Genomic DNA, 72,089 nt, shown 5'->3' on the forward strand with positions numbered 1-72,089 from the left:
TTTTAGCTCGAAGCTCTAAGATGTATCTTTATTCCATGGCACTTAATGTAAATCTCATTTACATTTTATCTTCCACTAGATGTATCTCATATACCATACAGATCATATCATATATAATCGAATTACCTCTTTTCAATTTGAACATTTCAAATTAACACCAAGAACTGATCCTCAACTTGAATCCATTAAGCTACCAAGGGGACCTTATGGACCTGTAGCTCAAAGCTCCAATAGTACGTGAATAACTGACTAACTCTTTAGTCACGGGATTCACCATCCATTAACTGCCAGACACTCCACTAAAGACCAACAGCTAAACTCTCCTTACTACAGATATATTATGTATCTATCTTAACCAATCAATAGTGCGACAACTCTTCACAGATTGCTCATAAGTATAGTTTGGCCAATAACCGTTATGTCCCTGTAGTTACACCTAACTTCTTAAGTACCACTGATCCCTCTAATGAACATAAGTCATAATCCTACTATGACTAAGTCCTCTCTTCCAAAGAGAAGCTGTAACCACTATGTTCAAGCCCCGGAATCAGCCCTTAAGGGAGCAATCTATCTATTTACCTCTGATTCGAGGAAGAAGTGAATTCCATATCTTGTATTAAGTTCCCAACTCCCAAATCAAACAAGTCCCTAAAAAGGTAGGCATGTTGAGTTGTCAATCTGACCACTCTCACTCATACTAATCAAAGAACCGCCCTCAAAGGCAAGAGTTCCCAAAACACTGAGGATTGAGGTCGTTTCACCTATGGTCGTTTAGGTGAGATGTAAGTCTCCAATATCAACGGAGTTATATACAGAGACAAATCATCTTGTGTTCGATCTTATACAAACTCTTTGTATAGGACACCCCCGCTCGTATTTCTCTACATGAATGGTCAGGATCTACCATCTGTAGTAGTTTACAACACTTGCAAACCTCTACAAAGCTAGTCGTATCCGTGGTGACATGATCAGGAATCCCTCCTTCATCCTTATACTACAAACCTATTTAGGTTATCACTTAAGACATGATCCACTTGTATATCTCATATACATGCTTAAGTTTACATAAGATAACCATAAAGCTTTGTTTATTGGCTATGAGTAAATGCCAGAATGAAATAACAATTATTTTATTCATAAACAATGTGTATAATTACAAACAACGAGACTCTAAGAAAATTAAGACACCAATTCCAATAATCTTCCACTTGTCCTAATGCCTCGGGAGACTAATGTACAATATAAGAGAAAACATGTACAATATACAATAAACTAGGACATACCCCAGTATCATCTCCCACTTGCCCTAGACAAGATGCCGCATGTCCTGTAGACCTAGACTCTTCAAGTGACCCTCGAACACTTTAGCCGTGAGAGCCTTTGTAAAGGGATCAGCAACATTGTGCTCCGGCGTAATCTTCGTGACTATCACATCACCGCGATGTACAATTTCCCTGATCAAGTGGTATTTTCGATTTATATGCTTGCCCCGACAATGACTCCGAGGCTCCTTCAAATTTGCCATAACCCCGCTGTTATCACAATAGAGAGTGATAGGAAAATCCATATTTGGAACAACTTCCAAATTTGAAAGGAATTTCCTCAGCCAAACAGCTTTCTTAGCTGCTTCACAAGCGACTATGTATTCAGCTTCCATAGTGGAGTCCGCAATGCATCCTTGCTTGATGCTTCCCCACACTACAGCCCCTCTATTTAGAGTTAGCACTGACTCTGATGTCGATTTGCGAGAATCTCTATCGGTCTGAAAGTCAGAGTCCGCATATCCTGTAATGATCAGATCCTTATCTCCATACACGAGCATGTAGTTCCTCGTTCTCCGAAGATACTTGAGAATCGTCTTAACCGCCGTCCAGTGATCAAATCCTGGATTAGACTGATACTGACTGATAATCCCTACTGCATAGCAAATGTCGGGTCTGGTACACAACATTGCATATATTAAGCTTCCTACAGCTGAAGCATAGGGAATCCGTCTCATCTCCTCAACTTCTTGAGGTGTCTTAGGACATTGATCCTTAGACAAAATGATTCCATGCCTGAAGGGTAACAAACCCCTCATAGGCAAGAGTTCCCAAAATACTCAGAATTATGGTCATGTCACCTATGGTCGTTTAAGTGAGATGTAAATCTCAATTATCAATGGCGTTATATAAAAAGACTAACCATCTCGTGGTCCGGTCTTATACAAACTCTTTGTATAGGACACCCCCGCTCGCATGTCTCCACATGAATTGTCAGAATCAGAACAGCTGTAGTAGTTCATAACACTTGTAAACCTCTACAAAGCAGGCCGTATCCGTAGTGTCACAAGGATAAGGTATCCCTTCTTTATCCTTATACTACAGACCTTTTAGGTTGTTATTTAAGGCATGATCCACTTGTATATCTCATATACATGCTTAAGTTTACATACAATAACTATGAATATTTGTTTATTGGATATGAGTAAATGCAAAATAAAACAACTCTTATTTTATTCATAACAATGTGTACAAAGTCTACAAACTACAAGACTCTAGGAGATTAGGACACCGATCCCAACAACACTGACTCTAGTTTTCAGACTGATAAGAATTAGAGGAAATCCACATCAAGATTAGTGTTCACTCTGAACGGATAAGCTATAGTATGACACAACGTTAAACAAGGTTGTATTGTGGATTCCACCATGGAGATTGGGTATGTAGCTGCCTGTAAAGCTGCTAAAAAAGTCGTTTGGCTCAGAAAATTTCTCACAGATTTGGAAGTTGCTCCAAATATGTCCTTGTCCATCACACTTTATTGTGATAACAGTGGTGTTGTAGTAAACTCCAAGGAGTCTCATAGCCACAAACGTAGAAGCATTAGAGTGCAAGTATCGTCTTATCAGAGAGATTGTGCAATAGGAAGATATGATAGTCACAAAGACTGCCTCGGAGAACAATATTGCTGATCCATTTACAAAAGCTCTCACGACTACAATTTTTTAAGGTCACCTGAAGGGTCTGGGTCTATGATATATGAGTCATCTAAGCTAAGGCAAGTGAGAGATTTTATTGGGTATATTATACGCCCTATTTCATTGTATTGTATATTGATATTTTACCTTACGTTATATATTGATACTTTACTTTCCCACTCGTCTTTTATTTTATTTTGATACATTCCACTGACTTTGGACAAGTGAGAGCTTGTTGTGATTGATGTCCTAAATCTAGTGTATCTCATGGTTTGTAGTTTTGTTAACACAAATAATTTATCTAATAAAATCAGAGGTATTTTATTTGACATTTAAACAATATTAATTCAATCAAATAAACTAAGATCCAAGGTTATATGATGTCACTTGAATAGTATGTGGTTGACATACAGGTGGTTCATGTTCAAGTAATAACCTATAAGGTCTGCAGTAATTGGATGAAGGTTGGGTGCCTTATCTTGGTAACACTGCAGATACAACCCATTTTGTAATTGTTACATGAGATGTAAGTATTACAAACAATATGAACTATATTGTTCATGTAAAGACATGTGAGTGGGGGTATCATGTATAAATGATTTTATACATAGACTAGATCACGAAATAATTAGTTTCTCTTTATAACACCGTTACTTGAAGAAACTAATATTTCACTAGGATGACCATATGAGACTTGACCTTAATCCTAAGTGAGTCATGAACTCCTTTTTATGATGACAATCCTTTTATTCGTATGGGTCGGAGTGGCCATGATAGTCAATCCAATAAGTCTACCATTTCAGAGATTTGTCTGATTAGGGAGCTGGGAACATAACTACACAAGATGAAATTTACTCATTCTCATTCCTTGGGAAAAAATAGGTAAATTGCTCCCTTAATAGCTGGTTCCGAGTCTTGAACAATGAGGTCTCAACCTCTCACTGGTTCGAGAGGTGTTAGTTTATAGTTGGATTATATACTGTTTGTTCATCAGAGGAATCAATGGTAGTTAAGGAGTTAGATGTAACTGCGGGGGTAAAATGATATTTTGACCTAGTTATAGTTATAAGTATTTGAGAAGGGTCATCGCTCCATTGATTGGTTATATCCATGGACATATAAATATATCTATAGTGCAAAAAGTGCAGCTATCAATCTTTAATGAAATGATTGGTAGTCAGTGAATATTCATTAATTGGATTAAAGGAGTTCAATCAATTAATCTCATATCATTGGAACTTCTATTCTATAGGTCCATGAGATCCCATTATTAGCTCACTAAATGATAGTAATGAGGAATGATTTAAATTGTTCAAATCAAATTAGGAAATTTTATATTAATGAGATTAATATGTAATGATTAATTATAGATATGATCTATAATCCAAATTATGTAAGAGAAATATATTTGAATAAGATTCAAATATTATATTTATATGAATTGGATTCATAAAGAGATGTATACATATAAATATGTGATATTTATATATTAATTAACTCAATATTAAATATGATTTAATATAGTTATTTAATTGATTGATTAAGAAAAAATGGAGATCGGAGGTTAGTATAAATATATGATATTTATGATATTAAATAAATGTATATTAAATGGATTTAATATATGGTTATTTGATTAATGTGCCAATTAATTAAATAAAGGTTATTTAATTAATTAACATTAAGGGTATAAAGGAAAAATTTTAGAAAATGGATTAACTCTTCCCATATAAATATATTCTTATAGCCCATTTGGTTTAAGGTTTTAAATATGTCCAAGAATTAAGAATGTCTGGGAATAATAAAATTGAGAATAAGAATGATGGGAATAAAGGATGATTGTATTTGGTTGTGGCATGAGAATGTTATCAGTATTTTATGGGAATAATTATTTTTGGTATTTCATTTGTAAAATTAATCCTGAAAACTCTTTAAAATTTTAATAGATTTATTAATAAACAATAAATTCAATTCAAAGTTTTGAGAAAATTAATTATTTAACAATTAAATAGTAATATTAATTAAATTATTGATTACAAGTATTTATAAAATGAAAAATTTACAATTAAAGCTACTTGATTATATAATTTGATGGGATCAATTCGATGAATTTATATAATTATGATATATTGATTAACGAAACAACCAATGAATTCTATAATCAATGATAAACTAATTATAATTATAACAAGTTAAATTCATATTATATTAATCATGATGATCATTAACTAACTATAAATATAATTAATTAATTAAGTGATAGTTTTATTGCTTTGGTTCTTGATAGTTTATTGAAGAATAAAAATAGGTAATATAAACTAGTTTATTAAACTAAAATAAAAATTACATATATATTAAATTGTTTTAATACACATATTTAAATTGATTAATTTATTAAATAGTAGTAGTTAAATTCACACACTATACTTTAAAATTTAATATAAAACATGAATTTAATTTTCATATAATAAATAATTTAAATTAATTAATTTTAATAATATATAAAAATAAAAGAATAACTAAATGTATTAAAAGAGGAGAAAGAGTAGGAATGAAGAAAACCCACATTTTTTATAGGTATCGTTCATGGGTATAAAAAATGCATTGAAAAACATATTCTCATGTCTAAAGCTTCAAAACTTGTACAAAATAAGGGGTGGGTATCCCTTACCCATTCCCACCCTTATTCTCATCCCAATTCCCTTGATCCAAATGTCTTCTTAGGATAATAAATTTTTTTACACAAGTCTCCACCTTCTCTGTAACTTATTTCTAAAAATTTTCTACCATTCTCCTCCTCAAAAGTTCTTGGACACTACTCTTCCGGGTTATTTGGAATCATAAAGAATAGCAAGGTAACTTTGTTGGTAGTGTCATTTTTCTTGGAAAAGTTCTTGATCGTTGATAACGGTGGAAGAGGAAAGCTAGAGGAATCAAGAAATATGAGTTTTGATTTATTCTATTCCTCCTTTTTTCTAGCATGCTTATGGTTTTGTTTGAATATTTATCCTAAAAATGCACATTCTATTTTACTGTTTTTGTTTCTATAAAAATCGAATATCTAAATGTAAGACGTTTACATGCTTTCGTGGGAATTCGATTACTTTACACTAACGATATAATTGGAATTAGTTTTGAATGAGTATGATAAATCAATGATACCCTAATTCATACTTTAAATGACATTTGAAAGAGTGCCTATAAATATCGTGGCACTAATATATATTTGAAAGTGAACAAGGACTGATATAATGCATTTAATTATGTTTTGGATGAGTATTAATATACTATCTCTCAATACATCATTGTTTTTGTTTTTAGAATGAGTGCTTACCGTTATGGATGTATGTATGTCATTTTCAAAGAGTTTCTTAAATTACAACTCTGTTTTTGTTTTTAGAATTTTAATTAGGGATTCAATTTTTTTTTCTTCTTTGAAATAGGTGAAATCATAATAGAGAGATTGCGATAAATAAACATAAATTTCAAAAACCATAAAAAAACTAGGGTCCATTTGGTAACCATTTTGTCTTTTGTTTTTGAAATTTAGTCGATTTTCTTTCTTTCTTTTTTCCTTTTTAACAATGATTTGTAGCTTTTTAAGTATAATAATTGAATTCTCAGTCAGATTCCAAAAAATAAAATCAAGTTTTTTAAAAAATATTTTTTTAATTTTCAAAATTTGACTTGATTTTTTAAACTACCAATAAAAGTAGATAATAAAAGAAGAAATTTAAAGGTTAAAATAGTCTCTATAAACTTACTTTTTAAAAATAAAAAATAAAATAATTATCAAACGAAGATTAAATCATCCTCAAACAAAATCTAAAAAATCTATTAATGAGAAGTAATCTATTATAGTCCATAACTTTTAATAAATCTATATATATATATATATATATATATATATATATATATTTTGAATAGCAAACAGAATTAATAAATAACGGGAGAGTCAGAATTACAAGAAATAATTGGTCAAACATTTATTAAGATATAATTTTAATGGAAATTGGTTAAAAATTTATATTTTTAGCTGTAATTTTAATTACTGCACAATTGTGTTGGAAAAAAACTTGAGTGCTCCTAACGAGTTTGAAATCCGAGAGAGCAAGGGATTGAATCAATCGAAGCAGAGGACATGTGGATTTGATCCAAACATCAATGGAAGTCAACAATTCACCGAGAAATTCAAATCTTCTCAATAAACTCAAATCCTTGATCATTTTAGGGTTCATTTTTTTCTTGCTTTCTACCCATACAGTTCTTGCCAAATCTCGCCGTCCAGTCACTGTAAGTTTTGTTCGTCTTCTCGGATCGTAATTTTCTTCATCTTCTCACTTGATTGTGCTTAATCGTATTTCAATTATTCAGGATGCTGAAACCAGGCAAAAGAAGCAGGAGTGTTACGCTGATATCGAGAGGTGAGCGTTTACTTCAAGCTATTTTTAGGGTTTTTCTTTTTCCTCTCTCTCGAATTCAATGTAGCTGTAAAATGATCTGCCAGCAACTCTGGAATGTGATTTCTCCTTCCTTTTTTCATCCCACCTGCTACTGGTTTGATTTGCTACGATAATGTGTTGAAAATGTGCAGCGGATTGTGGGGTTGGCAATGCAAATCTTCAGCTACCGAAAAGGAAAATTGTGCCCTGCGATGTCTTTCTCCCACTTGTTACGATCTAGTTTATGGCAGTGATCCGGTGAGACAATGTTCTTCTTATTGATATGTGCATGTATTTCTCTGGCTGTTCTTATTTAATTGCTAAGTCTAACGTTGGATTTGTGTTAATGTAGCTCGAGGAAGGAGAGAAGGATCTTGCCAGGAGTCAAGAGTATAAGTATTGTATATATAAGTAAGTACTGTATTTTTGTTCAATTTTCCAGAAAAGAAAGTGTTGATCATTTCTTATTTGAAGCATTGGTTTCCTATCCTCAAGGAAGAAGACATGGGTCGAAATTGGACGTTTTTGGTTATTGGAAATTTTTAAACATTTCGTGTTGGCTGTTCTCTTTTCATTCTTTCCACTGTTCACTTCATCACCCAACCGTCTGAATAGGAAATTGGAAATGTTTTTGCTTGGTTCACTAGTTCATATAATACATTCTTTATCCAGTCTTCAAATGCTATATCCATGGAACAGAGATTGTTTGTAAGGAGCTTTGACATCCTATACTGCATTGGTTTGCCTTTGGATGGCTGGAAAGGAATCTAGCCACTGCTTATATTCTAGTTGCTACTTAACTCATAGAGAAGCTATAGTTTATAAATTACTATACATATCTAATATGTTTTTGAGTGCTATCAAATCAGAGATCTCCCACCATGCTTAGTTCCAATTTTGAATTTTTAATCATTCGAGAATCAAAATTGTATCCTATTATATCTGGACTTCATTGGCAATCTCTGCTCTTTTGTAATTTCATTTGATCAAATGAAATCATTACCGATGTTTCTCATAGAAAAGATATATATATATATATATATATATATGGACTTCATTCTTTCCCCTTTTGAGAGCTGAGTTGATTCTTACCATTGGTTTATAACCCGTTAAGTATTTAGTTTACCATCTGTCTTTAGACCTTGTTAAATGAGTATTTAATATAGGGGATCTAAGGTGCTTGCATATGATAGCCCCATTCCCTAACTCAACACTTTCCAATACTTCTATCATTTGCTTTCATTCTCTTCTCCTCTTCTTCCTTTTCTAAGGAGTATTAAACTAGAAGATCATTCTTTGTATTGCGTTTAATTCAACTGCATCCCTGAGTTTTAAGTAGAGTGTTCTTAGTCCGATTGAGCTCCATCAGGAGTGTTTGGCCCAAGGAGTTGGGAGAGTAAAAGTTGGAGGAGTGGAGTGGTGGATCTACAACTAAAAGACATAAATTTTATGTCATATTAGTTCTTTACACTTAGGAGTTCATTATTATCTAGACTTCATAATTCTACTCCTCCACCACTACTTTGTAAGTGGTTTTCAACTATATATTGTTTCAGTTTGCTTTCTGCATCTAGGACGAGATGAGTCGAGAGAAACTTCCTGAAAGAGTCATTGGATCTCGATCTAATTACATGTTTGCTTGTCAATTATATTTCAATTTCTATTAATATTTGAAATTGACCTAACATTGATGAACTTTATAGACTTCCAGTATTTGGAATTTGTTGAATTTAAAGTTTCGAAACCTTTTTTTGCTTGCAGGTTATCGATGGGGGAGAGTCTGGAGGGTATTAAGGGATCCTTTGACTACTGATGTTTGTCTGCTTTGTCAAGATTGTCTGTGCTATATAATTGTCTGATGTTCCATTATGCCCTGTTCTTCTGACTGCCTTTTAACATTTGGGTCAAAATATAAGGTACAAATAGGGGTGGTCATTCAAACCGCAAAAACCGAATTGAAAACTGAAACCGAAAAATGTGGAGTAAAACTGAACTTAAAACCGAACCGAACCGTTTTTTAATTAAAAAATATTACATAATTTTTTTTAAAAAAATGTCAAAACCGAATTTGAAATGGTTCGGTTTGGTTCGGTTTGAAACAATAAATCGGTTCGTTTCGGTTTCACATATTAAAAAATTTGATTCGGTTTGGTTTGACAACCGAACCGAATCGTTTTCACCAACCCTGAGTTCATTTTTTTCTTCCTTTCTCTCTCTCTTAGACTCTTTCTCAAAGGTCAAACTTTTAGTTCTTGATTTTTATTTATTGAGTATGCAAATATCTTCTAAAGTAGGTTATTAAACACGTTTGGGTCTCTAATCTATATTATTGAAGTAATAATTTAGTCCTTAAATGCTTGTTTGTTATGATCTATTTTCTATATTTTTAAATTTGTAATAATTTAGTCGTTGAATTTTAACCAGTATACTTCATAATTTGTAATAGGTTTCTATTATGCTAAGAACATTGTTAAGATTTAAGGATTCATTTTTCTGCATATAGATTGACAAATCGATTAAGGATTAAATTTGTTTAGTTTTAAAGACTAAGTCACTTGGGATTTATCATGGCAATGGGTAAACTGATACAAAATTGAAAGTTTAAGAACTACAATACAAAGACTAAGTTGTTATATAAATTTAAGGACAAGTTTTTTCTTTCTTTTTTTTAAGCATAAATTGGAATATGGAAATTTGAACCAAGACCTCTTGGTCTTTAGCACATAGAAATGTCGGCTATCCTAAGATTATAATAATCACCTCTTGCTATAGTAAATACTATTTTGTACTCCTCAATTAACTACAATCTTCAAAATCCTAATTTGTTCCCGTATTTACTATTTGTTATAATTTTTACTATTTTACATTTATCATTTTTTTAATCTTTACTATCGTGTTTACTATTTTTTTCTCAAACTAAAATAGTTTGCATCTCAAATAATTCAAACTAAAATAATATACATTTCAAACACAAATTATTATAATCCAACTATAATAACCTAAGATTATAATAACCAATTTTTTGCCTCAAACACTTCTTAAAAATTGGATCGTGGAAACTCTGTGTATATATATGTATATAAATACATTAAGTTTGGACCAAAGTTGTAACTTACGAAGAACTCATTGAAAGTTGAAACAAGCCATCCAAAGTGAAATTTCAAAAACGTGTCAGGGCGGCCACGTACTTAATCAACTTTGTATGGGAAATGAGCACAGCAAAAGAGAATTTGTCCAACAACTCTTGTTTGATATTGATTCAACTCAACTTATTCTTTGTCTCTAAATTTTGAGGTTAATTTCTATTTAGTCGTTAAATTTTAGAATATTATATTTTTAATCATTAAATTTTGAGTTTAACTTCAATTTAGTCTTTAAATTTCAAAATGTTACCTTTTTAGTCCTTAAGTTTGAGTTATGTTTCAATTGGATTTTAAGATAAATACTCACTTTCAATTTTGACTTCAACTTCTATTAATTAATTAAAAATAATTATGAAGTGAATTTTAAAAATAGCTTTAATGTTGAGGTGAAAAAAATAGTAAAATTGAATTAATTATAATTTTTTAAAAAAATTATTTTAAATTCAGTAATAAACATTAAAAATAGTGAATAATTAGTGAAAATTTGAGGCTAAAGTATAGATTTTTAAACTTAGAAACCAAATTGGAACAAAATTCAAATCTTAGGGTAAAGGTGTAGCATTTTAAATCTAAAGATATTTAGAATTCAAACTCAAAACTTAACGATTAAAAGCAAAACGTTTGAAATTTAAATAGAAACTAAACCCAAAATTTAAGCATCAAAATTATATATATTTTTTTCTTTATTATTATTGAAAACCATGTTGAAGTAATGATATCACATTAAAATATATTTTATCGACGAATATCTATAGCATTTATTACATGTACCTAATTTATTCATCGGTGTTATAGTATAAAGAAAATGAATCAATTCATCAACTTTATACTATTAGCCTTTTCTTTGTGATTTGGAAAATTTATAACTAAAGGAAAACCGTCAAGTTTTAAATATCCAATACATTCAAAATCTTATAATTCTTCATGAAAAATCTATGGAAGATATTTACTTTGCATAGTTAAAAATGCCCATCCACTTTTTCCTCCCTTTGAAGGAATATTCTTATATGTTACCTATATGACCCAACTAATTAACATGACCTCCTAACGATATCGTGACATTGAAGTTTTAAGATAAAGTTTTTTTTCTTCTAAGAGATTTGGCATATCCTCAAAGCGACAAATGACATTGAATTATTATAAGATAAAAAAAAAAAAAAGAGTAAAAACTTTATGAACTTGGACTCCCATAAATAGCATAACACTCATCCTGTTGAATTTTGCAAATTCTACAAAATATGCAAATAGAAGTCTCACTTAAAGTAAAAAGGAAATGGTAAAAAAAAAATCGAATCCATTGAAGTTTCAATTTTATGTTGGGTAAATTCAAACACTTTTTAAAAAGTAAGGGAATTTTAGGTTTAATAAAATATTAAATTCTTAATTTGATGCAACATACAACTGTTTTCAAATTGTAGATGGTTGAAATAAAATTGAAAATTAAAATCCATATGAGATATAAATGAAGAGTAATTTGAAAAATGAGTATATTGAATTATAATTGTTGTTGTTTACTATGTGTTCTGTATTTATATTGACATGTGGGGTACACTGTCCAATTTGTAACAAACATCAATTGGTTTGTATTTTACAATTACGTTATTATTACCACCGTAAGCAGTATAAAAAATGAATATGTCACGTTTACGATTCATAATTCTAAATAAACATTATCCAAGTTAGTCTAATTATATTTGTCCTTCTAATTTATTATTATTATTTAATTTAACTTGTGAAGGTTCCTTTGAAATGTAGTCAAACAATCCAATCAACCAAAGCACAAATTTTCAATTTAAAAATTTTCAAAAATCTTTTCCCCATAAATTCGATCCCATATTCCCAATCCTCAAATTAAAAAATAAAAAATAAAAGAAAGGGCTTAGCATCTACCCAATCTTCATTGGCATTGATTCGGGTTTCCCATTCAAAATGCAAAATCCTGAGAAAAGAATGATGACCCATTACTTATTTCTATGAATTTTGAGTTTTCTCTTTGAATCTTGAAGGCTCTCTCCAATTTTCACACCCAGTTTCTTTTTCCATCCTGAAACCATAGGATTTTTTCAAATTGAAATCGTTATCGTAGCTGCATTAAAGGCAGTTTGACGAATTGGGTTCATAATTCGACGAATTTTCGTCATACATATCCAATTATCTGAGGTTTCTTCTTTCTTCAATCGATCTTGTGTGAAGATCCGATTCCTAAATTATTGGTATATTTCAATTCCCTTAATTTTGTATTCATTTGATAATCGGCTTTGAAATTCGACGATGTACTATTCGCATCCGCCGCCGATGCTGGTGAACTGCTCCGGCTGCCGGACTCCTCTCCAGCTCCCGCCAGGAGCTCCGTCGATTCGGTGCGCTATATGCAGGACTGTGACACAGGTCATGGACCCACGAGCTGTCCCTCCGCCGTCGCCTTCTCACACGACTCCGCCGGCTCCGGTTCCATCGCCCTACAACCATGCGCCACCAGGACCTCCAGCCCACCCGCATGGCCGTAAAAGGGCTGTGATCTGTGGGATCTCATATAGATACTCGAGACATGAGCTCAAGGGCTGCCTTAACGATGCTAAGTGTATGCGTTATCTTTTGATCAATAAATTCCATTTTCCAGAAGATTCTATCCTTATGCTTACAGGTACTTTTCCCCAACTCTCTCAGTTCATCATAAGATTTATTGATTATTGCTATTTGCTTGTTGATCTTAACTCTTTGAGAGACTTTTTGGAATCCTAGGATATATGATTGTGGAGTTCATATGTAGAGTATATATGTCTGTATGTCTAAGTAGTTTGAGATATCTGATACAGTTTTTGTTTTGAAAATTTTTATTCGATAATTCTATCGATCTTTGTTTGAATAAAATATAGATTGCAATTTTTTCTTTTAATTTTTAAAAATTTTCTTTCTTTTTTGAATAATGAACAACAATTAACCCATTATATTTCTTACAAAAATATGGTTAAATAAAATGAGAAATCAAAACTTTTGATTCCTAATTTTTCTCCATGAATTTCATTATCATCTTTTGTTACTCTATATTTTTACTATGTCATGAATTTTTTTTAATTAAATCTTCCTCATCATCTTAGCAGCCACTAGAATGTCACCACATTTCGTCTAAATATTTTCAACACTCATTTAATATGTGAATCCAATTAAATAAAAATATTTTTTAACAAATTTTTACGTATAAACATTGCACTTAATGCAGACAAAATAATATTTTTTATAATCAACAACCCTACAACATACTTTAATAGTCATCAGTCTTATAGCAGTCGAAAGTGGTTGTTGAAGTTGATTATCGAAGATGATTTTCGTTGAAGTTTGTAATCGAAGATGGTTGTCGGAGCCTGAAGTTGGTCGCATGAAAATGGTATTGGAGTTGGTTGTCGAAGTTTGTCATCGGGTAGTTTTCAAATCCTGAAGTTGGTGGGGCAAAGGTAGTTGTCATCGGAGGTGGTTGTCGGAGCCTAGAGTTGGTTGCTGGAGTATCATCGGATGTGGTTGTCGGAGCCCGAAGTTAGTTCCTGGAGTGTGGCAATACCGATGGATGGAGCCATTGAAAACCTTGGAAAACAGGAGACTTGGGGTGAGTTGGTAAAATATACCAACTCAACTCCACCAACATTTAAAGTTGGTGGGCCAAACAATGAGTTGGTGTATTATACCAATTCAACTCAACTCATGTTGGTGAGCCAAACACCCTCTAATTGTTATGGAAAACATAACAACTCACTTCTGCTTGTTGGTACTTCTATGGTTTCATTCTTATAGGAAATGTTTGAGTGGCCACTTTTGTTTGTTATTTTGTTTGGAAGCATCATAGATTTCATTTGTGTTTTAGGACCTGTTAGGATATTTGGCCTTACTTGAGCAGGATCGGTTTTATAGGTTGTACGGACGTGTATGTTGTTGAGTATTGGATATAATTTCTAAACTCTCAGCCTTTCATGGGCCATTATGCAAACATGTTACATGGACAGAAGATTAGTTGTTAGGAAATGAAATGGTAATCTTATGCTTTTTAGGAGGGAATATTGTGAGTCCAATTTCAGAACTATTGATATGTAACAAGAAAATGGTAAAATTGTACTCTTAGAGGCCATCACTCTCGACGACTATCTGATTCTAGGGGTAGGCTGAGGTTGGGGTGTGTCCTATTTTGTGGGAGCTTTGGAGGGTGAGAAACAACATAATCTTTAGAGGGTTGGAGAGATTTTATGTCAATGTCTGGTTCCTTGTTAGATTCTCTATTTCTCAAAGGTTCTTTTGTAAATATTTGCTTGGTCTTATTTCTCTGGACTGGAGTCCCTTCTTTTAGTTTGACTTTTTTTTTAAAAAAGTATATTTTTTGTATGCCTATGTGTTCACTAAATCGATGTCAAATTCTTTTTAAGAGGGAGGACAAACTCCTCCTCCCTCTTGGCTTGGCCAATGTAGCGTGTAGTTGTTATCACATTGGGTTGAAGAACCCGTTTGGAGTTCATAGGAGATCCACTAGTGACCAGAGTATCTTGGGAAAATATCAAGGATGATAACATTGCTTATTTATTTCGAGTCTTGTATTGGCATGAACTAAATCAGATCATTTTTTTATATATTGTTTTTTCAGGGGGGGATAGGAAACGTTAAGTATATAGAAAAATCCAGAGCAAGGGCCACAAAAGAACAACCTAAGGGTTGAGGTAAAGGAAATCCCTGCCTAAAAATTAAGGAATAAAGGCATTCCAATTACTTACAATGAGAAGAGGCTGTAATTACCCACCAAGAAACTGTATAACTTATCTTCAAATAGGAGACCCTTGATGTTAGCCTTGCCTTGGAGATTCTCCTAAAGCTTCAATCATCCAGGCTTCTATTTTTTTGGGAAGAGAAACTTGAATCCCAATTTCACATCATATTTAGGCTACAACCTTACTTGAACAGAATCTGTTCTATAGGTCGAACAATTGTGTCTTTGAGTTTGTTTCATTTAGGCTGTTCCGATTTTTATTGATGGGTTCTCTTTAAATGAATTCTGAATCCATGTCTGCGTATTGCTTGTTTTCTTGCAAACTTTCTAAGCTCTCGTGTTCTGGATAATGAAGCTCTATAAGTTTTCGCCTGAGGCCCTCATCAATTATCAATCACTTGTAAATTTATTGCTGATTTATTTCTGTATATTTTTACTTATGGTCATTCTGGAAATTGAAATGCAGAAGAAGAAACTGATCCATACCGAATTCCCTACAAAAGCAACATTAGAATGGCATTGTATTGGCTAGTACAAGGTTGTCAACCAGGTGACTCCTTGGTTTTCCATTATTCCGGACACGGTTCTCGCCAAAGGAACTATAATGGTGATGAAGTAGATGGATATGATGAAACTCTCTGCCCTCTGGACTTTGAAACTCAGGGAATGATTGTTGATGATGAAATTAATTCGGCAATTGTTAGACCTCTTCCTCAAGGTGTAAAGCTTCATGCATTTATAGATGCTTGCCATAGTGGCACCGTACTAGATTTGCCATTTCTATGCAGAATGGGCCGGTTGGTATCTTATAAAATATGTTTATGTTTTTTGGCCGATATATAATATGAGACATCGATGTTGTTCACACTGAAGTTTATATATCTTCACTTTCAATTGTTGAATGGCTCTTGGATTAAACTTTTCGATTTTCGCCTTAATCATAGGAGTGGACAATACATGTGGGAGGACCATCGTCCACGATCTGGAGTATGGAAGGGAACGAGTGGCGGAGAAGCTATTTCTTTCAGTGGCTGTGATGATGACCAAACCTCTGCTGATACTTCTGTAAGTTCCATAATCCACAATTCTTTTTATCCTATTCACATTGCTTTAGATCTGAAATGCAATGACACCGATGAGCTAATTACTTAAACGGGAACAGGCTCTATCAAAGATAACATCAACAGGTGCCATGACTTTCTGCTTCATCCAAGCAATCGAGCGGGGACATGGAACTACATATGGAAGCATACTGAACTCGATGCGAAATGCCATAAAAAATGCTGGTGGTAGTGGTGACATTATTGGTGGCACTGTGACGTCTTTGGTCTCCATGCTTTTGTCTGGAGGGAGCGCTGTCGGTGGGCTCAGACAGGTACTTCACTCAAGAGTTCCATGTTTGATTGAGACTATAAATGCATACAATTCACTGAACACCATGCTAGTATATTGATGCTAAGAGTTTTGGTTCAAATTTCATTTTTGTTAAAAGCTCAAGAATTTTTGGATGTTTGCAGGAGCCGCAATTAACCGCGTGTCAGCCATTCGATGTTTATACAAAACCTTTCTCTCTGTGATTTCCTTTTTCTTGATTGATCTAGAAGAGGTGATGATTCAAGGTTACATGTGGAGTAGAGTTATACCTATATTGGCCTATTTCTACATTTGATTGATATAGCTTGTTCAAATTTTATGCTCACGATGATGGGAAAATTAAGGCAAATTGAAAAGGCAAATTGTAGTGTACATGGATTGATGATATAGTACTACTACGTGTTCGAATCTTCCTTGTTACTGTTCATTATTAATTAGATAATTTCAACCGTAAAGACTAATGCTAATGAAAGGTAAAGAGATTCAAACCTATCACTAGTGACACTAATATGACATTAAAGCATGTTTGGGAGTAAGTTTGAAATGGTTAAAGTCACTTTGTTTAGGTTTAATCATTCGAGATTAATTTTGGTGGTATGACATTTAATAGCATAAAGCAAAATATTCAATTGATTTTGCACTTATATGAGTGATTTTAACCATTTCAAAAGTAAACTACCTCATAAATCAAATAAAACTTTCACTATAACCAGACATTTATTTTTCTTAGTCTTGGTAGCTCTACCTTTGTCGTAAAAATGATGTAAAATATTTGAGGGATGAGTGGCAAGATTCTCTATCAACTTACAAAGTATATGGCCAAAGTAACCAAACCTAAAATCATACCTTTTGGAAAGGGAAAAAAAACTAACCTAAAATCACAAATTAATGAATTCCTTTCTATTCTGATTTCATAAATCCATGTAACTAAATAAATTTCTCTAACTTTGTTGATTTGATTGGGTATGAAGGGCGAAATATTTCCAGTTGGAGATCAGAACTTTTAAGAACTTCGTTCAAAAAAATCTGACCTTTATCCAATTGAACTACCTCCAGCACGTTGCCAAGAACATCAGCTGCAATCCCAGCTTGTACAAGACTTCCAGGCTCCTCTCCACCTTCATATATAAACTTCCCAATTTCTTTCAACGAAATCAAATTTTCCCACATCAAGTTAGCCAGTAATCGGCCCATAAATTGTGGAGCTTTTGGGGCATCATTCACAGCATCGTCCAGAGTGGCAAGAACTGATTGGATTCTGGTAAAATGGGGAAGAGCAAAGAAAATAATCATGTTGGAGAAAGGTTGAGAAGAAAAAGGAAAAAGAAGGATTTCTTAGAAAGCACTGGTGCGCTTGGGAGAGCAAAGCATGACTCTCGGTTATCAAAAACACTTCATTATTTTATGATGTAATAGTCTCTAAATAATTTATCAATTTATTTATGCAAGAAATCTTATTTAAATCTCAATACTAGTCTCTATGAGACTAAATCATTGCAAATTTTAAAGTATAGGGACTAAATTCAGCGACTAGATTGGTATAAAATTGAAAATACAGAGACTAAATCATTACAAACTAAAGTTAAAGGATTAAATCACTACTTCTTTAAAAATTTAGGAATTAAAAGTAATTTTTAACCCCCGAAAAAAAAAGAAAAAAAAAAAGATTTCTTAGAAAGATTAGGATGCTTACCCTTTGAGAAGTTGGAGTTGAGTCAATGTAGCATCCTTTGATTTGATGAGGCTAACAAGAAGTTTAGCTAGAAGATCCCTTTCTGTGTTTTGTCTCTCAAAGGAGTCTGTGACCCAAAGAGAAATCATGGAGGAATGGAATTCAGGCGAATTCAAGTCCTTGATGCACAGGGTAACTTCCTTCTCATCTCTAGCGCTGAAACCAAAATTGATTTTACTTTTTTACTCGGAACCATAAAAAATCAAGTAATAATACATATATTTGCAATTTCTTTACCAATGAACTGGTGAAACCACCTCCACATTATTAGAAACATAATTTTTTTGCGAGTTCTGACGAAATTCATCTTCTTGGAATATCATTCAAATAGGTAAAAGTTTCACTGTTATTGGAATACTCCATCCTAATTCAGAAATTTCTAAACAGCACTATACTAGTTACTTCATCCAAAATTTCAAGCCTTCAATATCTCAAAAAAGATCATGAACGATATATATTAATGCTAAAACTGGACTTTTTTTTTTGAGAAAAGATGAAAAAGTGTAGGGGCATACAAAAAAGGAGTCAACGAGGGAGCCCAATTATAAGAAGGGGTTTCCAGTCAAGTAAAATAAGATTTTGTGAATAATTAAAAACACCTGGAGATCGAAATCCAAAGAAAACATAGAATTTACAAGGGACTCACATCACTATAAGAGATTCCATTCTTTCTCTGGTCAACAAACTCCACAGTAGCACAAAATCATAAACGATATATTCCGATTCACGTGTTTCTAATTTGCACAGTAGCTCACAACAGTTGTTTTATCCATGCAAATTGGTTTAAGAACTTGAAACAATATGGGATGGTAAAAGAAGCAACAAAGAATGAGATAATACCTGTAATATTCCCTAATTGCAGCGATGGACTTATCTCGCAGATGATCCTCGGACATAACTTCACAATGACCATTCGGAGTCAATGCTGGTTGTTCATATTTGGTCGGCTGACACCTCCGAAGACCGCTAATAGCAGGTTCCTGTGTACTCATTGCCTGATCGAGGGATTCTGAACCTAAAATTCCCTGTGAAAATTTCCTTGAAGGGATGTCCCCTCTGGAGTTGGAAGTTGCATGCTCTGATACTAAGCCATGAGGACTTAAAATAGCTACCATTTTTTGGGAGTTATTACCAGTCGGCAAGGGCAAATCTGATAATGAATTAGACGAAACGGATCGTGACCCTCTAATGAACATTCCTCTAGCTAGACCACCTTGGGGACCTAAAGTGACAGAATCATCACTGATAGATCTTTGGGGCAATGGAGTTGGGAATGCCTTGGCCTCAGAAGGCTGTAGTTTACCTTTAAAACAAGGGTCTTGACTGCTTGAACCACAATTCTGGGTCGAAAAACCGTGAAAACCACCAATCTGGGCATTGGGAGAAGGCAATAATGCAGGCGCTTTTGAACCAAAATCCATTGATGTTCCCCGCCTCAATGGTGGACTGATCCTAGGACCACGGGTTAATCTACTAGTTTGTGCTTGGCGTTCTTGCACAGCATCCCTGTGGACTTCATCAATTTTTTTAGGTCCTTCAACTTTTCTCCTCTGTTGCCATTTATTCTTTCTCAAATCAATTGCATCCTTCAACATGAATCTAACCCTAGATGACAGTTTCATGTTATTAGATAATTCAGTCATCATCTCAAAATATGCATTCATATGGTCCTTGGCTTTGGGGTGATCTATCATCTCTCCTATGGTGCTCATTAATTTGCACAATGCTTCAATATCTTCCTCATCCGGATTTTGATATTGACCCAACAATTTTTTGATGCATACATGCATGATTTTCTCTGTTATCATCTTCTTCTTGTAAAGCTCCCCAATTAATCGGATGTTGCCAAGCATTCTTCTACGCGCCTTTGTTCTATTCACTTCTCGTTCCTCTGCAGACTGTTTCATCTCACCGACCTTATTAACTTCATCATTTTCTTCCTGCTCTTTCTCAAATTCCTCTTGGCACTTGTTTAAAAGCAACCTCTTAAAAGTAATCTTCTGATGATCATCGCTAAAATCAGGTAACTCACCAGCTAGATGGAGACAAAAATTGGCGTACATTTCACAGAAGGTAGGCTCCATCAGAGCTTTGTCAAAGATCTGAGAGATGACACCACTTAGTGTCTTCGAACTATCAATATTAACTGCTTTCACTTGTTCAAAGAGTTTTTCAAAATTTTGTGGAGTTAGCTTGTTAAGTATAGCCTTCAACTGCCTTTGTTTGGTCTCTTCCTGGTCAGCCGCTTTACCCACTTCATACTTCTTCTCGGCTCTGTGCATCACCTGTGATGGAGTTGGAGGAGAAATTATACCTTTAACCTGAAAAATAGCATCTCTTTGCCACCTATCAGTATTGGAGCCATTTCTTTGAATCTTTCCCTGAGAACCAACGTGTGCCCATTGGGACTTTACAGCACTATTGTTAGCACCTTGAGTAGGTCGAGTGCTATCCAAATGTGAATGCCGCCCTGAAGCAAGTAGTCTGTCATCAGCAGTAATAGCACGATGGTCTAATCGAGACCCTCCACTTGGCTTATCCATTTTTCCAAGGTTAGCAGGTGAATTACTATTAACAGAACGAGAGCCATGATTAATACTCATTAAACCCTTTATGTTGGGAGTAACTTCAAACCCAGCTGGAAGGTCCATGAACTGCTCGGCAAATTTCAGGAGGAAATCTCTGGAGTATTTTTTAGCCAGATCTCTACTCTCATCCTTGAGGCGCAGTGCTATTTTTCTGTTGGCCTTATCCTCAAAACCACCCTCGTATTTCAATGTAACAGTAGAATTATCAACTGCATCTTCCCAATCATCTGGCTCAAGTTTACCCTGAACATCCTTCCTGGTCAAGACAGCCTCTTCCTTAACGGAACCAGCAGATTCGTGTTTCATATTTATGCTCTCATTGGAGCTTTCAGCAGACAAGACAGTCTCTTTCTTCTCTTCAGTTTCTTTATATGCCATATAAAGGTCGGAAGTAGTCCCAGCAGCATCTGCCTTCCGAATAATTTCCTTCCTCTTCTTCTTCGACCTATTCCTCATCTTATTTATGTCCATAACAGGTTTGTCCTTAATAAAGGGTCTAAAATTAGGGTCACATTGACCACCAGTGTGCTCTATTCTATCTCCTTTCTGCTTCATCTCTGATGGCTCAGACGTTTCAACAAGAGCAGATTGCAGATCAGCTCGGCACACTACAGTATGATTTTTAGTGTTGCTGTCACTTTGACAAGAAGATACAAGAATAGCTGAAGTCTTACATCCATGAGTTTTGGAGCTAGAAAGAACATTACTGTCGTTTGTACTGCCAAGTTCTGCATGCGAAATTATAGGTTCATCCCATTCTTCCAGTGTTTTTGACTTTGAATTGCCATTATTAATTGCAGTTGGCTTCATGCAAAATGGAGGTTTACTTTGTTCTATGTCATCTTGAGAATCAGGCAATCTTCTCGCTCCTACTTTTTTTGTTCCAACGAGCTCGTGCTTTGATTGCTCAAATTGCAAAGAGGAATCCAGCTTAGAATTACAAATGGAATCTGAAACCTCAACCTGATGCAGCAGTTGAATCGGTCCTTTCTTGCCTGATACTTTGTTATCGGCCTTAATTGAGTTGGACTTAGACAGGCTTTCTTTAGGACAAGAGTAGATGACCTGCGTCGAAGACCCTGGAAGAGATTGCATTTCAACATGCTTTGCTGCCGAGGAAATAGAGTTCTCATCATGAACTTGGACTTCTTTCACATTAGGTGAATCAGCAATATGATGCACAAGGCTCATACTCTTACTATCAGGGAGGGAAATAGAAGTTCTGTGACTAACAAATGATACATGGGAAGGCTTCTGATTCTGGTTTAAGGGTGCTCCTGCCGAGGCTTGCATCTCCCTTTTGGTCTCTTGCTCTGGATTTGACGTTCCAATATTTGGTTGATCATAGACACTGGAATCATTTTTTGCTAATGGTTGTCTGGGTACTGGCAATATTTGGTTGATCATAGACACTGGAATCATTTTTTGCTAATGGTTGTCTGGGTACTGGCAGCACTGACCCTGAAGGTACAGATTGAAACACAGGGCGTTGTGCCTGGCAGGTAAGAACAGCTGATAAGAATAAACCATTCCAGTTGCCAAGAAAAAGACATAGTAACCATAATTAGCAATATGAATAAATCATGTCAATAACTGAGCATGAGCAGAAATGTTAATCTCAAACTTAGGCCAAGTATACCGAACAACAATCCAAATGAAGTAGAGATGACCATGGTACATACATGCCAACAGATTTAGACAGTTGCCATGCTCAAGATTTATGAAAGCCAGAATCAAACTCCCCAAAATATATATTTGATGAGTGCCAGAGCCATATATCAAGACAGTAGCAGCTACTGAAAAGACGCACTCTAACCTGGTTCAATATCTCGTCTTGCAGATTCGAAGGAGCTGAGCTGGTCCTAGGAATCTGAAATACCAAAGTGTCAATCCTCACAACAGATATAACCATATAATTTATTGACTACCAGGAATCACATTGAAGGCTATGGTTATATATATCATCAACGTTACTAAATAATCATAGATTGGATAGAACACCTGGAAACCAGGACTTAAGGATCCAAATTGAAGTGGAAATGTTATATGCTGTTCTCCCAAGTCTAGACATGAAAAATAACTATGATTAGCATCCCAACCAAAAAAAATGTACCATTAAACTAACCAAAATAGATCTCATCACGCACCACCACATGCCAAAACACTTCTCTGTTGTAAATGTGAACCTAATCAGCTTACCTTTAAAGAGGGTGGTGTCGGAAGTTTTTGATGTAGGCTTAGAAGATGCATTATTTTGAACAATTCCGCTCTTGGATTCTGAAAATGCATCAGAGGTCTTTGAGGCCGTTTGAGAAGTTGCATTTTTTTTAACAGTCCCGCCTTGGGATCCTGACAATTTTATTGGATTGGATGCTGATCCTGCAAGCAGAGTAGTGCACGTAAGCTCGTATATTGCAAAATCATCACAGAGAAATGTACAAAAATAGAAAACATCTAAAAGAAAAGGCCTTAACAATAATAGCATCGTAAGGAGAAAGAAACACTGATCTAAAGATAACATTCAATTTGTAATATAATCAGATGCTGATCTCTGACCTGATAATAAACTACTAAGAAAGCAATTGAATAGCTTATCGAAATTTTTTCTTTTTGTTTTTTCTTAATGAATTCATACCATTCTGTTGCGGCTGCACATGAGAACCGTTTTGTCCTCCGCGAGGGGCAGAAGAAACGGTAGAACTTACAGAGGATTCACCAGCCTTAGTTTTCCGTGCTTGTTGAACATCGTTAGACTGCTTAACACTAAACCAAAGACCGAAAGGGAAAGAAGAAGAAACAAAAAGAATTAGACCTAAAAACAATGTAAGAAATCAAACAATCCTTAGAAAACCATATAATTCATATAAAAGATACTTCCTAACGACAATCCAAAAGAGAGGGAAGAAAGAACACACAAAATGCCATTACCTATGGTTGGAGACGATCGGCGGCGCAAACCTGCCGGAATCGCCCGGCTTAGAATGAAGTCTGTATGAGATATTCTGTTGATTGAAGCTCGACGATCGCCCAGATTTCTTAAACTGAGGATTCTCATTCTTATTATGCCTTGATTGATCGAAAGACATATATACCAATCCCTTACTTCCGAATGTATGTGTATATTTTCAAGAATTCTGTACAGAAATCACCTCCCGTTCTTCTTCCTCCTGCAATCATTCCTACACAGCCAAAAACATCATCAATCGCTACACAAAATCGCGAATAACCACAATGTATCGAAGAAAATTCAAAACATTCAAGGAATCAGAAATACATTAACGGAAATGAGACAGCGAAGAATCTTGCAGAATTGGGAGTGATAGTGAATGTGAAGAGCAAGGATTTCCAGAGAAAAACGGAGAAAATCAAGGTGACAGAGAAGCTATGGAGGATTCTAGAGAGAGAATGAATGGTAGTGTGAGAAAGGCGGCAACGAAACAAGGTCAATGTGAGGTCAGCCTTTTCCAGGTGATTCAAAACGGATTTTCAATTTCCCAATACAATTTTTAACCTTAAATTTGTACTTAAAAATGGACAAATTAAAAAGAAAAAAAGAAACTCCTAAACTTGTAGAGTTGTATCTAAGTTAGATAAGCTTTGTAATTTAAAATTTTAAAAATATTAATATGTTAACAATTTTAACCGTATGTAGTTGGTTATTAACGCATTTGTATGTCGCTTGCAATTCTAAATATTATTATAAAAAAGATTGATTTTATGATTCAATAATCATAAAATATATGTATGATTTGAAATTGATAGAGCTTAAATATTATTATTATTATTTAGTTCAACATATATATATTTAAAAAATGTGAGAATAGTTTCAAATCTCTAACATCTTGATCGATGATGATACTTTATGTCAATTGAACTATATTTATATTAGCACAATGTTATTATTTACATTTTTTTAAGTACAACTAGTGATAAGAAGATTCGAACCACAAGCTACATGATTTTTAATATACTCGTATGTCAATTAAATTATATTCGATTAGGTGGTTATTTACATTGATTACATGGTAAATAACATTGAGAGTATTATTTAATAATTACTTTATAAAGCATAACATTATTAAAAGGCATTATCATGGACTTTACTCTAATGAATATACAACCATGATCATTGTGTATGATCATGTTGTAATTACTATGATTATTTAATACGTATCATTCTCCACGGTTACATTTTATTAAATTGTTATAATCATTTTTTTTAGTGCGTTACACTTTAAATAAAAGCGATGGGATCCGAATAATAATTATTAATAATATCAAAAATTCGTGTATTAATTTAAAACAATTTCTTTTCGATATTATAGTTTGTCATTGAAACTCTTTTTTTTTTTTTTTTTTTTTTTTTTACATTTATATTTTCTTAAATATAGAAAAATAAGTCGATTTATTTACAAATATAGTAAAATGTCAAACATCAATGATAGACAGCGATAGACTGTCAAGATAAACGTCTATCAGTATTTTTCATTGTCTAGATAATTAAGCACATGAAGGTAGAATATAAAAATGAATAGTAGAATAGATACTGTTTGAATGAGAAATTTTGGACCAATCACAAGTCACCACGTCATTTGCTAAATTAACGATGAATTTCTAAATCATTGACTTTGGGTCCAATTAGAAGTTGACACATGTCCCGAATTGAATTGAAGACAAGTTTCGATGACGTCACGCGGATGAATTAGATGAGATTAAATTGGTCCAATTTGATATTACTATTTGGGATTAAAGTCCAAACTAAAAAATTAAAAAAAAAAAAAAAAAAAAATTGAATTTGACCCAAATTCCAGATTAGGACCAAAACCAACTAATTGAGCCCAAGGGTCAGGCCCATGGACCAACCAAGCCTACGAAGCCCACCTGAGAACTCTAAAAATAGAGAAGTTCTCTTCATTTGTAAGGGCAGCATTTTCTACACTCAGAAGACCCAGAGAGAATTCACTAACAAGCAGAGGACTCCTAATACTCTGAAGCTACACTCCTATAAGGCAGAAGACCTTTGAAGACACAAATAACTTCTACTTCAAGCTTCCAAGACTCCTGAAGCTGCGCTTCTATAAGGCAGAAGACCTTTGAAGACACAAATACTCTTCCAAGACTTCTACTTCAAGCTTCCAAGACTCCTGAAGCTGCACTCCTATAAGACATAAAACCTTTGAAGACACAAATACTTTTCCAAGACTTTTACTTTAAGTTTTCAAGACTCCTGAAGCTGCACTTCTATAAGGCAGAAGACCTTTGAAGATACAAATACTCTTCCAAAACTTCTACTTCAAGCTTCCAAGACTCTTGAAGTTGCACTCCTATAAGGCAGAAGACCTTTGAAGACACAAATACTCTTCCAAGACTTCTACTTCAAGCTTCCAAGACTCCTGAAGCTGCACTCCTATAAGGCAGAAGACCTTTGAAGACACAAATACTTTTCCAAGACTTCTACTCCAAGCTTCCAAGACTTCTACTTCAAGAACGTTCGGTGCTTTCCTTCTCCAAGTCAAGTATATTCACCCAACTGAGAGAGAATCAGAGGATCAAGTATTAGAGATCGAACCACATCGCATCAAATCAACTCCAACATCAACACCAACTCAAGTTCAACTCCACGAAATACGTTTCTCCGAAAAACTCGTGTGAATAAATTGGCACGCTTAGTGGGACCTCTCTACCTTTCATCTCTCTCTCGTCATCCAAGTTAACAAATCTAAAAATGGCACCAAAGAAAGTTGCATCCAAAGCTACCGTCACAAGCAACACTTACATAAGCTCTGTTATCACGGAGGAAATTTGGGGCCAGCTGATGGAATTTCCTAAAGGCAGGATCGTCATCAGAGAAAATCCCTTGTTTGAAAACTATGCTTCTGTTACTGATCTATCAGAGAAAGAATCACATTTTGATGTAGTGCTGTCATGATGACTGACGTAACGACTGAGTCGACCATGGCAGAGATAGAGGTAAAGATAAATCTCCTAATGAAGGCTGTAGAGGAGCGAGATCATGAAATCGCTGCTTTAAGAGATCAGATACAGGCCTGAGATACTGCTAAATCAAGTCAATCCCTAGCTACAAAAGCCAATGACAAAGGAAAGACTATCTTGCAGGAAAGTCAGCCATCACAATCCACCTTTGTTGCCTCCCTGTCAGTTTAATAGCTCCAGGATATGATCACAAACTCTATAAGAGCTCAGTACGAAGGACCGTTGCAAAGCTCCTTTTGTACTCCAAGCCATACACCAAGAGAATCGACAACCTCAGAATACCAGCTGGGTATCAACCTCCAAAATTCTAGCAGTTTGATGGAAAGGGCAATCCAAAACAACATGTTGCACACTTCATTGAAACCTGTGAAAATGAGGAACCAGAGGAGACCAGCTAGTCAAGCAGTTCGTCCGTACCTTGAAAGAAAATGTTTTCGATTGGTATACTGATTTGGAGCCAAAAGTGATTGACAGTTGGGAACAACTAGAAAGGGAGTTCCTGAACTGCTTCTACAGTAGAAGGCGTATTGTTAACATGATGGAGCTGACAAACACCAAACAATGGAAGGGAGAGACAGTCATCGATTACATCAATCGATGGAGAGCTTTAAGTCTAGATTGCAAAGATACACTTACTGAATTATCTGCAGTGGAGATGTGCACTCAAGACATGCACTGAGAGCTTCTCTAAATCCTACAAGGGATAAAACCTCGTACGTTTGAGGAGCTGGCAACACGCACTCATGATATGGAGCTGAGCATTTCCAATAGGGGAACTAAAGATTTCCTAGTCTCTGAAGGGAGAAAATACAAAAATGATGCCAAGGGCACTGAAAAGATCGTGGATAGTGTCACAAAAGAATCTATGGTCATTCATGTGACCCCGCTGAAATTTTCCTCCAAAGGAAAACAAACAAAATTTGAAAGAAGGCACAATGAGGGCGAGAAGCATTGTCCAACTCTTAAAGAACGACAATAGAAGGTTTATCCATTCCCTGACTCTGATGTGGCAGATATATTGGAGCAACTACTAGAAAAGCAACTTATTTAGCTACCGGAATGCAAGCGACTGGAACAAGAAGGAAAAATAGATGATCCTAACTACTGCAAGTATCATCGGGTCATTAGTCACCCAGTTGAAAGGTGCTTCGTGTTGAAGGAACGAATTATGAAGTTGGCTCGTGAAAAAAAGATTAAGCTAGATTTGGATGAAGTATCTCAGACAAATCATGCTACAGTAGCGGTGACTTCACATGTTCCAATACTGTCTGTGTCCCATGCTCAAAGACAAAGTCCGATCCAGTTTGGAGAATTCGAGCCTATAGTTGTTCGGTTCCAACAAGAGATTCAAACAACAAATTTCGAAAAGAAATATGAGTTTTTTTAAGATGACAACGAAGGGTGGATAATAGTGACTCATCGAAAGAGAAGACGACCAAACTCCACCCAAAAAGAGTTGCGTTCCTATTGAAGCTATAGAAGAAGAAACAAGACTCATAAAAAGAAAGGCAAAAAGATGACACGGAAGCCTAAGCCTTCTAAGAAAGAAGACAAAGACTTCCCTCAATTCCGGCAGCCGGCAACTTTGGTAGAATTTCTCCCAAAAAGCTTTCTCAATAATCATCTAGAGAAAGTATCAGAATTTATTGCATGTCACACTGTCGGCATAGTGGAAGTCGACAACAATTATGTGACTACTGAAGAAGTCAACAACTCATAAGAAATGAAGCAAAGAACTTCTATCTTTGATCGTATTAAGCCTTCAAGTGCTCGATCTTCATTCTTTCAAAGATTGAGTATGGCCACAGTGAGAGAAGAAGACCAATGTCCAACTACTACTTATGCTCGAACTTCAGCCTTTAAAAGGCTAAGTAAATCCACATCAAAGAAAGATCGACCTTCAACATCTGCTTTTGATCGTCTCAAGACAACAAGCGATCAACGTAAAGGAAGGATGAAAATCTTGAAGCCAACGTCATTCCATGAAGAAAACAACGACGAAAAGATTCACAGTCGTGTCCCTTCACGCATGAAGAGGAAATTTTCTGTGGACATAAGTACAGAAGGTTCCTTGATAGTGAAGCCAAAACTCATCATATTGACGAATCCTACAAATGAAGAGGATAATCAAAACCATGATGAAATAAGAGCTTCTGAAGTTTAAATGAAAAAGCTCCTCATCGCAAGAACCTAAACAACATGATGCTCCTAGCCAGCATGAGCTTAAAATGTGAACGACCCAAAAAAAAAATTGTATGAACTACGTTACGACTTGATCCTTTCCATTATACAGGGTAGGCAACTTAAAGAAATTTAAGTTCAATCGTACATAAAAAGGAAAAAAAAAATCTCTTTGAACTACATTATGACTTGATCCCTATAAGAAGGGTATGTGCGAAAGAAACTTCAAGTTCAGTCCAGTTAAAAAAAAAAAAAAAAAAAACTTGAACTACGTAATGATTCGATCCCTTTCTTTAAAGGTACGAAGGAAACTTAAAGAAATTTAAGTTTAGTCCATCAGAAGAGGTACCACAACCACCTAAGTATAATACTACAAGATTGATGTTGATCATCCCCTCAAAGAATGACACTTCAGATTGAAGATGTTCATCCCTATTGGGGGCAACACAATGGGTTGAAGATGTTCATCCCTCGTAAGAAGCCAACACAGTAAATAAAAGGCACACACGTGGAATGCGCTTCGCTTCCTCTTTAAAAGTAAACTTATATGCTCCTTCATCTTCAAGTTTAGAGGCTCCATCGATGCTTCATCTTTATGCTCAAAGTCACAAAGTCAAGCCTACTGCCAAAGCTTCATGCTTCATCAAACTCAAATGCGAAGAATTTTTCAATGCTTTGTCAAACTCAAGTGCGAAGGTCTCGTCGATGCTTCTCTATATTTAAGTTCAAAGGCTTCATCGATGCTTCTCCATCTTTAAGTTCAAAGGCTTCGTTGATGCCTCTCCATCTTTAAGTTCAAGATTGGCATGCATGGCCCCACTTCCATCTTCAAGTTAAAGGTCGGTATACATGACTCCGCTTCATCTTCAAGTTCAAGGTCGGTGTGCATGGCTCGGCTCCATCTTCAATGACTTGGCCTACAAAATCATGATGCAGCTTCGCTTCATCTCCAAACTAATGATGCGGCTTCACTTCATCTTCAAAGTCGTGGCGTGGCTTCGTTTCTCCCAAACTAATGGCACGACTTCTTTTCATCTCCAAGTCGGGCGTGGCTTTTGTTCATCTCCAAACTAATGATGCGGCTTCACTTCATCTTCAAAGTCGTGGCGTGGCTTCGTTTCATCTCCAAACTAATGACGCGGCTTCGCTTCATCTCCAAGTCATGGTGTGGCTTCGTTTCATCTCCAAACTGATGACGCGACTTCGCTCCATATTCAAAGTCGTGGTGCGGTTTCGTTTCCTCTCCAAAATATTGGTACAACTTCTCCTCTTCTCCAAAATTTGTGTAGCTTCGCTTCCTCTCCAAAAATGTGGGTGTGGTTCCACCTCATATGCGCTCTCCAAAATATTGGTACAACTTCACCTCTTCTCCAAAATTTTTGTAGCTTAGATTCCTCTCCAAAAATGTGGGTGTGGTTTCACCTCATATGCGAGATCAAGTTTGGTTGTCTAGCTCTACCTCATATGCGAGGACGACTCTAGTCCATCCGGCTCCACCTCATATGCGAGGACAACTCCGGTCTGTCTGGCTCCGCCTTGTACGTGAGATTGACTCTAGCCAACCTGACTCTGTTCAAAATCTTGATGGCACATTCTTCTCATCTTCAAGGTTTGATTGATGGCATATCCGCCTCATCTTCAAATACTCAATGGCATATTTCCTCTTATCTTCAAATTTTGATCAAGGAGTAACATAATAAGGCAAACCTGTTCGAGGATCCTCCCTAGGGTGATCGAATGGGAGAGTTGTATGCCTTTGCGGAGCCCCTTCCCATGACGATCAGGATACACGAGCAGCGCTACAAGGTAGACCTTTCCGAGATCCTTCCTAGGGTGATCGAATGGGAGAGTTGTAAGCCTTTGCGGGGGCCCCTCCCATGACGATCAGGATACACGAGCGACGCTACAAGGTAGACCTTTCCGAGATCCTCCCTAGGTGATCGAATGGGAGAGTTGTAAGCCTTTGCGAGGCCCCTCCCAAGACGATCAGGATGTACGAACGGTGCTACAAAGTAGACCTTTTCGGGATCCACCTAGGGTGATCGAATGGGAGAGTTGTAAGCCTTTGCGGGGCCCCTTCCATGACGATCAGGATACACGAGCAGCGCTACAAGATAGACCTTTCTGAGATCCTCCCTAGGGTGATCGAATGGGAGAGTTGTAAGCCTTTGCGTGCCCCCCCCCCCCTATGACGATCAGGATGTACGAATGGTGTTACAAAGTAGACCTTTTCGGGATCCCCCTAGGGTGATCGAATGAGAGAGTTGTAAGTTTTGTGGGGCCTCTCCCATGACGATCAGGATGTACGAACAGTGCTACAAAGTAAACCTTTTCGGGATCCACCTAGGGTGATCGAATAGAAGAGTTGTAAGCCTTTGCGGGGCCCCTCCCATGACGATTAGGATATACGAGCGCACCAAAGATGGGTCAATGAGATTAAAAAAAAAAACTTGTTTTGTTGTGCACCTTTGGTTGCATCGTAACTCGTACAAAAAAAATAGTAGGGGCAAGTTAGTAAAAAAAATAATAATAATAAAAAGGCAAAAAAAATAAAAAAAAATAGGGAAGCCCTAATTCCCCATCCTTTCTTCTTTCTCCCTTCTTCTCACTTACAACTTCCTATTGCAATCCAAGTCTGATTGACAAAGGATGGAAAGGACGTAAGAACGAAGGAGATCACACTACAAGATGAAGAAGAGCATGCATCCTGCCAGTATTTATATAGCTAAGTTCGATGAGATTTTTTTCTACTAATCAGTTGAAATCTGATAAAATCACGGGTTACTCGAACTGAATACTGTTTATTTTTTTGTGGAACTCCAATTCTTGCTGAAATTAGTTAAGAGTCAACAAAAAAAGATTATGCTCGATTGGAGGCTGCCTGAATTAGGGGTCACGGTGGATTTTTGGATCCCCAGATTCAATGGCGAGGAGTTTTGAGCTTAAGACTTGAGAGAATCTGGCATAAGCCAACAGTATGGAGAAGGAAATCTCGCCAAGGCTAGTATCGCTAGCCACAAAGCAGACGGCTGCCTTAAAAAAAATATATTAATATAATAATAATATTAAAAATAAAAAGGGAAAATCTCGCTCGAAATCCTCTCGCTAGTGTCGCTCTTTCCCACAATCTCGCTCGAAATGCTCTCGCTGATCTCGCTCTCTCCTAAAATCTTGCTCTCTCCCACAATCTCGCTCGAAATGCTCTCACTGATCTCGCTCTCTCCCACAATCTCGTTCTCTGTAGTGTTGCTCTCTCCTAAAATCTCACTCTTCCCACTTTCTCGCTCAAAATCTCGCTCTCTTCAACAAACTTCACGTGCTAATTGCAAGCACTGCAAACAGAAGATTATGAAAGGAGAGGAACTTGTGAACTTAGTCACCACCTTGGTGCCTTCAGAGACAATGTGTTTGGCCAATTCTCGAAGAGATCATTGATGAAGTTGTTCATGATACCCATGGCCTTGCTGGAAATGCCGATATCTGGATGAACTTGCTTTAGCACCTTGAAGATGTAGATCTTCTACGTTTCTATACTCTTCTTCGTCCTCTTCTTCTTCTTGTCTCCGGCAACAGAGTATCATTCCTTCTTCAGCTGTTAAACGAATCGAATTCGATTCTCAAATTAAGTTCCTGGTGAAGTTAGTAGGGTATCACCATGAAGTTGGTAGGGTATCGCTAGTGATGGCTTGGTATCGCTAAGAATGGTCTGGTATCACTAATAATGGCTTGGTATCGCTGGTAATGGCCTGATCTCGTTGGTAATGGTTTGGTATTGCTGGTAATGGCCTGATCTTGCTGATAATGGTTTGGTATCACTGATAATGGCCTGATCTCGCTGATAATGGCTTGGTATCGATGGTAATGGCCTGATCTCGCTAGTAAGGTTGTCTTCCAATACGTTGGCTCTCCAAAATCTCTTCCATTTAAGTTCAAATTCATATTCCATTCAAATTGGAATTAAAATCAACTGTTATTCCAAATCTCAGTCTAAAGTTTCTAATCCAAATTTTTATTCTAAATTCAAGCCAGCCAAATCGGGTGAGATAAATGTCAAATCCGTCCCAAATTAAAATTTGGCCATATCCCAAATTTTATCAATATTCGAATGATTAACCTTGATATTGAGTTATGAATAAAACGTCGAGTCAAAATTTGGCTATATTCCAAATTTTATCTCAAATTTAAATCAATCTTAGTTTCTATACTCATTTCCAAGTAAAATTGAGCATATCCCAAATTTTTATCTCAAACCAAAATTGATCAAGATTCAATTTCACCCCAAATTCTATTCCGAATTCGAATTAAATTAAATTTGCAATTAAAGTGGAACATAAATTCTACTTTAGTTCAAATTAAAGTTTACTTAGCGAAAGTGTGTCAAACGAACAAGATTTCAAATCAAAATTTTGAGCTAAATTCTCATATTTTGATCATGATGATGCATCAAATTAAAAGAGTCAAAAAATCATACTTTGATCTCAAATTACATTTTTTTCGAGATTCACCCACCCATTTACATGCATAAATCTCGAAAAGGGGGCATTTGTTGAATGAGAAATTTTGGACCAATCATAAGTCACCACGTCGTTTGCTAAATTAACGACGAATTTCTAAATCATTGACTTTGGGTCCAATTAGAAATTGACACATGTCCCGAATTGAATTGAAGACAAGTTTCGATGACATCACGCAGATGAATAAGATGAGATTAAATTGTTCTAATTTGATATTACTATTTGGGCTTAATGTTAAACTACAAAAAAAAAAAAAAGTTGAATTGGACCCAAATTCTAGATCAGGCCCAAAACCAACTAATTGGGCCCAAGGGTCAGGCCCATGGACCAACCAAGCCCACAAAGCCCACCTGAGAACTCTATAAATAGAGAAGTTTTCTTCATTTGTAAGGGCAGCATTTTCTACACCCAAAAGGCCCAGAAAGAATTCACTAACAAGTAGAGGACTCTCAAGACTCCTGAAGTTACACTCCTATAAGGCAGAAGACCTTTGAAGACAAATACTCTTCCAAGACTTCTACTCCGCACTCCTATAAAGCAGAAGACCTTTGAACTCCGCACTCCTATAAAGCAGAAGACCTTTGAAGATACAAATACTCTTCTAAGACTTCTACTTCAAGCTTCCAAGACTCCTAAAGCTGCACTCCGAAGACCTTTGAAGACACAAATACTCTTCCAAGACTTCTACTTCAAGCTTCCAAGACTCCTAAAGCTGCACTCCTATAAGACAGAAGACCTTTAAAACACAAATACTCTTCCAAGACTTCTACTCCAAGCTTCCAAGACTTCTACTTCAAGAACGTTTGGTGTTTTCCTTCTCCAAGTCAAGTATATTCACCCAACTGAGAGAGAATCAGAGGATCAAGTATTAGAGATCGAACCACATCGCATCAAATTAACTCCAACATCAACATCAACTCAAGTTCAACTTCACGAAACACATTTCTCCGGAAACCTCGTGTGAACAGATACAAATGCAAATATAATCATCATAATCTAGTGGAGATTCAAAATTAAGTAACATATAAATTTACAAATTTGGAAATAATTAGTCATGTTCATGTAGGATTTTTTCATTCTATAATTCCTTCAACTAAAAATGCATTTTTCTAAAATTTTGGTTCAAATTTCATTTCTGTTCAAAGACTTTAAATCTATCAATCACATATCAGATTCGATGTTTATATGAAATCTTTCTTTCTGTTAATTTCTTTTTCTCGATTGATCTATAAGGAGTGATGGTTCAAAAGTTACAGGAATTGATGATATAGTATTACGTGATTTTATTAGACTAGTTATCATTCATTGTAAATTAGATAATTTCAACTCCAAAGACTAATTCAAATCCAAGGGAAAGAGATTATCAATTGTAACACTAATCTATGATATATATATCTAAAAGTATGAATGTGGGAAGAAATTTTTTTGGACAATTCTATCCTTATATATTTTCATAATGCCTAAATTAATGTTGAACCTTCCACATCCACTAATTGCATACTCACAATCATAAACAACCTCATTTCTCTCTCTCCTCTCTATACCACGTGTATGTTTTATTTTTTTTAAAAAAAATCAATTAAAATCCACCCACTATTATTAAAACCCCACTCAAGACTCCTCTCTCTCCTCTCTCTTTATTTGATCTTTTCTCGACTCTTTGATCTTTTTTAGGGGTTGTTTGGGGTCCAACATGAGATGACATATCTCACATCCTATATCATCTCAATATTTGGAGGCCCATTATCTCGTCTCACCGATTTTAATTGTTTACGAGCTCATTTTTGGAACGTGCTTCGTATCTCACCGTCATTTTCCTTCCATGTGTCGTATATCATCTCAGTATTTGAAATCATACTCATCAGAACTCCTCATATCCTATATCATCTCACGCCCCAAACAGCCTCTTAACATTATAACTATCCATATCTTATTATAAATTTAAAATATTCTACATTAAAACCAAAAATATATACATATAGATAAGAAAATTCTTATAAATAAAAAATCTAAAAAAAATTATTTTCAAAAATACTTTTGAAACTTTTGGTTATAAAATATAAAAATTTTAATTTTTTTTTATATTTAAAAAGGCCTCTAAAATTTACTTCTCTACTTTAAATGCACTCGCACAATCCTCGTTACTTCTTTCCATTTTCCGTCATTTTTATAGTGGTAACAACCACAATTGTATGCCTTTGCCCAAAAAAAAAAGAAAGAAGAAGAAGAAGAAAGAAAAAAAAAGGGTTTTTAAGCTTCTTTCTCATATAATTTAACTCTGCAATTTACTTTTTTAAAAGAAACTATGCATTTACTTAGTTGTTACTCCGTCTTCCCTCTCTTCCTCTATAAATTTCTGAAGAACTTCAAGCTTTCTCATCATTATTCTCTTCATTTTTCCTTCCCTTTATTAAAATATTCTGAAAATTTCTCTCAATTATTGGCTTCGGATAGGGGTGTTCATGGCTTTGGTTGGATTGTGTTGGGTTGAAAGACTTTTTAGACCCAACCCAATTGTTCGGGTTATAAATTTTTTCAACCCAAATAACCCTTATTAAAAATTGAATCTAACCCAACCCAATCATGAAATATTTGAATTGGATTGGTTCGGGTAATCGGGTCATTTATTTAAAATCTTGTTATAAAAAGAAGTAAAACATAAATATGTTAAAATCTAATTTAATTGTGTTTTCATATATTGAATTAAGATTGACAACTCGATTTCAATTTATATCGTGAAAATTTTCTTTCTAAAATGTAGAGAAACTACTTTTAAGAGTTGTTGAAGAATAATTATTCAAAACATATTGGAATTAAATAAAATTAAAACCAATATATGTATAAATAATTGTATTATAAGGTAATAAAAGAATATATTTTAAAGTTAATAATAAATTCGAGTTGGTTCATGGGTTCACCTAATATAACCCAAACCCAAACTACAGTTGGGTTGATCGGTTTTTTCAGGTCATCGGATTTTTTGAACACTTCGAGCTTTAGACTAGAAAACGAATATTGGGTAAAATGTGAATCAGAAAGTAGATTCTTATAGTCCCAAAATTCAATTAAATTAGACGTGAAATCTAGAAATATTTATTATAGGATTCGATGAACGAAAGAGAACAACGAATAGAATAATAATAAATATTCATAATGCACGGATTATTGTTGTTATATTAGACTCAAAGGATCGTTCTTCACCTAATTAGAAGAATGGTTTTAATATGAAAAGAATAAATGGAGAACCTAGTTTCAAGGTGCAATACTTTTTTCTTTTTATTCAAGATTTACGGGAATGAATCATCGCGAAATCTAATAAATGATCGTAAGGACAAATGCTCAACCTCCAACAATTTTATTTATTGTAATCGATTATTCGGATGTCGATAAATTGGAGATAGCCACAAGTTTTTCGTTGTCTTTGTTAATGCAGTGATGCTAAAACTATGGAACACCTTCATCAGCAATCTCCAATTTTAATAGTTGGTAATGAAACATTATTATTATTATTATTCAAATTTGTGGTCATTGTTGGTAATTTTTTGCCATTAGAAATATTTGTCTTTACGGTGTCTGTGCTCTATTCATACTTGGGTATCTCTCTATAGCAACTACATATTCCTATGATTTGTTGCATTACAATTTTTTTTACAATTAAATTGAGTTAATAAAATACACATAATGACAAGTTCAATAAATAAATAAATATATATGCAACTTCAAATAAAAATAAAAGAATTGTCAACAGAATAAAATAAAATGTTTAAAATTTAAGGGACAAAAATAAAATAGATCTAAAAATCTAAACAATAAAATATATGCATATGCAGTTTTTTACGCATTCATTAAAATTGATCATAAAAATTATAATATGAAAAAAAAATTTGAATGTAAACACGTTTGTTAAGTTTTTTAAATTACCAAAAAGTAATCATAAAATTAAACTAATAAAAACTATATCTACATATTTTGCTACACGAAACTTATACTTTTGTTTTTGTTTTTATTAAAATTTCCTTCTCCTTTTATTAACATGATAAATAAAATCGAAATACCACAAGGAAAACATATTTTAAAAGATAATATGACAATAAAAACATGCTTGGGAGTGATTTTGAAATGGTTAAAATTATTCTATTAAGACTTAATCATTCAAGATTCGTTTTGGTGATATAAATATGACATTTAAAAGTGCAAAGCTAAGACCCTTTTGGTAACCATTTTTTTTGGGTCAAATTTTGAGAACTTGAGAACTCAAAAAAAAAAAAAAAATTTCAAAAAGTAGTTTTTGTTTTTAAAATCTAGTTAAGAATTTAACCATTGTGCTTAAAAAATTCAAAAAAAAAAAAAATGTGAATGATATAGACTTAATTTTTTAAAAATAAAAATAAAAAATCAAATAATTATCAAATAAAACCTTAATATTAAATAGATTTTGTATTTATGAGTGATTTTGAGAATGATAAAAGCGATTTTGATCGTTTCGAAATTATGTCTTAAATTAACTCATCAACAATTTGAAACTCGCCGTAACCAAACATTCCTTTTTTTTTCCTTGTCACTGTAGCTCTACCTTTGTTGTAAAAGTGGTGTGAAAAAGTGAGGATGGGTGGCAAAATTCTCCATCAACTTACAAAGTATATGGCCAAAAGTAACTAAACCTAAAATCACACCTTCAAATTTAAAATAATAAATAAATAAATAAATAACCTAAAATCACAAATTAATGAATTCCTTTATATTTAGATTTCTTTATCTTTGTTGATTTGATGGAATATGTGTTAGGATACTACCTAACAAGAAAATACTCAAGAACATGGAATAAACTTAAGAACACTAAAATATGAAAATATATAAAAATATATTGAAATATGTTATAATATCACATAAATATAACAAGGTAACCACTAGCCTTTCAAGAGGGCTAGTCTCTCCTTTAATTCTCCAAAAGGTATAAAAATACTTCACACTTTTTCTTTTTCTTTTTCTTTTTCTTTTTGTTAAGAAACAAATTTCATTGATATATAAAATTTACAAAAAGGGTTGAAGTCAAGCCAAACAAAGGTTCCAAAGATTCCTCCAATTGGTTAATAATGAAGATAGGTTGTATAGTTTGCAGAAAAATGTGCATTTGCACCAAATCATAGCATGATATACAATGATTTAAATTTTTTTTTTTTAACAAAGGAGCTTCCCTTGTTGTTGGATATGCGACTGTTCCTCTCATTCCATGTAATCCATAAAAGGCACGAATCAAGGGCATCCACATGATTCTTTTCTTTTAAATGAATGGATGGCCATTGAGAACATATGAGAGGAGACTGATGATGTTATCGGGGAGATCGGTATGCGAGGATAATATCTCCATCCAAAATCTGTCGACATATCGATAGTTGATAAAAAAAAGGTGGCTAGGTTACTCATAATCTGATTTGCAATGATGCAACAATGTGGAGAGAATGCCTTATGTGGAGATTTTCTTTGGATTTTGTCACACGTATTGATGGTTATGGCTAATTTTCCAAAGGAAAAAATTGACCTTTTGGGGGTAAAAGTCATCCCAAATCACACCATGGAAAGGGTGGGCATTAGTGGTCAGATTTGATCCCAAGTTTGTGGAGAGGGATTTTGTGGAGAAGGTGCTTTTGGTGTCAAGTTACCACATCCATGTGTCCTTTGATATAGAGATATGGAAACCATTAAGGCAATCCACAAAGTCAATCAAATCATCAAACTCATCATTCCTGAGATTCCTCATAAAATATAATATCCACCCGTGTCTCATGTCCCATTGATCATGTATGGAAGTTTTTTTTGTTTGGATAAGAGAGTAAAGTCGTGGGTATGCATCCTTGAGGGATGGATTCTTGAGCCAATTATCACAGCAAAAATGTATATTAATCTCATAGCCAACTTTGATAGATACTCAATCTTTAATGAGGTTTATATGCAACAATATAGTACGCCAAGGCCCTTTAATGTATCCCGGGTGGTTAATGTTAGGCCAAGATAGATAATAAGTCACCCCATATTTGACACCTATGACCTGTCTCCAAAAAACGTCATCCTCATGGTAATATCGCCAAATCCACTTGGCAAGAAGATCTCTATTTTTATCCACCAGATTCTATAATCCAATGCAACCCTATGCTTGAGGCTTGGTCAGTTTGTCCTATCTGACAAAAATGAAACCTCTGTTGTGTAGTGCCACCTTTCCAGAGAAAATTCTGATAATGTTTCTCAATGTTGTTTGCTACTGTGACATGCATTTTGTAAAGGGACATATAATACGTGGGGAGATTTGATAGGGTAGCTTGGAGGAGAGTAAGGCAACCACCTTTGGAGATATGTTTGTGGTTCTAGGCATGAAACCTACTATCCACCTTTTCAATACTCGACTGCCAAAAAGAGACATTCTTAGGTTTGCCAAAGAGAAGAAGAACCAGATAAGTGCAAGGCCAATGGCTCAATTTGCATCCACAAGTCAATGCAATCAATTCCAAGTCCGCAAGGGTAGTATTAACACCAAATAGTTCTATTTTGCTACGATTTATATTTAGTCCAGAATCTCAAATTTATCAACGATGCCAAAGAGATTTCTAATAGCAACAATGTCGTTTTCTGTAAACAAGATTGTGTCATTGGAAAGAGTAGATGGTGTACCTGCAGAGAGCTTTGGCCTATGTAAAGGCCTTTGATCAGACCACCATCACTAGCTTCCATCATCGATCTACTCAAACAACCCATGATGATAATAAAAGGAAAGGATGACAGAGGATCATATTAGGAAGGTGTTGTTGTCCATCATCTTTTATATAGCGAGCTTCATAAAAGGAGACAAATTCAGAAACAATCTCCCTCTCTGTAAGAAGGTTTGTGTCCTTCTCTGGGTAGGATTTCAATGATGGCGTTCTTACGTCTTTTAGCACTCACAAGGCGATGATAAAATGAGGAATTGATGTCCCTCTCTATCAGCCATCGGCTTTTACATTTCTGACGCCAAAGTAATTCTTCTCATGTGTTGATGTCAAGGATTTGTTCTCTAAGTAACCTTTTATCAATATTTGTAGGTTGGAGAGGGCATTATTCCTCAATGGAATCCTAGCCTGCTAGGTCAAAACATAAGCTGGCTCTTTAACATTGTCAAGCAACCAAAAGTGGACTTATTCTATTCCTTCACAATCCTTTTAAATGCCTTGTTTTTTTGCATAATACCATGACCAACCATTCAGTCAATGGCCCATCTTTCCACCATTTTTTATGCAGTGGCAAAAAGTACAATGTTCCATCCACATATTTTCAAAACGGAAAGGGAGAGGTCCCCATCTACTCGAGCCCAACTAAAGCCACTATAAGAATTTTGGGTTTTAATTTCAATTTAAAACCGACATTAAAGGACTCCGACATTAAAGATAGTGTTATTAAAGCCCTTTAATGTCGATTTTAAACCAACATTGAACAGGGTGTACAATGTCGGTTTAAAACCGACATTAAAGACAACCAACAGGAAAGAGCTTTAATAACACTAACAACCAACATTAAAGCCCTTTAATGTCGATTTTAAACCGATATTAAAGCCCATAATTATTGTCCATTCTTTTCAATTATTGTCCATTTTTTGTAAATATCATTTTCATTTTTTTCAATTATTATCCGTGTATTCGATATAATTATTGTCCAATCCATTTTTAATGTTGGTCACAAAGTTAAAAACGATATGTCCCTAAAACCAAGGCAATCAACCTATACATGCACAAAATAAATTCTTAATTACTTTCACAAATCCATAATAATAAGTTAAAAAGGAGGAATTGAAGATGATAATTTAATTCTAAAACCAAAGTAATCAACAAATTACAAAAACTCATAAGCGTTACATAGCAAAATTAAAATTTTGATCCAAACAAGAGCGAGAACTTGCTTTTAAACTATAAAATACAAACTAAAACTTGTAATTAGATTCAAACAAATTGCAGAACAAGGAGAGAGAGGTGGTGATCAATAGCTGCAAGAATTTCCTCAGCCAATTTACAGACAATGGATATACAATACTAGACTTAAAAGAGCTCGATACAACAACCATTTCCAAACCTAGAGGGTCAAACTTGAGTACTTCTTACCAACACTTATAATTTTCAATAAAACTGCTAAAGCATGAAGATGCAAAACCAATTATTAGGGAAATCTATAGCCTCTCAAAGTACTAAATCTTGAACTAAAATCCTATTTCATTGTTATTAAAATTAGCCTCTCAAAGTACTAAATCTTGAACTAGAATCCTATTTCATTGTTATTAAAATGAGATTCGAAGCCCAAAGTATTAAAATATACAAGGCTAGCAAAAAATTATAACATACCTTGGATTGATTTTTTTCAAGTCCAAGAACCAATGGAACTAATAAAAGAATAAGGCTCCAATCAAGCTGGCCTTTTGAAAACTCAAAACAATGTCTTGAGGCATCATCAATGCATAAAACTGGAGCACCACCTCTCTCTCAATTTTCATGATTTGAATAAATATAGGTAACTTGGTTAACGTCGCAAAAGAGGTTTTTTTGTCAAATTTAATCAAAATGAAGGCATCAAGCTCATGAACTAACTCTTTAAGTTCCTCCACACGATAAGTGCATCCTTAACCTTCCTATCAAACAGAGCATGTGAATAAGGTTATTATATGTACACAAATTCGGACTAGAAGACTTCAATGGCACTATTTTGAGCTTATTACATGCTATAACTTGAAATGTGAAAAATAGATAATAAAGAAAGAAAATCGAACAAATAAGTAAATCAAGGATCATACTAGCACGCAAGAAAACAGACCCCGTTACAAAAATTTAACCTGAAACTAAGTTTACAAACTCTTATATTTTGGAAAATTTCCGACAACATAACAACACTACCACAAATGAGTTTGTAATTTTCCTTTCTCCAGCTTTCTACTGCTTTTGATCATATAAGTGGAAGATTACAACAACTAACAAGAAATATCATGCATGAGATTAAAAGTCTTCAACCTTGAAAGATCTACACAAATTTCAGCAAGATGGCAGATGATTGATTGATGCAGCATAAATTGCACATATGCACTACCCTAAAACTTCAGCAAAGGAATATACCAACCATTAAATAATGCAACAATGAATGTGTAAATGGGGTGTAGAATATCACATTCTTAATGTATATGAAGACAGCGGCATGCTTGGACATATCGGTAACTAATGACTAAATTTGTGATACCAACAGGGTTATTAATGTAAATAAGAAGCTAGCCTCATTCAAAACATTACCATCCCCTTCTTGTTTTTCTCATTGTTACTGTTGTTTTTTTTTAAAATGATTATTATTATTGTCGTTATTGTTATTTTATATTTCTAGATAGCATATAGGTGAGTGCCATTTAATATGACCTGTAAGTTGAATTTAATCAACTGGTAATTGGTAACAGGAGAACGGTCTCAGTGAAAAAACACAGAAAAAAAAAAAAACCAGAACCACCCTTTTCTATTCAATAAAAATTTACAAACTCTTTCTAATAGCTTGGTGTTTGTGACAGTGTGTATACAAATGATTGGAGAGCAAGCTCAGCAGGATATCCCAGGTAAGAAGTTGTAAATAAACAAAAACCAAAAGTATACCCAATCCCATTAAGTACTCAAATTTCAGCAAAATTCAAAAATTGAAAAGAAGAAAGATTATGTAATGTAAAGCGAAAGAAACCATATAGAAAATACCAAATGTTAATCATAGATCTAAGACATTGCTCTGATCTTCTGGCTCAGAAAAATCCATAGATGCCAATAATGTTGGTTACTGCTAAGATATCCCAATGACAAGACACTTTCTATCAATCTAACCAAAACCATATGCATTGAGTTAAATTGTAAAAGTTATTGGTTTAAGTGGATTAGGATGAATATAACATCTTAAAGTTGATTTGGACTTGAAACAAATCTATCCCTTCAAACTCTACCTTCACAAGACCACCACAAGCGACGACATGGAAGGAGGAAAGGAAAATGTCCTAGAAGTTTACCTGTAGAGTAGAAAATGTCCGATGGAGAAGTGGATTTGGTCGACGAGCGATGACACGGAGGTCGGATCGACGACGAACGGAGACTGGATCGACAAACGGAGGCTGGATCCACAATAGACTTGTACGATCGACTACCCAATGAGAAACTGAAACTGAAACTTAACACAATTTAAAAATAATGCAAAACTTTAAAGCTACGCCACCAGTCTCATTGAAAACATCCTTACAAATACAACAATGCAGCTAAAGCCTTTGAGAAAATAGCATATTTCAGAGTTTAAGAAGGAACCCTAACTATCAACAAAACTTCTCTTAAAATGTCACAATGTACAACCCTTACTCTAGAACATCTCTCAAATTTAAAATTAAAATAATAACAATAAAAAGAAACAAGAATAGGGTATATCCATGAATTACTTTTTACCTGTTTAAGTGGATTATTGTCCAGCTTCAAACATATGAGATTTGGTAGCTACTTGAGAATTGCGCCTGATCATCTTTCCTGCAAGTGTTTGTTTACCTCTTAAACAACAACAACAAATAATACAATGTGCTTACAATATGGATTCTGCAATGACATAGTATAAACTAGAAAATGATCAAGAATTACAACTGATAAACTCCAAACACAAGAGCTAAAGGCAATAAATTCTACCTAGGGAAATGAAACACACTGATAGCTAATTCCGTATCCATCAAGAATTTTGTGTGCTTCATCAGATTCTCAAAGAGATGTTCCTTCAAAAACTCTGCAGCTCGGGATCCACCGTGACCTGCAATCACATGTCAAGAGGTAAGTATTTCTTCTATTCGTAATATTGGTAAGATATCCACGATGGCTTCTATAATTTCAAAGATTAGCAATTAGCATCAACTATGGATTAAAAATATTAATCTCTAATGATGATGGAATTCAAGCGTCAAAATTAAGTAAAATGAATGGCATGGGTAAATAAAGTTGAAACCTAGGATCGCTTGGCAAAGTGAGGAATATTAAAGTTTTTTATCTTCAACCCGGGCCGTTTGATTGATATTTCATACATTTTGCAAGCTTTGCTACTTACTTTTTAAAAACATTTTCTTAAAACCAAACCAAAACTTGAAAATTAAAAGTGTACTTCCTAAAATCTTGATTTTGTCTTTAAGATTTGGTTAAGAATTCAAATGTTTTTGAAGGAGGTTGAAAAGCACTCCGAAAATTGGTGGGGAAACAAGCATAATTTTCAAAAATAGAATGAAAAAGAAAAATGGTTATCAAATGGGACCTAAGTGAAACTTAACACCTAAATTTAATTCGTAACAATACATCACCTATAAATTGGATAGATTAAAATTTACAAATAACGGTGTTACATCATGCCATTGCAAGAATGGTGGGAGAATCTAACCATTAAAGATGCCAAAAAGGCAGAAGGTTTGACCATCGACCTTTGACATTTTAATATCAAAGAAATCTTCCATGGTTGCCCTCTTTCCTCTGAAACTCGAATACCCCCAACTAAGTTTCCCATCTCACTGCATATCAAAGCAAAGATAATAAGTTTACTGCAGATCTCATTGGAATCCAAAGTTTAATAGACTAGGTGCAATAACAAGATCAAAGCATTGTGTTCTTCTCATCTTCATAAGAACAGAATAACAATTCAGCAACATAACTTCAAATAAATAGAAGCATGCTTTATTCAGACGAATCCATTAAAACCTTTTCCATCCTCCACTGGTATAACCACCATCTTCATCTTATCAACAATCGGTCCACGATTTTCTGATGCACTCGTATCTACCAACATCATGAGACTTATTCTATATTCACGCTTCCAAGTGTGAACAAATCCAAGATTAGAAGGAAAACTCCTCAAGTTATTGTTGATTTGGACCCTTCTACTGATTATTCCTATATGTCTAGTCTGAGCAATCACATTCCTTATACTGTAGTTGCATACCATCTAAGCCAATAGCTGCACAATCACATCATTACAGTAATCAAAAGATGCAAACCTCATGAAAGATTCAAAAGCAGTAACAAAGAACAGATGCAGCAAAAATAAATCCTCGCATCATAAACAATTCAACATTCAAAACTTTGATTTCTCTTGCAGGTTCTTGATATCAAAATGATACCAAGATCTAAAGAGGGGCAAAAACCAAAAAGAAAAACAAACAAACAAAATATAACAAAAAGCCAAAACAAGACTTTCACTATGATGATCTCCAATCAAACGCTAAGGTAAACCTTTCAACCCGATTGGTCAACCCAAGTAAGACCTCTCCAAAATTAAGTCTAAGCTCGATATTAATGAAATGGGTCGGTCAAAGTGGTGTCTGGTTCTAAAGGAAGTGGAGCGACATTTTCACAAGAAAATCTTGACTGGTAATTTCTTATGCGAGAAATTGAGAAAAAAAGTTTAATATGAATCTGATAAACCACACGAAATTTCCATTCTAAGCAAATGACTAATATGAGCAAAATAGCTATAATATCATCGTTCAGAAACTTTCAATTTTTCAAATAAGTTTCAATACTTCCATATACTAACATTCACTGGACCTCTACATTTCCTAATTTTGTTTGTTGTGCTACCAAATACCACCTGGAACTGATTCAAACTAATTATATCAGAATGTTTCTGCTCCTGTATGAATTGAAGGGTCTTATCTTAAATCCTTGAATTATTAATGTTAGTCATGTTATTGATTCTCAACTAATTTTCCTGATGGAAAATTCTTGGAAGGAGGATTTTTTTTTTTTTTTTTTGTGATTTATGTCTTTTGTTTATTCATTGTTATGTCCAAGCTAAGAATTGAATATTGAGTACCAGAAGATTTCTTTGATCACGTTGAGGGAATCAAAGAAGCCATTTTATTTTTAGTTCTTTTGCTTTTCAAGGCAAGCTTGTTTCTTAAGAGTCTAGTTATAACTACTATTCTTATTTTTTAGTAGGATGTTAAGAACTAGAAATCAAAGCGTGATTCCTTTTAATTGAAATGTGGTTTTAGACAGTAGAACACAAAACATTATGTATCCATAAACAGTCTTATTAGAACAAAATTGTTATCAGACTTGAGATTTTAAGATTACCTGCAAATGTTAAAGTTTTATACAAATAAGAACCAACTAATATGGATTTCAGGTTGAAAAGAAAAAACAATTCAAACAAATCAACTTACATTCCATCGCTGAACTCCTCATTAATAATTTCCTTGATACTCTCTCGCCAAAATGCATAACTGCTTCGTTCAAATCACCACTCAAAAGCTTAATAATTGAAGGAAAATTGGATAATATATCAATACTCTAACAGATTATGCAAAATGAAAGCAAGAAGACAAAATAAGATCATCAAATGAGTTCCAAGTTTAAGGTCAGATTTCACAGATAGAGAAATTCCAATCCCATACTCAAAAATGGATAACGAACGAGCCGATCAATCGGAGAAAACAAAAGGGCAGGGAGGGAAAAATCTATGAAGCCAGTCAAATACTCAAATCGTAGTGGGTTTTGAGAATCTCAAAACGAATCAAACCAAAACCACCATTTCAATCGTTGAGGGAAATAAATGTAAAATAACAAACGTAGAACAAGGTTTTACGAATCTCAAACCAGATGGATGAACGCCGCTAGTTCGCAAGTTGCCGAACTTGACAAATCGGTGATGGCTTGAAAGAGAAGACCTGGGGATAGAAGCTCGTCGGAGATAGAGAGGACGACAGAGGTAAAAGAGGACGAGAGGACACCGGAGATAGAGAGTCGACGACAGAGACCTCAGGGTTTCGCGTTGGAAGGAGTCGACGACGGAGATAGAAAGGACGAAAGGACGCAAGAGATAGAGAGTCGACGACGGAAAGAGTGAAAGTCTGAGAATGAAGAGCCGGGTTGGAAGGGTTTCGTGTGGGTTGTGGGTGAGTGGAAGTTTGAGAATGAAAGGAAAAAGAAAATGAGGGGAGAATGAAGAGGGAAATGGAAAAAATGGAGGAAAAAAAGAAAATTGGTTTTGTTTTTTTTTTTTTTTTTAAAAGCAGATCTTTAATGTTGGTTTTAAACCGACATTAAAGGTATACCTACAATGTCAGTTTAAAACCGACATTAAAGATCCATTTATATAAAAAAAAAAAAAAAAAAAAAAAAAAAAAAAAAAAACCAACATTATACATCCGATTTCACTTTTTCCAACCAACATTAAAGCCCAAAATTCTTGTAATGAGCATAATAGGGTAGTGATCCAATCTGGGCCTACCAAGACGTTTGACAATTGCTTCTATAAACTTACTCGATATGGAGTAGAAGTAAGTGATTAGGAATCTGTCATTTGTCAATAAGGGTAAGTGTCGGATTGGCCTGATATATAACCTCTCTTTATAACCACTTCACACCTTTCCTCTCAAACCACTTCCTCTATTTATAACCAAAAAGCCCTGATAAGTTCACTAACTAATTACTAATATGCCCCTTCTAAGAACCATCCTAATAATCCTACTATTTTCATAACTATCTTACAACCATCTTTCCAATTGAAGATCAGAACTTCTAAGAATTTCTTTCAAGAAAATCTAACCTTTCTCCAACTAAACTACCTCCAACACATTGCCAAGAACATTAGCCACAAGCCCAACGTGTAGAAGACTTCCACGTTCCTCTCCACCTTCATATATAGAGTTTGCCGATTTCTTTCAATGAAATCAACTTTTCCCACATCAAGTTATCAAATTCTGGAGCTTTTGGGGCATCCTGATATTATGTTTAGTGTATGCATGTGTGCTAGATTTCAATCATGTCCTAAAGAATCGCACTTGCATGCTGTAAAAAGAATTTTTAAATATTTGCTTGGTACCGTTGATTTAGGATTATGGTATCCTAAAAATGCATCTTTAGATTTGATTGCATATTCTGATGCTGATTTTGCTGGTAGTCTAACTGATAGAAAAAGTACTAGTGGAACATGTCATTTTCTAAGTAGTTCTTTAGTATCTTGGTATAGTAAAAAGCAAAATTCTGTTGCATTATCTACCATTGAGGCTGAATATATTGCTGTCGCTAGTTGTTGTTCTCAAGTTTTATGGATGAAACAAACGTTACGTGATTTTGGTTTAAATTTTGAATAAGTACCAATCTTTCGTGATAATACTAGTTCAATTAATTTAACTAAAAATCCCATTCAACATTCTAGAACAAAGCATATAGATATTAGACATCATTTTCTTCGAGAGCATGTGCAAAATAAGAATATTGTCATTAATTATGTTAATACTAAGAACCAGGTAGCAGATATTCTTACAAAGGCATTAAATGAATAAGCCGTTTGTAAAAATAGACTTGCACTTGGTATTATTAGAATTGTCTATTTATGTTTGATAAGGGGAGCATTATTCATAATTCTATGAATTTATGTGTTATAATTTATTGAGGGGGAACATTATTTGTATGATTAAGGGGGAGAAAAATCACTTGTATATCTTTTTGTTGATAACAAAATGGGGAGAAGTATTTTTGGTATTATGGTGGTTTGTCATCATAAAAAAGGGGAGATTGTTAGCTTTAGGGCTTCAATCAAACCAGTGTTTCAGAGTCACTATCTTGTAGAGCTCGGAAAGACGATTCCAATGCAATTTGAATCGCTCAAATCGGAGTTCAAACGAGAAAGTTATAAGCAAAAGAAGATTGGAGAGGAAATCCAACATGGCAATGACACGTGGCACCTTGCTGATGTGGCATTCGACATGGTGGATGACGTGGCACACAAACGGTCAATATTGATGACGTGGCACTCACTTTTTGTTGTCGTGGCACATGATGTGGTGGTGACGTGGCGACCGTGGACAAATGAGATAATGACACGTGGCGGTCACCCAGCTTCGCGTGCGGACACGTGCGTGCACCGCACGTGCCTGCGGTTTCTTCACAGAATGTAGCGCGTGACGCTCAATCCTCTCCCCTATGTGCGTGGTGCTCATATCATTTGGCTATTTTTTATTTTCATTTTCATTTTTTATTTTTCTTTAATTTCCTGATCCAATTTTCTCCAAATTCTCACCAAATTTCAGCCTTTTCAAATTTGATTTCCTTCCTAAATTGTCATCCTTTAAATCCTTTTTATTCTCCAAATCTAAATAATTCCAATCTTTCAAATTTCCTTTTCAAATCCTTTCCTTTTCTATTTTTATTCAATCTCCACCCTTCATTTGCAATCATATCCAATAGCCAAAATTTATTTCCCTCACTTATAAATTCGACTTGATTTTACTCTTCATACACACACCAAAAGCTATCAAGTCTTAAGCTCTCAAATCTCTCTGCTCTCAAATTCTTGTCCTCCTTGCTCCTAAATTGGCCTAGAGTTATTTTTGTGAAGTTTTTTTTTTGTGCTCAACTTGTGTATTTAGCCTTCAAGAGGTAATATTGTGAGGTTTTCTTTTAATTTTTGGGAATTGTATTAAGGTGTGGATACACCTTAGATTGTGAGAAAAAGGAATTGGTTTGATCTTAAACCAGTAAAAGGGATCTTAGGTTTTTCTTTAGCCTAAGAAAAAGAGGGTCGTGTGTAAGTTTGGTCCTCACCCGCAAGAGGATCACTTAGTGAAATACCCAAAAAAGAGTCTTAGAGAGTGGAGTAGGCAATTTGCTGAACCACTATAATTCCCGGTGTTTTCTCTTCCTCTCTCTCTTTTATTTCTGGTTTTCAATTTTTTGCTTCTTTTCTTAGTTATTTTTTAATCTTTCCTAATTTCATGATTTAATTTTTAGTGTGTTATTTACATCTATCCTTGATTAAATTGTCTTTAAATTTGAAGTTATCATAGCTTGCATGATTTAAGTTATGTCTTGCATAAATTTTCTTTAATCAAATTAGTGGGTTAACTTTATTGTCCGGAAGGTTGTCTTCTCCACATCCCGCGGGTTCATCTGAATTTGATGATAGCCTGACTTCAAATCCAACTTCGAGAAGAGAGCAGCTCCATTTAGCTCGTCAAAAAGTTCTTCTACAACAAGAATTGGAAATTTATTAGAATGGTGGTAGTGTTGAGAGCACGGTAGTCCACACAAAACCTCCATCCACCATCTTTTTTTTCTAACCAGTAGAACGGGGCTAGAATAGGGACTGGTACTTGGTTTAATGATGCCTGGATCCAAAATTTCCTCCACCAATTTCTCCATCTCAGCCTTTTGATGATACACATATCTGTATGGACGAACGTTTATGGGACTGGTTCCTTCCTTCAAATGGATATGATGCTCAATACTCCGACAAGGGGGCAACTCCTCTGGCCATTCAAATATGTCTTGATACTGGTTTAGTAAGACTGACAGAGACTCTGGTATTGATTCGGCCTCCATGTTTTCCCCAATCCTTGATCTTCAGCCTCCCATGTTTTCACCATACATTTTAGACTGATTCGTGCCTTCGTCAGACTTGGATCCTCCTGTAGAGTAATATTTTGACCCTCATGAACAAATGTCATTATTAGGTTCCGCCAATCTACCTCTGTTTTCCCCAAGGAATGTAGCCATTACATTCCCAAAATCACGTCAACACTTCCTAGCTCCAATGGCAGGAAGCTATCACTCACTCTCCAATCTCCCAGCCTCATTTCCACATTTTTGCATACTCCCTTACATCGCACTGCGGTTCCTGACCCCATAACTTCTCCGTAATTTGTCGTTTCTGTGATGTTCAACTGCAGATGATTCGCTAGACTTTCTGATATGAAGTTATGCATAACTCCACAATCAACCAGTATCACCACTTATTCTCCTTTGATCTCCTCTTTAACCTTCATTTTTTGAGGGTTCGTTAATCCAACAATCGAGTTCACCAAAAGTTTGGCAATCGATGAAATTTCTTCATTCAACGTCAACATATTCAATTCCAGTTTTTCTTCCCTTATTTCATCTTGTTCATACAACTCCAATTCTTCACGGGACGCATGCACAACAAGAAATCTCAATTCTTTCAACTCACACCCTTTGCACTGATGCCCAACAGTATACTTTTCATCGCACCGAAAACAAAGTCCTTTCTCTCTCTTCTACTGGAATTCAGCATCTGTCAACCTTCTTGCCGGAATTTCTCTCTGGTTATCGTTATTCGTCGCTCCTCATAACATGATTGTCCTCATCAAAAATGCCCTCTAATCTTCCCTCCCTTTTTTGGTTCACTTCCGCCTCCTGTCTCACTCATATTTTCTATATTGAATTTCGAAGAGTTAGAATTTTGGAACTTACCTCCATATGTTCAAGCCCGACCCGCTTCGACCCACACATTTTCTCTATCTTCAACATGTTGCGCCAATGACATCATTTCTGCTAACCCTGTGTGATCCCAGCATTCAACCTCAGCTTTTATCCATGGCGCCAAATCGTTCATGAATGTCTCCTCTAGAACTTCATTTGGCAGATGAGGCAATGGCGCTACCAATTTATCGAATAGATTTCGATATGCTTCTACAGTCGTTTCTTGTTTGATAGCCAAGAATCTTCCACAGATCGATCTCTGTTTTAAAGATCGGAATCGTACTAACATCATTTTCTTCAAATCTTCCCAATCTTTGAATGGATCTCTGCCTTCCTTCGACTGGTACCAGTGTAATGCGGCACCATCAAAACTCACAACCACCATCGTCATCTTCTCAGATTCGGTCAACTTATGAATTTGAAAATAGCGATTTGCTCTGAATAGCCACGCGTTTGGATCACTTCCGTTAAACACTGGCATCTTTACTTTTTTGAATTTACTGCGATCGCAAATCACTTCTTCACTGGCTGCTTTCACTGAACTATTCGTTCCGTACACATTATTGGCATTCGATCCTTCTGCCTCCTTCGTCACTTTCGCTTTTCCTTTGGCCATTTTCGTAACACAGGAAATGAGATTGTTGATGCTTCTCTGCCTGCAATCCCAATCACTCAATGCTTTTTGCTAGTGATGCCAAATTCTCCTTTATGGTTCGCAATTTCTGCATTTCGACTCTAAGTTCAGAGATCTCTTTGTTTTGTAACTCCAGTTTTTCCTCAAAACGTTTCTGAGCCATGCCTGCCTAGATGGTTTCTCTGATACCAATTTGTTAGGACACTGATCTTTAAAAGAACGTTGTTGATTTAATAGGTTGACACAATCGCTCAATATAACAGTTAAACGATGAACTTATTCTTCATTAAGCAATGAGAGTCAAACAACAACTAGACGATCGTTTACTGTTGTTACTCGATCGCTTACCAAACTCTAAACGATCGCTTACAAACTCTATACAATCGCTTACAGACTCTATATGATCGCTGACTAATGCTAGACGATTGCTTACAAAACACTGTGTGATTGCACGATCGCTTACAAAATATTACACGATCGCTTACAAAATACTACACGATCGCTTAGTAGAAGAAGTAGGTGATGAGCGGCACACTTCGGCGGATTCTACACGATAGACGTTCCTGAACTCCTACCCTCGAGAGCTAGCCTTCCTCACTTTAGATATTCAAACTTTCATGCCTTCTCTTTCAGTTTCTTTCTTCTTTTAAACGCCCAACTTCTCCCAACAGAATTGAAAGTGATTTAGTTGCGGTCCCCAACCTTCCTAACCGACTCAACCGCTAAATTCCCCTTATCTCTTTTATTCTTTCTTCTTTGATATTGCAGTATAATTGGAGGCCTATCACTCTCATCCCACGTTTCTGAGTGTTTGAGAGATTTAAGAGGAGGGAGTTAAATAACTCCCCCCATTTTAAATTTCAATAAATTTGAAATAAAATTAAATAAATTAAAACTAATTAATTAATCAATCAATTTTGTGTATGTGTGTGTGTGTGTGTGGTTTGAATTCTCTAAATCATTTGTGGTATTTAATATAAATCATATTTATATTAAATTTAATTATATGAATTCTATCCATATAATAATATTTAAATATTTAATTCCTCTCAAAATAAACTTTATATCATAATGTATCAAATACATTATATTAATTATATCACATATAATTGATTTAATTCCCTCAATTAATTTGAACAATTCAAATTAATCCAAACTTAGTTCTCAATAATCTCTATTGAGTTACAGACCAGACCTATGGACCTATAGATTGACGCTCCAATGGTACTTGAATAATTCATTAAACTCCTTTAATTAAAATATTCAACATCTATTAACTGTCAGCCACTCCACTAAAGATCGATTGTTGCACTCTTCGCACTACAGATATTTTCTATATCTATTGGATATAACCAATCAATAGTGCAATGACCATTCACAAATTGCTCGTAAGTACAGTTGGGCAAGAATTACCATTTTGCCCCTATAGTTACATCTAACTTCTTAAGTACCACTGATCCCTCTAATGAATAATAAGTTATAGTCCAACTATGACTAAACCTCTCTCAGGCCAAGAAAGGGTGTGGCGCCACATTGTTCATGCTCCAGAATCAACCTTTAAGGGAGCAAGTTATCTGCTTATCCCAGGGAATAAGTGAATTCCGTCTTGTGTAGTTGTATTCCCAATTCCCTAATTAGACGAATCCCCGATATGGTAGGCTTATTAGTCGGTGATCTGGCCACTCTCATCCATACAAATCAAAGGACCACCTTCATAGACAAAAGTTCACAACTCACTCAGGATTTAAGTCATGTCAACTACGGTTATCCTGGTGAAATGTAAGTCTCTGTTATAAATGGCGTTATATAATGAAACTAATCATTTCTGAAGGAAATCAGACATGAGGATTTCTATGAGCAGCAGAAGGATCATTCCAAATTCCATTCGAAATTGAACATACACAACTACAGTCACGCAACGGAAACTAACAGGTCATGCAATAACTAGAAATTACAGCATGTTAACAAGATAACCAATGGATAGAGTATGCTTACCTTTGAAGACTCATTCTTCAAACTCCCTCGATCAATGTACTAGCGTCCACAGTAACATAGCCCTCAAATGCAATGACCTGTGCAGCACGAACACAAACTCGATGTGAGAATCCAGGAGTTGTGGGCTCTGTATAGACTTGGCTTGAGGAAGAGATAGGAGGACAACAATCATGTTGATGATTGAGTAAGTGAGAGATGATACAGTCTATTGTATAGATGATGTGCTCAATCGTGTAGTAGATGACAGCCTATCGTATATACAATGCTACGCGGTTGTTTAGCTACGACCAACTGAGTGAACTATTGTATAGTTAATATCTACGATCGTTTAGTCTCTATACTAGCTATCGTTTAGTGAAACACTTTCACTTCATAGTATTGGATATGAGTAAATGCCAGAATTAAATAACACTTATTTTATTCATTGAACAATGTGTATCTTTACAAAACAACGAGACTCCGAGAGAATTAGGATACCAATCCCAACAATCTCCCACTTGTCCTAATGATTCGGGAGACTAATGTACAATACAATATAAAAATGTACAATATACAATAAACTAGGGCATACCCTAGTATCATCTCCCACTTGCCCTAGACAAGATGTCGCATGTCCCGCAGACCTAGACTCTTCAGGTGACCTTCAAACACTTTAGCCGTGAAGGCCTTTGTAAAGGGATCAGCAACATTATATCCCGTAAGGATCAGATCCTTGTCTCCATATACAAGCATATAGTCCCTCGTTCTCCGAAGATACTTGAGGATCGTCTTGACCGTCATCTAGTGATCAAATCCTGGATTGGACTACTATCAACTGACAATCCCTACTGTATAGCAAACGTTGGGTCTGGTACACAATATTGCATACATACAGCAGAAGCATAGGGAATCTGTCTCATCTCCTCAACTTCTTGAGGTGTTTTGGGACTAATAAACCCCTCTTGGAATCCTGCATCCTGTATCTGATAGACACTTGATCAATGTACGATGCCTGAGATAGGGCTAACCGTTTGTTCTTACGATCTCAAATAATCTGGGTCCCGAGAACATACTGTGCCTCACCCAAATCTTTCATTTGGAACTAGGTAGCTAGCCAACCTTTAATGTCAGTCAGATACCCTACATCATTTCCAATAGGTAGGATATCATCCACATACAATACCAGGAAAGCTACTGAGTTATTGATGATCTTCTTGTAAACACAAGGCTCATCAACGTTATGGTAAAAAACAAACGACTTGATAGCAGTGTCAAATCTAATGTTCCAAGATCTAGATGCTTGTTTCAACCCATAAATGGACCTATAAGCTTACAAACTATTTGCTCTTAATCTGGAACTATGAACCCCTCTGGTTGAGTAATATAGATGGTCTTCTCAAGATTACCATTCAGAAAGGCAGTCTTGACGTCCATTTGTCATATTTCATAATCATAACATATGGCTATGGACAGGAGAATCCTGATAGACTTCAATATGACAACAGGTGAGAAAGTTTCCTCATAGTCAACTTTCTCAACCTGGGTATAACCCTTTGCCACGAGTCTAGCATTAAAGGTTTGCACTTTTCCATCTACACCTTTCTTTCGCTTATAGATCCACTTACACCCAATAGGTCTTACCCCATTAAGTGGATCAACAAGCTCCAAGACGTAATTGAAGTACATAGACTCCATTTCCTGGTTCATGATCTTAACCCATTCATCTTTGTCAACATCCTTCATTACTTTCTTAAAAGACAACGGATCCTCGATCCCATCATTCGTAATGATATTTTGGGCTTCAATCAAACCCATGTAGTGATCCGGTGGGTTTATAACCCTCCCACTACGTCGAGGCAGTCTCAACTCTAGAGCTGGTTGACTAGACGTTCTGACCTCAACAACTCTTGTTGATCTGTCAGCCTGTTCAACAACTCTTGTTGAACTCTCAGTAGTCTCAGTCTCACTAGAGATCTCACGTAAAACGAGCTTACTTCGTGGCTTATGATCCCTCATGTGATCTTCTTCCAAGAAGATAGTATTAGTGGAAACAAACACTTTGTTCTCACTCGGATCATAGAAGTACTCTCCTCTCATTTCCATGAGGTAGACTATAAAGAGGCAAACCTTCGAACGCGGCTCCAACTTCTTTGGGTTAGTCGCTAGCACATGTGCCGGACAATCCCAAATCCTGAAGTGGCATAAACTACCTTTACGACCTCTCCATAACTCAAAAGGTGTTTCAAAAATACTTTTCGACGGAACGTTGTTCAGGATATAACATGTAGTCTGCACTACATAACCCCAAAATGAGTCTGGAAGATGAGCATAACTCATCATAGACCAAACTATGTCCAATAAGGTCTTGTTTCTCCTTTCTAATACACCATTCTGCTGAGGTGTACTAGGGGCCGAGAGTTGGGACGCAATCCCATGTTTTATCATATAGTTCTGGAATTGGAGGTTCATATACTCTTCACCACGATCAGACCATAGTGTTTTTATCTTCTTACCTAACAAGTTTTCAACTCCAGCCTTATACTCCTTGAACTTGTCAAGGGCTTTAGACTTATGTTGCATTAGAAAGAGATACCCAAACCTTGAATAATCATCTATGAAAGAGATGAAATATTCATACCCACCTCGAGCTCTAACATTATCAGATCATAGAGGTCTGAATGTACAAGCTTCAAGACTTCCTTAGCTGTGTAACCTTTTCCAATAAAAGGTCGTTTGGTCATCTTGCCTTCGAGGCATGATTCACATACCGGCAAGGAGTTTTCTTCTAAACTCTTTAGAAGTCCACTTCACACCAACTTCTCAATCCTATTGAGGTTGATGTGACTTAACCTTAGATGCCAAAGATGGGCATTTTCTTTTGGAGAAACCTTTGGTCTTTTAGCTGTTGTTGTCGTACTGAACATTTCAGTGTTAAACAAGGCTTTTATGACTAACGGCCTTAGTACATATAAGTTATTTTCCATTGAACCATAACCAATCTTCATTCCATTCTCGAAAATAAACACTTTATTCTGAGAAAAAGAGACGGTGTAGCCTTGTTCAATGAGACAAGAAACCGAGATTAAGTTCCTCTTAATACGAGGAACTATAAAAACATTATCCAGTAATAGATAACGTTTCTTGTCAACAAATAACTTCAGCCTGCCTACAACAACAGCTAAAACAACCTCACCAGTACTGACTCGAAGAGTCATCTCTCCCTGTGGCAATGATTGCCATGAACTAAATCCTTGGTAAGAGGAACTGACATGATTGGTAGCACTTGAATCAAGAATCCAGGCAGAATCATCATTTTCTACCAGACATGTCTTCAAGACCAATAAATCATATTTACTGTCTTATCTCCTCTTTTAAAAAGTAGTGGGATCAAGGTCGTTTGCCACGAAATTCGTTTCACACGATTCTTTCCACTGTAAATAATCGGTCATTGTTAAATGATTTAGATGAAAAGACTAACGAGTTGCTGAAAAGAAAAACACATTGACCTACGTAAGGATTTAAGCAAATACCCGTTGTAAAACAAAACAACATCCAATAAGGTTTTAGCAAAACTAACATGAACCCCGTGTGACATCTAGTTTTGCAATAACGCTTCAAAGGTTTAGGACAAAAGCCTCCGAAGGGAGGTTAATTATCCCTCCTTTGAATTGAGAAGTTCTCAACTAGTCATTAATACCAGGACAACTCTTGTTCCTATAACGATAAGCCATCATTGGTTTGGCCAAGAGATAATTAACTTACTTAACAATCTCCCGTACGTGTGACCTGACATTTTAAGCCCTAGAGGTCCGTCCCAAAAGGACAATCCGTAGGGAAAAATCCGATTGGGGCAAAACCTAAAGTGACCCTATCCATTTCTGGAGTTCACCTTGATATTGACAAACTGCACAAAACCCATCCAAATGGGGATGCTCCGAAGGCGACACGAGGGCATACAGAATGATCTCACAGTGTGAACCAATGACAGAGACCATAGGACGTGTTGACACACACCCTTTACCCAACTACTATAAACACTCTCTCCATTCACCTTGATATTGACTTATGCAAACATCATCCGAAGGGGGATACATCCTGGACACCACGAGGCCAAGCATGAATCTCACGGTATGAACATACAGGGAGAAATGTGAGTGGAATCATAGACATATCTGATACGCCTCTTCCTCCCACTGAGTATTTTATAACCTAGGGTAGCTTACTTAGAAAAACATAGCTAAGGATTTTAACTAAGTGACTTTTAGGTTTACCCAAGAGTAACATTTACCTTGGATAGTGAAACAACTTTTGATCATCATCCATTAAATTCTTTAACGGAGTCTTTGACCAAATCGTCACATGCTTTTTGAAAATCTATCTAATTCACCTTTCTAGGTAGGTTCCCAGGTAGGAGTGTTACGTTTTCCTCAACTTAAGAACTCCAGCCTAGCCAGAACCCGCCCCTTATAGATAGACTTATAACAAATTTAATTTTTTATTCAACCAATTTAATCCTATTAAACCAATTTTAAAAGATTAATCTAGGTTACTAAACTCTTTAGAACCACTTGAACTTAGGTCTATCTCAATCCAATTTTAAAACCCCTTTAAAAAAAAATTGAGTTCACACCCTAAGTCTGCATGCAACTCTGAATTATCAATTTTAGGTCTAATTTCCTTTATAACACTTATAAATGGAAATAACCACAATGCTAAGCTAACACATGCAAAGAATTCATAACGCTTACAAACGGCCTAAGTGTCATGCTCAAAGCATTGTCCATTCATTGCTACTTCTTTTATATAACACTTATACAAAACCACAATGAAACAAGCAAAACATGCATCCATTCACCCTTAAACTATAACATTTATAATAAAAGGATGATGCACGATAATGCTCAATGCATGCAAAATATAACTCTTATATTTCATGATGCATATGCATGCTTTCAAGTAATTTCTTCATGCTTGATTATAACATTTATAATACATGATGCATGAATATTTGCACAACCTAAGGTGGGTTTTAACTATATGATAAACACTTTGACATATAAGTACCATACATCACATGTATAAACAATAAAATTTGATGAACCAGGTGAAATTGCTTTAAAAACACAAAAGGAAAGCTAACTATTACAAAGACAAGGAGTCTTCGGTTCAAACAGACGAACCGGGTCTTGAACCGCTCGAGCAAAGCATCGCTTTTCCAACCATCATATACCAAGCACCCCGCGATCGTCTACACGATAAAACAAACACTTTTCTCTATCGCTGACCAGCGCTCCTAGAGCTAAACGATTGTTTAGCATTTACTATACGATCGTTTAGTTATTACTACATGATCGTGTACCTTTACTAAGCGATGAAGCCTAAAGTATACGATGTTTAGCGCGCTCCGCACAATGCCTGCCTTCCGCGATCGTCTAAGCGACTACAATGCCGCAAAGCACCATCGCCTAAGCGATTGCTTAACTAGCGCCTCCGTATCACATACGCGCAATCGCATAGTAGTAACTAAGCGATGAAGCTTGCTAACTACACGATCGTGTAGCGCACGCCTTCTACTAAATAAAGAGCATCGCATGCTCCCACTATGATCATCTATCTCCAGCACCTACGCGGTAACCAATACTACGCGATATGGTAAACGATTTACCCCATCGCTTAGCATTAGCTAAACGATCATTTAGAAAATACTACACAATCGTCTAGAAAAAAAATCTAAATGATCGCTTAGTTAAATCCCAACAACCGTTTACCTAAGGCTACATGATCCAACCAATGCTTGGTCTTCTTCTTCGTTGAGAACCGTATTGCATGCGCTGAAGCTTCATTACGAACGACTCGACGAACCCAAACATTTTTATTACAGACTCGATTGCGATGTTAATTTCGCCCAAAAACACAAGGGCCCTTACAATTAACACTTTGTAATAACTAAAGCTTTAACAAAAAGGCAATTTAAACCCGAAATGTTCACCATATTCATCCACAAATGCAGAAAACGGTTAACCATAAATGCAGAAACACATCACGACTGAAAAATGTGTTCAATTCAGATCTGTAATTTGGAATATCAGAGAATCTGGCTCTGATACCAATTAAAGGAAATCAGATTCGCGATTTCCATAAGCAAGGAAAGAAAGATAATTCCAAATCACAATCATGAATGAACATACATTTACAGTCGACTTCAAACAAGCAGTTATACAATTAATAGAGAAATTATAGCATGAAAAACTCAAATGCATAGAAGGAAAAACTACATGAACAATGGCAAAAGCGTCTCCACGCTCCGTTGCGCACGAACGCTAGAACACAGCGACCACGAACACTTAATCTACACGACCGCAACACCGCATGAACACTTCACGCTTGTCCTCAACGATTGCCTCGATGAACTCCTCAGCAATAGCACGGCCTCCACAGCACCACGAACGGCTTCCAGAAAACCTCGACGATGTCGAGTTGATTTTGACACCACCAACAAGGCTACCTTAGTATTCTCGGTGTGAAAATCCAGAGGGTGGGCTCTATTCGGACTTGGTATGAGGCAGATGAAAGAGGAAACACCGATCGCGTACACGACTGGACAAGTGGGAGATGACGGAGACCTATCGTATAGGTCGATGCCCAATCGTTTAGATAAAGCTAAGTGATCATCTAACAAAAGCTATTTGATTGTTTAGCTCATCGTTTTGCTCAGTCTGTCGCCTACAAACACTATATGATCGTTTACTTTGTGCAAGCGATCGTCTAGCAAAACTATGCGATCGTTTAGTAAACATTGCACGATCGTTTAGCTCGCCCAGTCGTCGTTTATAAAATCTATATTTACTTGACGACTCCGTGAGTTTCTTTTACACCGAGAGAAAAAACTCAAAAACTTTTTCAATCGTTTGTAAAACTTCTTTTCAAAATAGGAAAACTATTTTCCTTTTAAATTCACGGTTACCATAAATCCAATAACCACCCACTCATTTGGTTATTAAAGAAAAAGAATTAATTATCCAATAATTAATATTATTATAAATATAAATGATAACCAACTTATCATACTATATTTATAACCTATAGTTTTAATATTTCATCTTATGAAACATATAAACCATAGTTCTTTTAATATTCCATGGTACATAATGTAAATCTCATTTACATCAATCCTCCACTAGATGTATCTTATACATCATACCGATTATATCATATATAATTAAAATACCTCTTGTCAATTTGAACATTTCAAATCAAACTAAGAACTGATCCGCAACTGAATCCATTGAGCTACCAAGGGGACCCCATGGACATGTAGCTCGAAGCTCCAATGGTACATGAATAACTGACTAAACTCTTTAGTAATCGGATTCACCATCCGTTAACTGCTAGGTACTCCACTAAAGACCGATAGTTGAACTCTCCTTACCACATATATATTATGTGTCCATCTTAACCAATCAGCAGTGCGACAATCCTTCACAGATTGCTTGTAAGTATAATTGGGCCAGTAACCTTTATGCCCCTGTAGTTACATTTGTCTCCTTAAGTACCACTGATCCCTCTAATGAATATAAGTCATAGTCCTACTATGAATGAGTCTTCTCTTCCAAAGAGAAGCTATGGCCACTATGTTCAAGCCCTAGAATCAGCTCTTAAGGGAGCAATCTCTCTACTTATCCCTTCTTCGGGAAAGAAGTGAATTTCATCTTGTGGATTGAGTTCCCAGCTCCCAGATCAGACAAGTCCCTAAAAAGGTAGGCATGTTGAGTTGGCAATCTAGCCACTCTCACCCATACTAATCAAAGGACCGCCCTAAAAGGCAGGAGTTCCAAAACACTCAGGATTGAAGTCATGTCACCTATGGTCGTTTAGGTGAGATGTAAGTCTCTATTATCAACGGCGTTATATATAGAGTCTAGTCATCTCATGGTTCAGGTCTTATACAAACTCTTTGTATAGGACACTCTCGCTCGCACGTCTCCACATGAATGGTTAGGATCTACCATCTGTAGTAGTTTACAACACTTGCAAACTTCTACAAAGTGGGTCGTATCCGTAATGTCACCAGGATAAGGTATCCCACCTTAATCCTTATACTACAAACCTATTTAGGTTATCACTTAAGGCATGATTCACTTGTAGATCACATATACATGCTTAAATTCACATAAGATAACCAAGGAGCTTTGTTTATTGGATATGAGTAAATGCCAGAATTAAATAACACTTATTTTATTCATTGAACAATGTGCATCTTTACAAAACAACGAGACTCCGGGAGAATTAGGACACCAATCCCAACACAACTTACCATATTATATTTATAACCTATAGTTTTAATAATTCATCTCATGAAATATATAAACCTCAGTTCTTTTTCTATTTTATGGTACTTAATGTAAATCATATTTACATTAATCCTTCACTTGATGTATCTTATACATCCTACCAATTATATCATATATAATTGAATTTCCTCATGTTAATTTGAACACTTCAAACTAACTCCAAGAATAGATTCTCAATTTGAATCTATTGAGCTACCAAGGGGACCTTATGGACCTGTAGCTTGAAGCCTCAACGATACATGAATAACTTACTAAACTCTTTGGTCATCTAGTTTCCACAATATATTTCCAAATTGAATTAGCCAATATATGGAATTGGGCCAATGAATTAGCCTTCATCCACACCTCATATGCATTACGAAAACTTCGCGATGCATCAAGGGTGAGGACTTGAGGACATTCCTCAACCATGATAAACTCGAGGTCGTTTACCACGAAATATGTTTTAATGGACTCTTTTCACGGTATGAAATCGGTCAAACTAGAGGCATTTAACAAAAAATCAAACATGTTGCTGAAAAAACAAACACATTGACCTATGTTAGGTTTTCAACAAATGCTCGTTGAAAAAAATACAACATCAATAGGTTTAGCAAAACTGAAATAAACCCCGTGTGACATTTAGTTTCGCAATGATGCTTCAAAGGTTTAAGACAAAAGTTGCTGAAGGGTGGTCAATTTATCCCTTCTCTGAATTAAGACATTCTCAATCAGCCATTAATACTAGAACAACTCTTGCTCCTATAACGACTAGCCATCATTTATTTGGTCAAGAAATCATTAACTTACTTAACAATTTCCCATAAGTGTGACCCGTCATTTTAGGCCCTAGAGTTCCGCCCCAAGCAGCCAATACGAAAGGAAAAAAAATCCGATTGGGGAAAAAACTAAAGTGACTCTATCCATTTCTGGAGTTCACCTTGATATTGACCAACTGCACAAAACCCATCTGAAGGGGGACATTCCCAAGGCGCCACGAGGAAGTGCAAGAATGATTTCATGGTGCGAACCAATGAAGGAGACCGCAAGGCGTGTTGACACACACCCTTCACCCACTTACAATAAATACTCTCTCTGTCCACCTTGATATTGACTCATGCAAACACCGTCCGAAGGGGGATGCTCTCAAGGCACCACGAGGCCAAGCATGAATCTCACGGTGCGAACATTCAGGGAGAAACGTGAGTGGAATCATTAACATATCATATACATCTCTTACTCCCACTGAATATTTTATAACCTAGGGTTTAGTTTACTTAGAAAAAACATGGCTAAGGATTTAAACTAAGTGACCTTTTAGGTTTGTCCAAGAGTAACGTTTACCTTGGATAGTTCAACAACTTTTGATCATCATTCATTAAAATCTTTAACAAAGTCTTTGATCAATTGTCGCGTGCTTGCAGAAAATCTATCTAATTCACCTTTCCAGGTAGGTTCCCAAGGTAGGGGTGTTCCTTTTCCATCAGATTAGGTACCTCAGCCTAAACAGAACCCGCCTTAGATAAAAGATCCCTTATAGATAGATTTAATACAATTTTAATCTTTTATGCCAATCAATTTAATCCTATTAACCGATTTAAAAGATTAAAACTTAGGTTGCTAATCTCATTAAAACCATGAACTTAGGTCTATCTAAATCCAATTTTAAAACCCTTTCAAAACATGAGTTCGTCTAAGTTCACATGCAACTCTTTCTTATCGATTTTAGTTCTAATTTCCATTATAACACTTATAACAAAAACAACCAAAACCATCCACAATACGAAGCAAACACATACAAGGCATTCATAACGCTTACAAATTAGCCTAAGTGTCATGCTCCATGCATTGTTCTTTCATTCCTAATTTTATATAACACTTATACAACCCAACAATGAACCAAACAAATATGCTTCCATACACTCTTATACTATAACTCTTATAATATAAAGATGATGCATGAATATGTTTACTGCATACATAAATATAACTCTTATATTTCATGATGTATGTGCATGCTCTCTTGTAATTTCATCATGCCATATTATAACACTTATAATACATGATGCATGAATAATTGCACAACCTAAGGTGGGTTTTAATCTATGTCATACACTATGGCATATAAACCAACATACATCTCATGTATATTAAACAAAAGTTGATGAACCGGGATAATTAGCCTTAAAATCCTCAAAACTAGAGCTAACTATTACAAATAGCACAGAGTCTTCGGTTCAAACAGATGAATCAAGTCTTGAACCATCCGGGCGAAGAAACGCGTCTCCTTTGATCGTGTACCAATCTCCAAGTTATCGCCTACACAAGAGAGTAAATGCTTTACACAATCGTTTACCAATGCTTCCAGAGCTAAATGATCGTTTAGCAACGATCATGTACCCTGACTATGCGATGAAGCATGAGGCACGCGATCGTGCAGTGCGCAATATACAATGCAAGCCTTAAACGATCATCTAAATGACAATGATACGGTGAAGCACAATCGTCTAAATGATCGCTAAGCAAGCGCGAGGTATCGTATACCGGGTGATCGTGTAGTCAGTGACTATGCGATGAAGCATGCTAACTACACGATCGTTTAGTGTGTGCACCTTTTATTAAATGATGAGCATCAAATGCTCTATACGATCGTCTACCTCCAACGTCCACATGATCGGGCAACCAACATTACGCGATAGAGCAAACACTTTAACCCATCATTTTGCATTAGCTAAACGATCGTTTAGTAAACATTACACATTCGTGCAGAACTTTTCTACAAGATGGTTTAGCCAAATCTCAACGATCATTTACCTTAAGCTACATGATACGAATAACCTTTGGTCTTTTTCCTTGTCGATAACAGCATCTCCATGCTTCGAAACTTCATCACGTACGATTCAACAAACTCAAACACTTTGAATTACAGACTCGATTGCTTATTAATTATGCCCAAAAATGCAGGGGCCCTTACAAATTAACACTTTGTAAATTCAAAGAAAGCTTTAAACAAAGGCAATTAACCTGTAAACATTCATCAACATCCATCCACAAATGCATTTAACACTTAAACGCAATGCAGAAACCTTAAAAACCACCATGACTATAAAATAAGTTCAAAACAGAAGTAAAATTTTGAATATCAAAACAACCTGGCTCTGATACTAATTGAAGCATCGTTCCAAATTCCATTCGAAATTGAACATACACAATTACAATTATAGAGCGGAAACTAACAGGTCATGCAACATCTAGAAATTACAGTATGCTAACAAGATAACCAAGGGATAGAGTATGTTTACCTTTGAAGACCCATTCTTCAAACTCTCTTGATAAATCGAGTTGAGTGACCGGTGCAATACGAACACTAGCATGAACACAACAATCATAATGATCATGAACCCAACGAACGGCCTCGAAACCTCGAGATCAATCGAGTTGAGTGAGGATACCACCACAATAATTACCTTGGTATTCTCGGTGTGAGAATCTAGGAATTGTGGGTTCTGTATGGACTTGGCTTGAGGAAGAGACTGGAGAACAAAACTTATGAAGATGATCGAGCAAGTGGGAGATGACACAGTCGATCGTATAGACGATGTGCTCAATCATATAGTAGATGGCAACCTATTGTATAGACAATGCCACACGATCGTTTAGCTACAACCAACTGAATGGACTATCGTATAGTTAATCTTCACGATCGTTAAGTCTCTCTACTAGCTATTGTTTAGTGAAACACTTTCACTTGATAGCATTACCGTGAGTTCTTTCGAAAGTAGCAACTCTCTAAAATTAGGAAAACATTTTTTCCTTTATCTCACGGTTACCATAAAACCACCAATAACCTCCCACTCAATTGGTTATTAGAGAAAAAGAGATCATTATCAAATAATTAATATTATTATAAATAAATATGATAACCAACTTACCATATTATATTTATAACATATAGTTTTAATATTTCATCTCATGAAACATATAAACCATAGTTCTTTTTCTATTTTATGGTACTTAATGCTATTCATATTTACATTAATCATCCACTTGATGTATCTCATACATCACACCAATTATATATTAATTGAATTTTCTCTTGTTAATTTGAACACTTCAAGCTAACTTCAAGAATTGATTCTCAACTTGAATCCATTTAGCTACCAAGGAGACCTTATAGACCTGTAGCTTGAAGCTCCAATGGTACGTGAATAACTAACTAAACTTTTTAGTCACGGGATCCACCATCTATTAATTTACTTAGAAAAAATACGGCTAAGAATTTTAATTAAGTGACTTCTTAGGTTTACCCAAGAGTAACATTTACCTTCGAAAGTGGAACAATTTTTTATCATCATCCATTAAACTCTTTAACGGATTCTTTGATCAACTGTCGAATGCTTGCAGAAAATCTATCTAATTCACCTTTCCAGGTAGGTTCCCAAGTAGGGGTGTTCCGTTCACGTCAGCTTAAGTACATCAACCTAGACAGAACCCGCCTTAGACAAAAGGTCCCTTATAAATAAATTTAATACAATTTTAATCTTTTATGCCAATCAATTTAATCCTATTAAACTGATTCAAAAGATTAAACATAGGTATCTAATCGCATTAGAACCTTGAACTTAGGTCTATATCAATCAAAATTTAAAACCCTTTTAAAACATGAGTTCGCCTAAGTCTGCATGCAACTCTTTCTTATCAATTTTAGTTCTAATTTCCATTATAACACTTATAACAGAAACAACCAAAACCATCCACAACATAAAGCAAACACATACAAGGCATTCATGACACTTACAAATTAGCCTAAGGGTCATGCCTCATGCATTGTTCATTCATTGCTACTCTTATATAACACTTATACATCAAAGCAATGAACTAAGCAAACATGCTTCCATTCACCTTTATACTATAATGCTTATAATATAAAGATGATGCATGAATATGCTTATTGCATGCATAAATATAACTCTTATATTTCATGATGAATGCACATGCTCTCTTGTAATTTCATCATGCCAAAAGCTATATTATAACACTTATAATATATGATGCATGAATAATTGCACGACCTAAAGTGGGTTTTAAATCTATATGTCATACACTATGCTATATAAACCAACATACATCACATGTACATTAAACAAAAGTTGATGAACTGGGATAATTAGCCTTAAAATCCTCAAAACCAAAGCTAACTATTATAAATAGCAAAGAGTCTTCGGTTCAAACAAGCGAATCAAGTCTTGAACCATTCGGTCGAAGTCCGCATCTTCTTGATTGTGTACCAAACTCTTTGTGATCGCCTACACGAAAGAGTAAACACTTTACTCAATTGTTTACCAACGCTTCCTGAGCTAAACGATCGTTTAGCAATGATTGTGTACCTTGACTATGAGATGAAGTATGAGGCACACGATCGTGGAACGCGCAACATATAACGCAAGCCTTAAACGATCATCTAAACGAAAACGATGCGGTGAAGCACAATCGTCCAAACGATTGCTGAGCAGAGGTATCACATACCGAGTGATCATGTAGTCAGTGACTATACGACAAAGCATGCTAACTACACGATCATTTAGTGCGCGTGCCTTTTATTAAATGATGAGCATTAAATGCTCTATACGATCGTCTACCTCCAGTGTCCACGCGTCGAGCAACCAACGCTATGTGATAGAGCAAACCCTTTACTCCATTTAGCATTAGCTAAACGATCGTTTAGTGAATGCTACACGATCGCGTAGAACTTTTCTATATGATCGTTTAGCCAAATCTCAACGATCGTTTACCTTAGGCTACATGATACGACCAACCTTTGGTCTTCTTCCTCGACGAGAATCGCATCTCCATTCTTCGAAACTTCATCACGAACGACTCAACAAACTCAAACACTTTGAATTAAAAACTTGATTGCTTGTTAATTATGCCAAAAAACGCAGGGACCGTTACAAATTAACACTTTGTATATTCAAAGAAAGCTTTAAACAGAGGAAATTAACTCGTAAACATTCATCAAGAGGGTAAGCTTTCTATGTGGATGGGATGTATCGACACCTTTTGCATCTTTTAAAGATTCAACACCCGAAGGTAACCGCACAAGCTTAAGAGAGAGTGTAGGGGGTGTTGGTTCCTTCATTATTTTAGCAAAAGTTCCTGCGGCTTGAGCCAGCTTTACGCTTTGAACATCCATCCACAAACGCAATTAACACTTAAACGCAATGCATAAACCTTAAAACCCACCACGACTGTAAAAGAAGTTCAAAACAGAAGTGAAATTTGGAATATCAGAACAACCTGCCTCTGATACCAATTGAAGGAAATCAGACATGAGGAATTGCATGAGCAGTGGAAGAATCGCTCCAAATTCCATTCGAAATTAAACATAAACAATTACAATCACAGAACGGAAACCAACAAGTCATGCACAACAAGAAATTACAGCATGCTTACAAAGAATATCAAGGGATAGAGTATGCATACCTTTGAAGAACCATTATTCAAAATCCCTTGATCAGTCTCCAATTGTCCAAGAATAGCAACGCTCGAACACAATGACCGGTAGAACAGCACGATCAACAATAAACACCACACGAACAACACGAACAGCCAAACGGCTCCTCGAAATCAATCGAGTTGAGTGAGGACACCACCACAATGGTTACCTTCGTATTCTCGATGTGAGAATCCAGAAGTTATGGGCTCTGTATGATCTTGGCTTGAGGAAGAGACAGGAGGACAACAATCGTGTAGAGATCAAGGAAGTGGGGGATAGGAAGCTGTCTATCATATAGACGAATGCTCGATCGTGTAGTAAATGGCAGTCTATCATATAGATAATGCCACGCGATCGTTTAGCTACGATCAGCTGAATGAACTATCGTATAGTCAATGTGCACGATCGTTTAGTCTCTCTATTGTTATCACTTAATGAAATACTTTCACTTGATAGCCTTGTCCATAAGAAAATTTTCGAATCAAGTAACTACCAATTTTAGGAGAATATTTTTCCTTTTATCTCACGGTTACCATAAAAACCACATTTTTCCTTTTATCTCACGATTACCATAAAAACCACCAATAACTTCCCACTTAATTGGTTATTAGAGAAAAAGAGATAATTATCAAATAATTAATATTATTATAATAAATAAATATGGTAACCAACTTACCATATTATATTTATAACCTATAGTTTTAATATTTCATCTCATGAAACATACAAACCATAGTTCTTTTTCTATTTTATGGTACTTAATGTAAATCATATTTACATTAATCCTCCACTTGATGTATCTCATACATTACACCAATTATATCATATATAATTGAATTTCCTCTTGTTAATTTGAACACTTCAAACTAACCCCAAGAACTAATTCTCAAATTGAATCTGTTGAGCTACCAAGGGGACCTTATGAACCTGTAGGTTGAAGCTCCAACAGTACGTGAATAACTGACTAAACTCTTTAGTCACAGGATCCACCATTCGTTAACTGTCGGACACTCCACTAAAGACCGACATCTGCACTCTCTGCACTATAGATATATTTTTGTGTCCATATCAATCAATTAACAATGCGATAACCTTTCACAGATCGCTCGTAGTATAGCTGGGCCAATTTACCGTTTTGCCTCTGTAGTTACATCTAACTCCTTAAGTACCATTGATTCCTCTAATGAACATAAGTCATAGTCCTACTATGACTGAGTCCTTTCTTCCAAAGAGAGACTGTGGCCACTATGTTCAAGACCCGGAATCAGCCCTTAAGGGAGCAATTTGTCTACTTACCCCTGCTTTAGGGAAGGAGTGAATTCCATCTTGTGTAACAGAGTTCCCAGCTCTCCAATCAGACAAAATCCCCAAAAGGTAGCTTGTTGAGTTGGCAATCTGGCCACTCTCACCCATACTAATCAAAGGGCTGCCCTCAAGGCAGGAGTTCCCAAAACACTCAGGATTAAGGTCATGTCACTTATGGTCGTTTAGGTGAGATGTAAGTCTCAAGTATCAACAACGTTATATAAAGAGACGAATCATCTCGTGGTCTAGTCTTATACAAACTCTTTGTATAGGACACCCCCGTTCGCATGTCTTCACATGAATGGTCAGGATTAGACCATCTATAGTAGTTCACAACACTTGTAAACCTCTACAAAGCGGGTCATATCCGTAGTGTCACAAGGATAAGGTATCTCTTCTTTATCCTTATACTACATACCTTTTAGGTTATCACTTGAGGCATGATCCAATCCACTTGTATATCTCATATACATGCTTACGTTTACATACAATAACCATGGATCTCTGTTTATTGGATATGAGTAAATGCAAATAAAATAACTCTTATTTTATTCATAACAATGTTTACAAACTACGAGACTTGGGGAAAATTAGGACACCAATCCCAACAAAGATTACATGCTAATGGATTTTGAAGTGGAAGACATGCAAAATAGGATTTTCCATGAAATTTGTCTTCAAATAGTTTGGTTTTTCAAATGTAAAAAAATTAATGCTTCTTTGACTTTTCACTTGAATCTTCCACCAAAATCTTTTTACTCTCCTCTTTTCTAGAGTGAAATTCCCTTGTCTTCACTAACAAAATGGTCACACCACCGTGTTCTTTAACTAGAGAATAGCGAGAATTTACCATTGGTGGTGTCGATCAAGCTCGGGAGAGGAAGATTGTGGTGGATTCTACAAAGGTTGTAATTTCTAACCCTTTATGCATGCTTATTCTTGTTTTTATGTAATTAGAATATTATCGATCCTTCGCTTCCGCTTTTGTATGCTTTCTTTATGTTCTAACATTAGGATCACATCGTTTGTACTATCTACAAAGCGGGCGGCATCTGATAATGTTACCAGAATAAGGTACCCAACCTTATTCATATACTATAGTTTGTTTTGGCTATATACTTGAACTTGATTCGTCTTTATATCTCCACATAAAATTCAAGTATTCATGTAATAGCCATGAATCTTTAGTTTATTGAATTTAGAAATTTACATATTCAATAACAACTTTAGTGAATAAATGTCAATAACATCTTTTATTGATTATAGAAAATGTTTAACTTTACAAACTGCGAGTTTTAGGACATACAATCCAGCAAACTCCCACTTGGACTCAAACTCCAAGGGATAAATATATACAAATATATACAGTGTTTAGTACTGAGAGAATAAATACAATAAACTAGGGCATCAGATACC

The 72,089-nt window shown here is 35.5% G+C and overlaps 3 protein-coding genes and 1 long non-coding RNA gene across 9 annotated transcripts; 2 read left to right on the forward strand and 2 right to left on the reverse strand.

Annotated features, from left to right (window-relative positions):
• The first annotated feature begins 6,973 nt into the window (after nucleotides 1-6,973).
• LOC150038164 (uncharacterized) lies at nucleotides 6,974-9,755 on the forward strand. The gene is made up of 5 exons (XM_090308794.1): nucleotides 6,974-7,252; nucleotides 7,334-7,383; nucleotides 7,554-7,659; nucleotides 7,754-7,812; nucleotides 9,163-9,755. The coding sequence occupies exons 1-5, from the start codon at nucleotides 7,124-7,126 to the stop codon at nucleotides 9,212-9,214; spliced, it is 396 nt and encodes a 131-aa protein (XP_090164920.1). The 5' UTR covers nucleotides 6,974-7,123; the 3' UTR covers nucleotides 9,215-9,755.
• Nucleotides 9,756-12,292: 2,537 nt separating this feature from the next.
• LOC150038165 (metacaspase-1-like) lies at nucleotides 12,293-17,075 on the forward strand. The gene is made up of 5 exons (XM_090316950.1): nucleotides 12,293-13,188; nucleotides 15,755-16,085; nucleotides 16,233-16,353; nucleotides 16,451-16,663; nucleotides 16,806-17,075. Exons 1-5 carry the CDS (start codon nucleotides 12,816-12,818, stop codon nucleotides 16,863-16,865), a joined length of 1,098 nt encoding a protein of 365 aa, XP_090173076.1. The 5' UTR covers nucleotides 12,293-12,815; the 3' UTR covers nucleotides 16,866-17,075.
• Nucleotides 17,076-17,345: 270 nt separating this feature from the next.
• On the reverse strand, nucleotides 17,346-24,432 carry LOC150038166 (eukaryotic translation initiation factor 4G-like). Its single transcript, XM_090316951.1, has 10 exons — nucleotides 24,257-24,432; nucleotides 23,911-24,161; nucleotides 23,618-23,745; nucleotides 23,182-23,361; nucleotides 22,984-23,045; nucleotides 22,799-22,852; nucleotides 22,396-22,477; nucleotides 19,235-22,349; nucleotides 18,356-18,550; nucleotides 17,346-17,920 (listed from the first exon to the last, which is right to left on the reverse strand). Exons 2-10 carry the CDS (start codon nucleotides 24,066-24,068, stop codon nucleotides 17,590-17,592), a joined length of 4,305 nt encoding a protein of 1,434 aa, XP_090173077.1. The 5' UTR covers nucleotides 24,069-24,161; nucleotides 24,257-24,432; the 3' UTR covers nucleotides 17,346-17,589.
• A 17,505-nt stretch (nucleotides 24,433-41,937) lies between these two features.
• LOC120085352 (uncharacterized) lies at nucleotides 41,938-47,655 on the reverse strand. Of its 6 annotated transcripts, none has more exons than XR_016527305.1 (8): nucleotides 47,309-47,655; nucleotides 46,876-46,935; nucleotides 45,410-45,665; nucleotides 45,096-45,222; nucleotides 44,363-44,480; nucleotides 44,132-44,209; nucleotides 43,708-43,859; nucleotides 41,938-42,308 (listed from the first exon to the last, which is right to left on the reverse strand). It is a non-coding gene; the product is annotated as an uncharacterized LOC120085352 (long non-coding RNA). The 6 variants fall into 6 exon arrangements; XR_005483903.2 differs by having other exon boundaries at nucleotides 41,938-42,312; XR_016527306.1 differs by having other exon boundaries at nucleotides 46,876-46,963; nucleotides 47,309-47,627.
• Nucleotides 47,656-72,089: the final 24,434 nt, after the last annotated feature.

Source organism: Benincasa hispida, chromosome 1 (genome assembly GCF_027475165.1).
Source record: "Benincasa hispida cultivar pf3 chromosome 1, pf3_genome.v1.1, whole genome shotgun sequence".
NCBI lineage: Eukaryota > Viridiplantae > Streptophyta > Magnoliopsida > Cucurbitales > Cucurbitaceae > Benincasa > Benincasa hispida.

Coding starts and splice junctions, on each gene's coding strand:
- LOC150038165 (XM_090316950.1), top strand. CDS start 12,816: ATGTACTATTCGCATCCGCCGCCGATGCTGGTGAACTGCTCCGGCTGC. Junction 16,354..16,450: donor AAACCTCTGCTGATACTTCT/GTAAGTTCCATA, acceptor AAACGGGAACAG/GCTCTATCAAAGATAACATC. Junction 16,664..16,805: donor CTGTCGGTGGGCTCAGACAG/GTACTTCACTCA, acceptor GGATGTTTGCAG/GAGCCGCAATTAACCGCGTG.
- LOC150038164 (XM_090308794.1), top strand. CDS start 7,124: ATGGAAGTCAACAATTCACCGAGAAATTCAAATCTTCTCAATAAACTC. Junction 7,384..7,553: donor TGTTACGCTGATATCGAGAG/GTGAGCGTTTAC, acceptor GAAAATGTGCAG/CGGATTGTGGGGTTGGCAAT. Junction 7,813..9,162: donor TATAAGTATTGTATATATAA/GTAAGTACTGTA, acceptor TTTTGCTTGCAG/GTTATCGATGGGGGAGAGTC.
- LOC150038166 (XM_090316951.1), bottom strand. CDS start 24,068: ATGTCTTTCGATCAATCAAGGCATAATAAGAATGAGAATCCTCAGTTT. Junction 22,853..22,983: donor CCTTAAGTCCTGGTTTCCAG/GTGTTCTATCCA, acceptor TTGGTATTTCAG/ATTCCTAGGACCAGCTCAGC. Junction 22,478..22,798: donor AAGACGAGATATTGAACCAG/GTTAGAGTGCGT, acceptor CTTACCTGCCAG/GCACAACGCCCTGTGTTTCA.